Genomic DNA, 71,168 nt, shown 5'->3' on the forward strand with positions numbered 1-71,168 from the left:
CAGCTAAAGATGTCCCTGCTCACTGCAGGGGGGCTGGACTGGATGGCCTCTAATGGTCCCTTCCAGCCCAAACCACTGTAGGATTCCACTGATTTTTCAGCTGAAAAGCACCCAGAGTGGACACTAACACGAGGGGGCTCCATCTGATGCCTTCGAGTTCAGCTGATGACAAAACCAGGACACAGCGCAGCTCTTTCACCTGCAGCCACTTCGCGTTTTACCTGCAGAAGGTCCTGGGCAGACCCTCGCCTGCCCACGTCCACCTCCAGGCAGCAGCTCCAAAAGGCCCGAAACTCAGCGCACAGTTGCTCGGGGTTCTGCAGCTCTGGTGTCCCGTTGGTCGCTATCAGATCCATTGCCTAGAGTGACAAGAAACACAAGACTCCACCTGTTTCTTTCTTATCCAGAACTGCTCACAGAGAGCCCATTTTTTAAGGTCCAGCCTCCAGTGCCAGTTTCCTCCCTGGCAGAGGGTTAGAGATGATTTTTCTATACCTACAAAAAACCTCTGATGCAGCCACAGCTACTCCAACATCAATGTGATTTTGCCTTGACAGCTGATTGCAGTGGCTGACCTAGTTAGGAGGAACTCCATCAGCAAAAGCACATTTGGCTTCTCTGTGCATTGACACCAGCTTTCCTGGCTATTTTAAAGAGTGAACTTGGTCCAGCTGTATTATTTCAAAGGGTTCGGACATAAAATGCATCCCTGCAGTGCTCACTGCTCCCTAAAGTACAGCTTCCTTAAAACAAAGGTAGTTCAGATTTTCCCTCTGTTCTAGATAAAAATGGTAACTAGAGGATAAAAAAGTAGATCCATCAGCTTATTCCTTGGCTAAACAGAAACATTTGGAACCTCATTTTCAACACAGACACGTTAGCTGCGTGCACAAATATATTATGAAGAAAACACATAACTGGGCAGACAGGAGCCACCCGCAACTCTGTCTTTCAGCAGTCTCCAAATTCCAGATCAGCAAGTCTTCCTGACAGACCTCATGCCAAGGAATTAGAACGTAATTTTGCAAAACATCGGGCGAGCATTATCCGGGGCAGTTCACTTGGAACCAAGGTCTAACATGCTGCGAAGCTGGACAGATGAGTTCATTCTGCTTTTGTAATACGTTCTTCAGAACGGCAAGACAAATGTTTTGAACTGTTTGAACCTAAACTTGCAGAATATGTCCCAAATATACAGCAATAATAATAGAAATAGGCCTAGGAGTCTTCCATACAAATGTCCGCCATGACAAGAACAGCTCTGCGCTACTGGCGTTTAAAGAGACGGTGGCCAAAGGGACTTTGATCTTATCCTCTTAAAGGTAGAGGAAAATTTCCAGGCCTAAAAAGCCAAATGAACTATCCTAGAGGAAAAACAATAAAAGGAAGTTTCTCTACTTTTCCCACAAGAGAAGTGTCACAAAATCAGTCCTGTCCCGTCCCTCTGCAGCTGCCCTCAGGCACCGGGCACAGCGGTGAGCCGGAGGGCCTGTCCTCACTGCGGTTAAATGGTGCTGCCCCAGGGACGTCCCTTCTCCTGCGATAAAGGAACACAGCACCCATGCCAGCCTTGGGAATTTTATTCCGGCTACATTCGCCTGGCTGTGAAGCAGGAATGCCTAGGATTTGGTTTGTTGGGTATTTTTAAAACTGAAACTGGGGAGGTCCAACCAGCGTTTCAAAGGACGTTTATCGCACCAATATTTGTCCCTCAGGCCCCAGGCGTATGCCTGGTGGAAGGAAATCCCAGTGAGAGAAAACAAACACTGTCACAGAAATATCCAGGCCACTCTTGGCTGGAAAATGGTTCATTCCTGTGAGTTCTGCATCAGCTGGAAAGAACGTGAGCAACAGGGGATGCATTTACTCTACACGTGGAAAACAACAATCATATCTACATTCAGACTGGTGTTAACTCTTTGATCAATGATCCTTTAATGCCCTTAGAGTACATGTAGGTATTTCAACTCCTGTCAGGAACGGAAGCTGCTGCGTGCCTTGCACTGTTAAAACAAGCATTCACGAAAATGTGAAAGAACATCCTTTGGTTTCCAGGCTTCGCAGAACTCCCTGGATGGGGTCTAAATGTGACTATTAAACCCAACAGCTACTGTGTGCCATCAGCTAAAAACCTGACCTGCAAACACAGGTCTTGCTTATCAGCTCTCCTGTTTGGATGCAGCTGAGAGCTCTCGCTGCACTCTGTGATTCCACACACAAGAGCAGAGGGATCCTGTCCCTGTTGGAGATGATTCACCTTCATAAAACCAGCTGGGAACTGGGGAACTTCAGGCAGTCCATCACAAGCTGTTCACTGTTCCCAGCTCAGGGGCAACAGCCCCTGCCCAAGAGCCCAGGAAGTGAACACAGGTGGGACCAACTCCAGGTGCCTGATTTTAACCTCCTGCAGTTTGACTCAGACACCTGAAGACACCGTGAAGCTCTGAGTGCTCAAGCTGATCTCAACTCCCGCAGCAGACGAGGCATGTAGGGAGAAAAAGAGCATCTCAAATAATCTGGGCAAGGGCAGGAATGGCTGAATGTGAATTTGATCAGAGAGAAAAAATCCAGTTCCCTGCTTCACAGTTGACCTGAGGCTTCTCCAGGAGCCCTAAGCAACCTTTGAGGTTAAGGAAGCTGGGAATTTTCAGCCTGCAAACCAGGGACACAGGCCTACTGCCACCCTGCCAGCTGCGGTGCACTCAGCTGACTCAGCATCAGGCTGAACCCAAACCTCTTTACTTCTTCTCCCCCCTCAGGAGGTGGCACAGTGCACACCGCTCCTCCTGTGTGCACTCGAACCAACAACCCCGGGCACCTACCAAACCAAAACAAGCCTTCCAAGAAAACTCAGGAATCTTTGTTCAAGCAGAGCGGAGGACTGACACTGGTGTAGTTGTTGTATTCCTTTCTTAAGTAGCCTGCCTGGGGGTATGTCCTGACCCTTCTGCTGTTTCTTCTCTCGGCCTGCAGCACACAGTCTGGGTGCCATAGACCAGAGAGAGCACAGCCTTATTGCTATGGGAAAAGCTACACGTCATGCTCTATTTCAATTCCAGCCTTAACAGAAACGATCTATCTATACACATGGTCACAATTAATTTCCTCATACATTCCTGCATCCCTATCAGGAATTAACTGGGCAGCACCTAACTTTATTCCAGCTACCAGTCATGAGGTTTTATCTTGGTATACACGCCTTCACTATCACACACTCATTTGGGATAAGAGCTGGTCATTTCATTTTAAGGAATGAGGATGAAACGGAAAACCTCAAAACATTAAAAATACATTTGTTTACTCCAAGTTTCTGTGCTAAAACCCATTTTTAGAAAGTCATTTGCTAATGAGTAATTATGGCATTTCTACAAGCAGCGACACTGCTTACCTGAAAGGCTCAGGTGAGCCATCGGCACTGATCCGAGTTTGAAAAGACTTCTCTGCCTGCAGACACAGCTGGAATGCTTTTCAGAAAAAGTCGCCAACTGGAGAAACTTGCCGCTGAAAAATCGCTGTCACTCAGAGATACAGCTCAAAGATAGTTCAAAACGCATACAAGGTATTTCAAGCCCAGTTGAAGGCAGAGATGGCACATCTCTGACCTGGCTACAAGTCACGTCTCTTTGGAAGTCTTCCCCTTGACGTCACCAAAGCTACAGGAGATGCTGCTGTGCTGCAGTGACAGCTTTAGAAGCGGGCCATGGGGGAACTGGTTCCAGCTGATGCGGCTGGGGTTTTGCCTCACGGGGGATTAACGGGATAGATTTGAAAGACACTGGTATCTGATTTTATGTACACCCTACCCTGAGAGGATCTTCATCAATAAAAGGAGGCTGTCCTTCCGCCACCTCTATTGCCACGACCCCAAGGGACCAGATGTCCACCTTGGGGCCGTAGGCTTCTTTCCTCACCACTTCTGGTGCCAGCCAGTATGGAGACCCGACCACTGTGCTCCGTCGACTCTGCTCAGGGCTGAGCCGAGCACAGACGCCAAAATCAGCTGAGGAGGAAAACAAGTGGTGTTAAAGGCAGCTCAAATTAGGAAAGCGAGCAAAAGAAATCCCCACTCTATGCCCGAGAACACGGTGTGGAATCTATCTGGAAAAGCGGCCATGCTCTGTTTGCTCAGTGCTGTAGCCACGGAAATATTGTTGAATTGGCCACTTAAAACCCACCCCTCAAGTTCCCTGCAGTGGCTTTTGTTGACTTGAACCGTTAGACTGTAACTCCCTCCCTCTGGAAGGGCCACACACAAACCCAAGACACTCTTCACACCTTTCTCCTTTCTGTGCCTCTCTGTAGGTTGGAACTGTGCTCGGAGCTGGCAGCAGTGGTCAGCGCACTGCCACAGGAATCCCTTCTGGGGAACTGGCTGTCAGTCAAAAGCAGCCCCATGCCACAGTCTGGGAAGGCTGTGCCTGACCAAGAATACCTACCCAATTTGACAGTCCCATCCACTGCAAGCAGAATGTTGTCGCTTTTGATGTCCCTGTGAATCACTTGCTTTGAATGAAGGAAATCCAGGGCTTGCAGGCACTGATAGGTAAAAAGGAAACATGAGGGTAAAAATTAATGACCTGATTTCATCAATCAAGAATGAAATGCCTCTAAAACATTGAATTTCCAGATGAATTGCGAGCAATGCCTGAATATTGCCCTGTCAAGAGGAATAGCTTGCTGCTTCAACACTATTAAAGTAACAACTTTCCAAACGAAGGCATATCAGGTTTGGGAAGAGAAATGTCCATTACTGTCACAGACTAGCCCCTGAAAGCACGGGCAGGATGGCTGCTGCCGCAATCAGTGTGCTATGTCCATCCATATGACAAAGTATTGTTTGCCAGAAATGAGAAAGTCCCTTCCTTCCGTGTGAAGTAGATCACTGTTGGTTAGGAGGTTGCAGGACAAAGACTTCATTGTCAGGCTCTACAGCAGATTTGGAAATAGCACCTTAGTCATTTTTCAGGAGCAAACCCCATTTTGGGTGGAATGCTATCCTTTTAAGCTGAGACTCTGACAAATGAGTCTCTCCTTTGCCTTGCTGTTCTTTTAAAATACTGCCACCAGCATGTTTGCTTTTACAGGCAAGGAATGCAGTACAGACATGCTCCAGGCACGTGTTTAAAGAGGAAAAGTTGAGAAGAGTCAAACTAAAAAAAAAAAAAGTAAAAAAATGTAATGCAATAACGGTGTTTAAGAGTGTAATCACAGAGTACAGAAAGTGCAGTGACACTGTCAGGCAGTTCACTTAAGGTGCCCTTTCTTCTCCATATCATAAAGCAAGGCAGAAACAAAGCTCTCAAGATGAAATCCCTCCTGTTCTTGCCACCTGTTCACCAGTACCATCCCGTCCAAGGAAGAGGAAGCACACGCGGGATCCCTCACCTCCCTACGGACAGCTGCCATCTGCCCTTCCTCCATACAAAACTGGGTAACATCTTCGGTTAAAGCACCTCCGGCCATGTATTCCATCACCACCCGGAGCTCATCACCGACCAGGTAGCTGAAAGAAGAAAACAAGGGCACTGAGATGAACAGGCACAGCTAAATTACCTCATGGAAAAGACAGCTGGTGATAGGGGGCCACATAGAAAATATATTGTATAACCAAAGATACATCGAAAATATTAATAGGGAGCTACATAGGAAAACAAAGCTAAAACTATTAAAACTTGCATCCCAGAACTAACACGCATGCAAGTAGGCAATTAGTCACTAACCCCTGCAAACTGCTCAAGAAAGAAGCTGATAAGGGAAACAGAAAAGACAGAAACAAGGACATAATTCATGGCTCAAAGGCGTCAAAGGCAGGAGGAGCTAAGGGCTAAGGAGGGCTCACTAACATCCATCTCTAAACAAGAACAAAAAGGAGACAGCCAGATGTGCACACAGGGACAGACCAGGCTGAAACCAGTCTGGGACTGCAAGCTCAGCCAAATTAGAGATTCCAGGGGAGAGGGGAGGAGTACAGAGCGAGGAAGACCTACGGCCTTCATCCCTGAAGACCCCTGCCCAGGACCACCAGGAGGAACTGCGCAAGCGCCCCGAGGAGGAGCCCGAGGCGGAGATTATGGAAATGACAAGTGACAGGAAGGAATGGCCTTTTTGGGGACAGGTCATGAATATGTCTAGGCGTTTCGAAATAGGTGATGTTTTAACTGGATAAATACTGGAGAAGCAGCCACAGTGGGGATGCACGTTTGTGGTGGAGCGATTCCCCGTGCATCTGCGCGCAATAAACACACCTACTGTGTAAACTTTCGGGTTGTAAAGTCTTTTCCCTACGTCAGTTTTGGCGAGCCAGCCAGAAGGCTCTCTGCTCGGCTGTGGGATCGCCTGGGGAGCGGACGCCCCTGGGCGCACCCCAAGCACTTTCCTCGGAGGAGCCTCCGCTGCCAGCCGCTCACCGCGGGAGCAGACAACAACCTCCTGAAGCCGCGGATCAAACGGTATGTTTTGTGAGAGGGGCCTGTAAGTCGTACGCGTGGCCGGGGCAGCTGGTAAATCGAGCAGAGACATCTGGCGTGCAGCATAGTCCTCGTATGGGAGGAGGGTACCCTCCATGGTAACAGGGGGATTTGCTGACTGATAGGGCGGCCGCTAGCGATCTTGGCAGTAGATCGAGCAAATCCGAGGTTGCCGCTGCATCCCAACATCGGGAGCCAGGACGGACCTGCTAATGACTGGTATATAAGAAGCAGGAGAAGGGTAAGCGGGCCTCTCACGATCATGTCATCTTTCCAATATTTGCAGCTGCTTAGAAGGGTGTTCACTGGGAAGGCTAAATAACTAAACTTAAACCCCACAATCTTGCCAGGGGATGTTGGTTATGACTCTTGTCCAGGGAAGTCAGTTTGCCTGTGCCCTGGATGAGTAGGTGGACTCCATCACCTGGCAACAAAAGGGGAGGTAATTGTATGATTTGCCTGGGGATCAACATGAGTCGTTTGTGAATGGCTTTATATGTTAGTTGAAGCTTCCTGCAATTACGATTCCTGTCGTTACTATCAAAACTGTCCGGACATTCTGAGTGTATGAGTGAGTGAGACGTACGAAGTGAGTGAGGAGCTCTATCCGCGGTTCCGAGCTGGGGCGACTGAGGCGGCCGGAGAAGAGCGAAGCAAGTGTAATAACTTGAAGTATGAATAAGGAGTGCCGTGCCCATCCTTGATACGTCTGTGTAACACGTGGATATTGATAAGTAGTAATGTTGGTCCGTGGAAAGTAGAGTTGTGCGGAGAAGGAAGGAAAAGATAAGCGAAGGGTTCGGGTATGAAAAACAAAAGATGGGGGGAGGAAAGGGTAAACCTCATGAAAAATCCCCTTTAGGATGTGTCCTGACACATTGGAAAGACAGAGCAGGACAAGGGGGCACAGAAAAGAAGAAAGAGTTAATTAAGTATTGCAATCAATGGTGGCCGCTTTATAAGCTGGAAGATGGGGCAAAATGGCCTAAGGAAGGTGGCACGTTAGACTATAACACGCTCTTACAGTTAATGTTGTTTCTGAGGAGAGAAGGGAAATGGGATGAAGTAACATACGCTGATATGTTCTTTGTTCTCCGGGACAATCCTGAGTGGCAAAGGGACTGCGGATTAGTACCCCCACGAGAACCCATGGTCCTTGCATTAGAAAAAGAAAACAAAAACAACAACAAAAATAAATTAAAAGGTGCTGTTCGGCTTGTAGCATTGGCCAAAGGTGTACAGAGAGAAGTCAAACTAACTGTGGATCAGAACAAGATCTAAGTGATCTATTTAGGCCCCCTCAGCAGCCACAAGGGCGAGATGAGGACTTAGAAAGGGTCCGTACCCCTCCACATCCTCCCTCCTCCCCACCAGATAGCCCGATATCTTCCCGAACCCGGGGAAGGCAGATAACAGAAACAGTTCTCCAAGCTCCTCTCCAGGACGCAGGTGGACCGGATGGAGAAACAGGAAAAGTCAAAATACCATTCTCTGGTAACGAGCTGAAGGAATGGAAAGATGCTGCCCGAAAATATCGCAGTGACCCAGTAGGCGCTACTCAAAATCTCCAGTTTATAATAAAACAGTACAGCCCCGATTGCAATGACATGTAACTGTTATTGGACTGCTTAACCGAAACAGAAACACAGTTGGTTATAAAAACTGCCGGGGATTTGGCAAAAGAATATTATGAGATAAAAAGGGGTGATGTTAAAGAATACTTCCCCTTGCAGGACCCAAACTGGGACCCTAATTGATCAGCTGATGTGGATACATTACGAGCAGACCAAGGATGGGTAGTGAAAGGAATGGAGAAGGCAATTCCAAAACCTATAAATCGAGCAGTGCTATATGCAGTGAAACAAGGTCCCTCTGAGTCGCCTTCCAAATTTCTGGATAGACTAAGGGACACGATGTGTTGTCATACACCACTGGACCCCGGGTCAGCAGTGGGAATACAACATCTGGTATCCCTATTTCTAGGACAATCTCAGAATGATATCAGACGTAAATGACAAAAATTACGTCCACCAAATAGTCGAAACTTGGAAGTGTTATTGGAAGAGGCTTGGAGGGTGTTTAGCAACAGAGAGGACAATTATAAGCAGAGTCTAGGCAAATTGGTGGCAGTAGTTAGAGAAGAGAGAGAATGGAAACCTAAATCCAGGATGAGACGTGGACCGGCGCCCCTGAGCAGGGATCAATGTGCTATATGTAAAATAACGGGTCTCTGGAAAAGGGAATGTCTGGAGCGACAGCGTCAGGGGAACAATAGGTGGCGGGATAACCCAAGAAAAACGATCGCACATGTAATGGACTGATTAGAGGATCCATTGATTACAACGAAATGAGGAGAAAAACAAACAAACAAAAAAATGGAGTTTCTAGTTGATACGGGGGCAACATACTCAGTTTTGAATCAAGCTTTAATGCCTTTAGGAAATGACTATGTCATGGTAAAGGGAGCAACTGGCCAGAGTGACAAAGCTTATTTTTATGAACCATTAAAATATAAACTGGTCAAGCAGGTAGGCATCCATAAATTTTTGTCTATGCCAAATTCACCGAATTCCCTGTTGGGAAAAGACCTATTGGAACAGCTGGAGGCCACGATAAAATTCAAAAAGGGTGAGATTACTCTGGAGGTAAATGATGATCAATATGTACAAATAATGAGCTTGTCTTTGGTGAATATTCCCATAGAAGGACAAATCGACGAGGAGATCATTAATCAGGTCTGCCCCGGGGTTTGGGTGACTGATGCCCCAGGACGTGCCAAGAATGCCCAACCAATAATAATAAATTTGAAGGATGGACAGAGAGCGGTAAGAATCAAACAATACCCACTAAAGAAAGAAGACAGGCAAGGGATTCACCTGAAAATAGAGCGATTCCTAGAACTGGGCTTATTGAGGGAATGTGAATTGGAGTTCAATACCCCCATTCTCCCGGTCCGAAAACCAGATGGGTCCTATCGAATAGTCCAAGATCTGAGGGCCATTAACAAAATAACAGAGGTTCTATACCCCGGGGTTGCCAATCCATATACCTTGCTAATCACCTTAACTCCTGATTTAATTTGGTTTACAGTTTTAGAAGTAAAGCCTTCTTTTGCCTCCCTCTCCATGAAGCCAGTCAGAAAAGTTTTGCATTCAAGTGGGAAAACCCTAAGAGCGGTCGGAAGACCCAGCTCACAAGGACAGTGTTGCCACAAGGTTTCAAGAACAGCCCTACCATCTTTGGGAACCAACTAGCAAAAGATTTGGGATTATGGGAACCACCATCGGAAGAAGGAAAAATACTACAATATGTGGATGACATCCTCATTGCAACTAAAACCAGAGAAGCCTGTGTCACCTGGACTGTAAGTTTATTAACTTTTCTTGGGCTTCAGGGGTACTGAGTGTCCCGAAACAAGGCACAAGTGACTTTGCAGCAGGTTACATACTTAGGGTATAAGATCAGTGCAGGGCAACAGTCCTTGGGGCAAGCCCAGAAAGAAGCCCTATGCCAGACCCCTCGGCCACAGACTGTAAAAGAACTGCGGACCTTCCTGGGAATGACGGCGTGGTGCCGGCTCTGGATACATGACTATGGCCTGCTGGCCAAACCACTGTATTCCCTGATAAAATCCAGTCAAAGTCACCTCCAATGGGATGCTGAGTCAGATCAGGCATTCCATCAGCTGAAGAAGGCCCTGATGTCAGCACCTGCACTGGGACTCCCTGATGTGAGTAGACCATTTCTCCTGTTTTCCCATGAAAAGCAGGGAATAGCGTTAGGAGTACTGGCACAAGACCTGGGACCATACAGACGAGCTGTGGCGTACTTCTCCAAACAATTGGACGCTGCTGCCAAAGGGTGGCCTGGCTGCCTAAGGGCGGTAGCAGCAGTCATCCTGAATGTCCAGGAACCTCAGAAGTCTACCCTGGGTCAGAAAATGACTGGTTTCCTATCTCACACAGTGTCTACAGTCCTTGAAGTGAAAGGGGGACATTGGCTCTCCCCACAGAGATTCCTGAAATATCAAGCTATCATGGTCGAGCAGGATGATGTTGAGATTGTGACCACTAACATTGTCAACCCAGCTTCATTTCTTAGCGGGAAGACTGGAGAACCAGTGGACCACGACTGCCTCGAGACGATTGAGGCCACGTACTCTAGCCGCATGGACCTAAAGGATACCCCCATGGATGGGGTAGAGCACTGGTTCACAGATGGGAGCAGCTATATCCTGGGCGGAAAATGACATTCTGTGTACGCCATCACCACTGCTGAAAAGGTAATAGAATCTGGACCACTACCGGCTGACACTTCAGCACAAAAGGCTGAGATCATAGCCCTCACTTGAGCCCTGGAGAGGGCCGAAGGAAAGGCTGTGAATATTTGGACTGATTCTAAATACGCCTTTGGAGTGGTACATGCCCACGGAGCAATTTGGAAGGAGTGAGGACTGTTGAACTCCCAAGGAAAGACTATCAAGCATGCAAAGGAAATTTTAAGACTTTTGAATGCAATCCAACTTCCTGAAAAAGTGGCAATTATGCACATCAGGGCACACCAGAAAGCGAGCACTGAATTGGAAAGAGGAAACGAACTGGCGGACAGAGCGGCAGAACAGGCAGCTAAAGAAACAGTAAAGGTAGAGGGAGCACTAGTCCCAGACGGACAGATAACCCTAGAAGGTAAGCCAGAATACACTAAGGAGGATCAAAAGTTAATCACAGATTTGGAAGGAACAGACAATGAGGATGGGTGGGCTGTAACATCACATGGGAAACTCATAGTCCCCTCTTATATGGTTTGGCCATTCGTCTGGGAGGAACACAAGAAGGGACACTGGGGGGCGGAGGCATTACACAAATACCTTATCAGACACGGGACAGCTCGATATTTATACATCACTCTCAGACAAGTGACTCAGCAAGGTGACCTTTGCCTCCAGACTAATCCAAAAATTGTCCCAAAACCAGAAATGGGCCAAATTGGGAAAGGGAATTGTCCGGGACAACATTGGCAAATTGATTTCTCAGAACTTCCTAGAAAAGGGGGGTATAAATACTTGCTTGTACCAACTGATACCTTTTCAGGCTGGCCAGAAGCCTTCCCATGCAGAACAGCTAAAGCTCGAGAGGTGACCAAGGTGTTGCTACAAGAAATCATACCCAGGTTTGGAGTCCCAGCAGTGATGTCCTCAGTTAGAGGGCTGCACTTCATCTCCAAAGCTGTGCCAAAAATAAGCTACCATCTAGGGACAGATTGGCAACTACACACTCCATACCGGCCACAATCCAGTGGCCAGGTGGAGAAAATGAATCACTTGATTAAACAACAGATTGTTAAATTAGGACAAGAAACCAATTTGGCCTGGCCACAATCTCTACCCCTAGCAATGCTATGGATACGAACTAGACCCCGAGCTAAGGAAGGGCTAAGCCCATTTGAAATCCTATATGGGCGACCCTATGGGGTACAAAAGGGAACCTCTTCACAAATTGGTGAAGAATTGATGACTTCCTATATGGTGGCATTAGGGAAACAGCTTCGTAAATTTGAAAACCAGGTGTTTGGAACCCGATGCAGGGGTTTGGATGGGTCAGTGCATAACATACAACCTGGAGACTAGGTGTATGTTAAGTCTCTTACAGAGAAAACTGTGGAGCCACAGTGGGAAGGACCATACCAAGTGCTTCTTACCTCTTTCACGGCAATCAAGATCAGGGAACAAAGCGCCTGGATTCACCACTCCTGAGTGAAGAAAGCTCCTAAAACTCCTTGGAAAGTAACACAGGGTGAGGATGAACTGAAACTAAAGCTTTGCTGAGCGAAATGAGTATATTGCACCCAGAAGTGTTTAGTAACTCGGCCTGCCAAGATTTAGTCAGGAAAATTGTTGTATTTGTAGTTATCGTAACCCAAGGGTCGAACAGTAACACCCCAGAATGGCCATGGACCCAAGCTCATATTGAATATACTGGGGATATGGGAACGCTCTCTGATAGAAAAAGCTTAAGCCTTGCCACCGTGGTTATGCATAAAAATGAAGTGTAGCCCAAAAATTATTGGAGCACAGACCTTCAGAGAATGATGCTTCAACTGCAGGGAATGCGGGGTCAAAACATAAGCGTAGGATGCCGAGGAATTAATGGAACTTCCTACAAAAGGGCAAACCAGATAGCTGTATCCAATATAATAACAAACACAACAAATAGAAAGCCTTGCAGTATCTTGGATTGTTGGCATAATTTTACTCTAACACAACCTGTCTTTGTAACCTGGGTCTGGGCACGTGGTGAAATAGGATTACCATTGAAATTGAAGATGGATGCTGTACCGTCTACGACAGCGGGGCCCTGCACAACCTATACAGCTGATACTAGCACTCAAACAGTCCGAACCCAAACTAAACTTGAATCTAAGATTTATGAGATTGGTCCGTATGTCATCAGAGATACAGGTCAGCTACAAGTATTATTTAACCCAGAGTGGTCTCTAAAAAGGGTGGAACTGATGATGCAAATTAAGGTTTCAGAAATACAACCATTGTGTTCCCCTTTCTTACGGACTTCCTATGAAGGGTGGACCACTTGGCTACGCAGGAGAACGGGTATTTTTCAAAGGCGAATACCGAGGGATGTAGCTGGGGTGTTAGGGACAGGACTTGGGGTTCTAAATACCACAGATTCAGAAGTGATAATGAACAAATTAGCTGCCTCTACTGCTGATCTCTCCAAATTACAACAGCCATCACAATCCTCCCTATTAGCTCTAGGAGCTCACCAATGGTTGGTGTCGGAAGTTCTACCCGGCTGGGAACGGACAAACATAAGGGATCATAATATCATTATAGCTGCAATTGGAGGGCTCCAAAGGAATATCTCATTGGCCCTGAGCTGCATCCAGGCCCAGCTGTGGATGCAATCAATAACTGCACCTATTGTAAGGGAAGGAGAGGAAGGGGTCTTCCCCACGGAGATACGGAAGATAGTTTGGGATAGTGCCACTGATAGGGAAAGAGAGCTCCAGTCCTGGTGGGAAATGGTAAACTTTACCTATAACCCCACCACACACACAGTCACTGCCCTCGTGTTAACTATCCACAATGCATCAGTGACTGTAATACATCCCATAATAGCCATGGGAATAAATCACGGTCAAACTTTGCTTTATCCTTTTGAACACAGGACATGGGCCCGAAAGAGAGAGAACAAACGGCAAACAGTTGACTTAGAATCCTGCGTTGTACAAGAGCAACAGGGATTTCTCTGCGAAAGCAATACCATGAGGGCACAAGACATTTGCTGGATACCGACCAAAAGGTCTGTCACCTTGAAATTCGCCCGAATGCCAGTCCAAAACCGGTTGTCGTCTATGCAGGAAAAGGTTGTGCTTGTTTAAGAACAACATGTCGCTTTGTGTCTGTAGGAGGAGTAGAAACAGACACCAGGAATCACTCGAATTTCTGTATTTGTAATTTTACCACCATCACAGGATGTGACTTTAGCTACCTTGCTCCTGTGGTTTCTCATCAAATCCTGAGATCAAACTATACACTGATTTCTGAACTAGAACCCACAACTATAGGGATAGACCTAGCAGTGATAAAAAGATTGTTGAAACACCCAGACTTAATATGGATATTAGAGGAAGCCAAGAATAATAGACCGGAAACTGTAATAACTGTTCATCATGAGGCAAATGAGGTAAGTAGGGTCTTGAAAAGGGTCAAAAAGGACGAGGAACACATATGGTGGGATACACTTTTGGGGTGGTCACCTTCAGACACCGGACTTTTTCAACCTCCTAATGCATCCAATAGTAGTGTTGTTGATAGCTACCGCTATTTTATTATTTCTAGTAGGGACCCTGTATATGTGGGTTTGGCGTATAGTTAGAAGAATAACTTCAATGTACGAAGCATTATACCAACCAGAATAGCCAAGTAAAAGAATTCACTTAACTCAATAGAAAAGGGGGGAATTGGTAGGGGGACATATAGAAAATATATTTTATAACCCAAGATATATCGAAAATATTAATAGGGAGCTACATAGAAAAAAGCTAAATCTATTAAAACTTGCTTCCCAGACCTAACATGCATGCAAGTAGGCAATTAGTCACTAACCCCTGCAAACTGCTCAAGAAAGAAGCTGATAAGGGAAACAGAAAAGACAGAAACAAGGACCTAATTCATGGCTCAAAGGCGTCAAAGGCAGGAGGAGCTAAGAGCTAAGGAGGGCTCGCTAACATCCATCTCTAACCAAGAACAAAAAGGAGACAGCCAGATGTGCACACAGGGAGAGACCAGGCTGAAACCAGTCTGGGACTGCAAGCTCAGCCAAATTAGAGCTTCCAGGGGAGAGGGGAGGAGTACAGAGCGAGGAAGACCTATGGCCTTCATCCCTGAAGACCCCTGCCCAGGACCACCAGGAGGAACTGCGCAAGCGCCCCGAGGAGGAGCCCGAGGCAGAGATTATGGAAATGAAGTGAAAGGAAGGAATGGCCTTTTGGGGGACAGGTCATGAATATGTCTAGGCATTTCGAAATAGGTGATGTTTTAAGTGGATAAATACTGGAGAAGCGGCCACAGTGGGGATGCACGTTTGTGGTGGAGCGATCCCCCGTGCATCTGCGCGCAATAAACACACCTACTGTGTAACCTTTCGGGTTGTAAAGTCTTTTCCGCACGTCAGGGTGTCACAGGCCTGGGGGACACAGGATCACCCCGGGGGTGGGGGGTGGTGGTGGTGTGTGTGACAGGGCCTGGGGACACAGGATCACCCTGGGGGGGGGCAGCAGGTGGCAGGGCGAGCATGAGGGGCACAACAATGGAGCTGGGGGTGCCCCCCCACCACACACCACTGTCCCAGTTGTGGGACCCCACGGTCACCCCACCATCCCCACCCCTCCTCCTGCCCCACACACAGCCCTGAGGGGGTTGGTCTAGCTGTGACCCCAGCCCCACAGGGCAGCCATCACCCCTTTAAACAGCTCTCCCGTTCCCCCAAGCGCCCCAACCCCACCCTCAAAGCAGGGGGCGACCCCTGACCCCCCTCAGATTCGCAGCGCAGTCACAGACCAGAGCCAAGGCTTTCCCTCCTCACAGAGTTATTAAACAGAAATGTTTAAAAAACCCAATAAAAACAGACAAGACATGGGGGCACAGGGGCCATTCCCCCCTCCCCAGCATGTGGTGCTCTGGCAGCAGCCACTCTGGGGTGGGGGTGAAGCCCCTCCTGCCCCCCCAAAGTTAACCAACGGGGTGGCAAAACAGAAGAAGGAACTCCCCAAATAGTCAGTGACCAGTACAAGGGGCACCCCCCAGCCCCACCCCCTGCAGCACCCCCTGGCTGCAAAGGAGGTTTAAGTGCTTTTCTGTAACAGTTCTGCCAACTGAACTTTGCTGAGGGGGGGATCGCAGCCCTCAGGGACGGGGGTCCCCACCTTCCACGGGGACACCCAGCCTCCCAGAGAGGGTCTGCCCAGCTCCATGGCACCCCCCAGGGCTCGGGGGGGTGGGGGTGGGGGAATGTGCTGCAGCCCCGTGGCTTTCCCAAAGCTGGCAAAGCCACCCCCCACCCAGCCCAGGGTGCAAGGGGAAGGGGGGCACTGGCTTGGGGGGCTGCCCCACAGCCCCCGAGCCCCATCCCTGATGCTGGGGAGGGGAGGTAGCCTGACCCCCACTCCCAGAGGAAGTTTGAACCTGGCAGGGATTGAGCCCCCCTAGGCATTCCCCACCCACATGCTACAGCCCCCAGCCACCATTTGGGGTAAAACCTAAACCCTGTTTAGGTTAAAAAAGGGGTAAAAACCCACAACCATACCCCCCGGTTCTCACGCTGCTGAGGGGGGCGATGCTGGGCAGGGCACCCAGCACAGAGCTGGGAAGGCTGGGGGGGGTGGGGGGAGGGGGGCAACCAGGTTTTGGGCTGGGCAACCGTGAGCGCCGGCAGCCCCGGGTAGGGGGTGGGCAGGGGGCTGCGGGGGTCCCTCAGAAGTTCTTGAGGCGGCTGTAGAGCTCCCGCTTGCTGCGCTCGCCCACCCAGCTGCGGCTCTTCTGGCGGAACTTGCGCAGGTCCTCCTTGAAGTCCTCGTGGTCCATCGGCCGGTAGTCCTGGGGCTCGCAGTGCATCTGGGCACCCACAGCTCTGTCAGCACCTGCAGGCCCCCCTCCCCACCCCCTGGGGCAAACCCAGCACCCCCCAGGACCCCCAGCACAACCCCCTTCCCCTGGAGGTACCACCCTCATGGAGGATGCTCAGAGCCAGACCCTTTCCCCTCACAGGGCAGGGTTTTGGGGAGCGGAGAGGGTGATTTCCCCCCACCCAGCACTCTCACCCTCCTGCCAGGGACCGCCCCCCCTCCCACACAGGGGGTGAAAGGTAGGGGAGCTTACCTGGTACTGGGGGAAGAACTCCCGGTACCCCCCCTTCAGGACATAGAGCTCGGGGTAGTGGAGGTGGGGGTACTCGTTACAGGCTCGGTCCTTCTCCCTGATGAACCGGCACCTGCGGGACAGGGGACAGGATTGGCACCCAGATAGGATTCTGCCATGTCCAGGGGGTCCGGCAGAACCCAGCGTCCACCCCACCTCCCCCAACCCCCCCAAACTCACATCCTGGGCCCCCTCTCGGAGGAGAACTCGCAGTGGAAGATGACGATCACCCTCTTGCTGGCGTCGAAGGGCACGATGGGCTGCTTCAGCAGGAACTCCTCCACGTCCTGCTCCAGCGGCAGGTTGACGGCGCCCTGGCGAGGGAGAGGGGCCCCTTTCAGCCCCCCCCTCCTCCCATTTCATCTCGGGGTGGGGGGGGGGGGCCTTCATACCCTGACCCCCTTCTGCCCCATCTGCTGGGAATGCCTTCACCCCCCTCCTCCTTCCAGCTGGGGCTCAGCACCTCCAGGGGTGCTCAGAACCTTTGGGGAGGCTCTCAACCCCTCCAGGGAGCTCAGCACCTTTGGGAGGGGGCATCAGCCCCTCTGAGGTTTGACAGGTTTGTGTCTCCCCCACCCATGACCACCCTGTCCCCAACCCCGAGGGGCGCAGCAGCAGTTCTGACCTTGATGTGGCCTCCCTCGTACTCGTAGGGGTACCTGCAGTCCACAATCACGCAGCTCTCGATGAGGCTGCTGAACTGCCCCGTCAGCACTGCCACCATCTGTGGGGGGAGCCCGTCACCGGGGGGGGGGGGGGGGGGGGGGGGGCAGGTAGGCAGCCCTGTGGGGGTGTTTTTTGGGGGAAGAGGTCACTGCTCCCTTACCATTTCGGGGGAAATGTACTTCAGGTCCGGGTGCTTCCCCTCTACCGTCTGCAGAAGGTAAGGCTGGAGGAGAGGCGGGTGCTGGGTCAGGATCTGTCCCTGGGGAGACGTCCTGGCTGCCACCCGCTCCCCCCAGCCCAGAAGACCCCCCGCCTGCGAGGTTTGCTCCCTCCCAAGAGGGACGGCGCTGCGGCACTGGAAGAGCAGCGGGTCAGGCTCTTCAGGCTGGAAAGTCTCAGCCCCAAGTCCCCTTGGTCCCAAACAAGGGCCACCAGCTGTATTGGGGCTCTGGCACCAGCACAGGGCTCCACTGATGGTCCCCCTTTGTTTCAGGAGAGGGGGGCAGGCGGCACCCCCAAGCCTGCAGCACCCCCAGCAGCCCTACCTTGGAGAAGTCCCCGATGAGCTCCTGATGGTCGTTAGCCAGCAGGTTCTCCATCTCCTCGTGGCAGAAAGACCTGGAGCACAGCAGCCGTGCTTTCTGCGGGGACATGAACCAGAGACACCCCCCTCGGCGTTAGCGAGGGCGCTGGCAGAGCCGTGGCACCGGGCAGTCCCACCCGGGATGGGCAAGGACGCCTCACCCCGAGGATTCCCCATCACCCACCGGCTCCGCCGCTGCCGCCTCCTCGCCAGGGCTACCGGCCACGCTCCTCCGTCGCTTGGTCTTGACGGGGGTGTCCCGGTCCTGGGGTCGGTCTATCCGCTTCAGGATGGGCCTGATGACGCTGCTGGGCATCGAGGGCGAGCGGAAGAGCTGCCGGCACTTGCCGCGCTTCACCGGACACTGTGTGGGGAGAGAGCCCGTGTTGGTGCCCAAGGGTCCGGCATTCCCCCCACATACCCCCCCCCCCCCCCCAGCACCACGAGAACAAAGGCAAAAGGGTCCCTCTCTAGTGGCTGCACATCACCCAGGACAAGCCCAAAGCCCTGGGGGGGGTGTGCTGCTCGCCAACCAGTGACCCTCACCCCCAGACCCCACCTTGGAGACCCAAGGAAGGGGGAGCCTGGGGCCCCATCCACCCCCCGAGACACCCAACGTACCGGCTCAGCCTCCTCCTTCCTCACCAGGGGCGCAGTCAGTAGGTTCTCCATCCCCTGTGGCCCGTCGGTATCGCTCTTCTGGGGGGGCACCTGGTGGGGCCACAGGGGAGAGACAGAGGAGAGCATGAAGGGAACGAGTCCCACTGCTGCTTCGCACCCCCCTGGGCAGGGACGGAGCCCCTGCCCAGGGTCCATCCAACTGCACAGATGGAGGAGCCCTCCCTACTTTCATCTCCTCCTCATCCAGGATCTCCACGAAGCCATCATCTTCCTCTTCAGACATGGAGGAGGTCAAGGAGCACCGGCGCAGGATGATGGGGCTCTCGCCCTGGGCGGCGTTTTCCTTCTTGGGGGTGTCGAACTGGGGAGGGGACACGACACAGCCCATGGCTCAGGAGTGGGGCCAGCCCCACACCAGCCCTGTTTGCAGACACAGTGACCCCAATCCCCCCAGCTCCCACACCCACAGGTCTCCAGTGCAAACAGGGAGGCTGGAGCAGCAGGTCCCGGCTCAGCAGCCCCTGCAGCAGGACCACCCACCCCCAGTGCCCCCCTCTCAGCGCCCCCAGCCCCTCTCACCAGCAGGCCGGGTGCAGAGCCGAGTCTCTGGCTGAGGGGGTCCCTCCCCGCAGCCCCATCACTGGCGGGCAGCCGGCTGCGCTGACTTGGCCTCTGCAGCTTCTTGAAGACAAACCCCTCCTGCAGCAGTGGGGGAGGGGGGGGTGGGCACGGCATCCCCCTACCCCTTCCCCGGTCCTGCCTCCCTCTCCCCAGCCTTGCTGTCCCCCCTCACCTTGTCCTCAGGCTTCCTTGGGCCCCTCTGCTCCCTGGCCCCGTGGCTGTTGAACTCCCGGCAGTGGGAGATGTTCTTCAGGACTGGGCTGGCCCCCAGGAGCTGTGGCTGCAGGGTGGGTTGGGAGGGGTGAGAGGTGCTGCACAGCCCCTGCGCTCCCCAGCTCCATCCTCCTCCTTCTCCTCCTCCTCCTCCCAGCTCAGCCAGGGGCACAGCAGGATCCAGCCGCCCTCAGCTCAGCCCTGCAGAGCCCCCGGGACTTACTGGCAGTGAGTGGATCCTCCGGATAAGGAGCTTATTGCTGCAAAAAGAAAAGGATTGAATGAGGAGAGAAGATACCCTGGACCAGCAGCATCCCACCCCCCCCACCGCCCCGAAGCTGGCATGGACCCCCTTGTCCCCTGGGTCCCCACAGTGGGGTGAGACCTCCCCGGACAGGACCCCAGGGCAGCAATTCCTCCAGCCACTGAGCAACACCAACAGCTTGATCCAAACCCCAGGGAAGGGCAGACAGACAGCCTGGCTTTCAGGTCTGGGCACAGGGACAGAGCCCCTTCACTTAGTCTTTGAGAGCTCTCCTGGATTCTAGGATGGCTGTCTCAAAGCTGCGGGAAGAGAGGAGCCAGGGTTAGGGGGGATGGCACCCCGTGCCCCAGCCTGAGCAGCCCAGGAGCCCCGGGGATGGGCAGCCGCAGCCCTTACAGGGACCCCAGCCCACACAGCGGTCATCAGCCCCCCCAAGGGGAGAGCAGCTGAGCGGCTTTCAGCCCCACAAAGGGTTAAAACCCCATCTGGAAATCACTGGTTTCAGACGGGGGGACCCCAATCTGGGCTGGGGGGTTAAGCAGCACACTGGGGTGGTCCAGGGCACCCCGCTGACCCCGCTCGGGGCCCAGATGTAGCTGGTGGCAGTGGCGCCCGCTCTCCACCTGTATGTAAATCCGGCAGCGGGGATGCTGGGGATGCTGGCCGTCGGCCATATGGCCATGCAGCTGCACACTGCGACAGGACGAAGGGGGCACTGGCGTGTCCCCTGCAGCCCAGCCCACCCAGCCCCAAGGCTGCCCCAGCATCACCATCTGCCCCCAGTCACTCAGTCACCAACATCTGCCAGAGAGGGGCTCTGCCAACGGCCCCGGGAGTGGGTGAAGCCACCGGCGTGGCACCCAGAGCCCTTCAGCCCTGCAGAGCTCAGCTCTCAGCTGATCCCTACACCCCAAATCTGCCAGGCCTGGGCAGCAGCACCCCAAGGAGGCTGAGGCGGGGGTGCTGGGAGCCCAGGGAGGTGCTCAGCACCCTCACCCCGCTGCGTGGTGAGGCAGCGAGCCGTCTGCCGGCCGTCCCTGCCAGAGGAGGACTTGGCACGGCAGCACCGCAGAGGCTTCTTGCCTGCACCCGCTGCCAGACCCCTGCCTGCAGCAGGGCTGGGCCGAGCACCAGCACTGACACCCCCACTAGAGGTGGTTTCTCACACCAACCCCCCACCAAAAATCAATTTTGGGGTGGAGGGCACAGCTGGAAGCACAGCCCCCCAGCAAGGCTGGGACAGGCTGAGCGTGGGCACTGCAGGCAGCCTGGGGAGGGTGAGCAGGGGGGACACAGTGGGCAAGGGTGGAGACCTCCCGGAGTGGGGGGACGCGGGGCGAGGGACACTCACACTTCCTCCAGTGCCGCGGGGTCCTCCTGCGTGGGGGAGTCCAGCCCCACTCCTGCGGGAACAAGGGGCAGGGGTAGCATCGGGTGGGGCGGGTGGGAGGCACGCCGTGCCCCCGGGACCCTGCTCCAGCACAGGTCCCCCCCCGCTCCTGTGGGGCGCTGGCAGGGTGCAGGGGAGCCCCCCCACCCCAGCTGTGTTCCCTTCTAGTGCTGGGGAGGGGGCCACAGGGTGGGATCTGCTGTGTGCTCAGGCGGGACCCTCACCCAAAGCTTCTCCCGTCCCCCAGCATGGCAAAGGGACGACCCTGAGACCACCCATCCTGGCCAACATGTCCCACATCACCCTGCCCAGGGACCCCCACTGGGGTGGTCCACAGCCGAGCCCCCCCCCGGGGTGCAGGCCTGGGCGGGTGGGGGGGCTCCCACCCATCATCCAGCACAGGGAAGGAAGCGCTGGGGAGGAAATCCCCGTTTAAAATCCCAGTTTGACTCAGAGCATGGCCAGGAGCTGAGACAGAGCGGGGGACCCGGCTCCCACGTGCACCCCCAGAAAGACCCTTCCCCACCCTCAAACCCCTCCCCTGTCTTCCCAGCCCCCTCCCTGCATGCAGTGACCCCCTGCCCAACGCCCACCCCCCCGGCACAGCTCCCCCTGCACACCCCCAGCCCCGGGGAGGAGGGGGGTCGGGGCAGGGGCGGGTGTGGCAACAGCACCCATCGCTCACCCGCGTCCGAGGACTCGGAGGAGACGGAGCTGCGGGGGGAGCCCAAGGCTGCCGACCCCCGGCACGGGCTGGCCCGGCGCCTCTGCAAGGACAGCCCCGCCACCCGCCGCTTCGGGGTGTCCCAGTGGCTGCGGGCAGGGCGGGGGCGGCGATCAGCCCGTGGGGACCCACCGGTACCCCTCGGGGTGCCCCCCTCGGGTGGGGCGGTGTGGTGTGTCCCCCCCCTCCGCGCTCAGCACTGCCCTGAGCCGGCAGCATTCACGCGTGGGGGGGAGGGGGGTGCGGTGCGGGGCAGCCCCCCCGTCTCCACTCACCTTCCCAGTCCCACCAGCTTGTCCGTATCCAGCGTCAGCGGGGTGACCGGCGACATGCCCGCTCGCCTCCTGGCCACTCCGGCTAGCCCACGGCCACCGGGGCCGCCCTGCGCCGCCATGGCGAGTGCAGGAAAGGAAGGGAGGCGTTAATGACACCCGTTGGAGCGACCGTTCCCGGCCCCGGCGGAGCGGAGCGGGGCCGCGCCGATGCTCCGCCGTCCGGTGCGCGAGGGGGGGGGGCGCGCGCCCGCGGCCGCCCCTATTTATATTCGAAAACTAACAGGGGAGCGGCGCGGCGGGAGCCAATGGGGAGGGGCGGGGGGCGGGGCCACGGCCGGGTCGGGGGCGCGCGGGCAGGGGAGCGGAGCCCGGGGGTGCGGGCAAAGCACGGGGGGAGGGGCCAGCAGGGGTGCAGGGGCATGGCTGGAGGGGCTCAGGGGGCATCGCCCAAAATGGGGGGGGGGCATGGCTGGAGGGGCTCAGGAGGCATCGCCCAAAATGGGGGGGGGGGGCATGGCTGGAGGGGCTCAGAAGGCATAGCCCAAAATGGGGGGGGGGCATGGCTGGAGGGGCTCAGGGGGCATCGCCCAAAATGGGGGGGGGCATGGCTGGGTGGGGGGACATGGCTGGGGAGCACAGGAGAGCTCGGCCCAAAGTGGCTGAAGGGCATGGGGGGGGCACGGCTGAGGGGGTAAATGGGAATGGAGGGGTGCGTAGTTGGGGTCTTGAGGGGCATACGGCTGGAGGGGCACGGAATGGTGCGTGGGTGGGGAGACATCGCTGGGGGGCTGCACGTCGGGCGTGCGGCTGGGCAGGATGAGGGGTGGGTGTCCGTCAGTGAATGTGCAGCCCAGGGGGGAGCCCAGTGTTCGGACACTGCCCCCACCCCCAGCCACAAGCCCCCAGCCATGTGGAAGTCTTTGCAGTAAAGATCTCCTGGCGATCCGAAAGCCCATCCGCTGTTCGCACCATGGGGGAAAGCGCTGAACCCCTGCCAAATCTGCTGGGGCTGCTGACACCTACCTCTTGTCCCGTGCTGATGTCGAGTGCTGTATAGACAGTTCCAGATGCCCTAGAAACAAAAGAGCAGCAAAGACATGAGAAGTGGTTTAGACCCTGGAAGTGAAAGCCCTGACAGGAGCTCTCTGCTGCCTGTAGTGTTTCTAAAACACCTTGGTTCCTCCACTCCTTCAGCCAGCAGCGCACAGCGCAGCAGCCCAGAAGCCCCCTGCCATGCAGGCTATCCAAGTGAAAACTTAGGTCCAAGAGGAAGAAAAAGGGCTGGTGCAAATCTCCAGAGTTCATACTAAATTCTTTCAGTCCAAAACTGAAGGGCAGGGTGCCTACAGAGACTGGAAAATAATAGATTTCATTCTTTTCCCCTTTTCTCCAGTTTTGCTCTGTTGGGGTTTAGTTTTTTCCTTTTTTTTTTTTTTTTTTTTTTTTCCTTGCAGGGGGTGTGTGTGGATTTTTTTCCAGAGAATGTAACACACGCACAGTCTAGCTGTGCCTTCTTAGACCTCTTCTTTGGATCTATCTGCAAAACTCCGGCAACACCATGCAGTCATTCTGAGAGCCCTGAACACACGTGCCAGACAACTGAGGAAAGGACAGTGCATTGACACTGCATGTATTACTGAATGGTTGGTTTTCACTACCTCTGCCAGAAAAGAGAGCTGAATATTTAACCTCTGGTTGCAGTTTCTAAACTATACCATTATAATCCTGATCACTAAATACTTTTTTAAAGCAAAAGAGTGGAAAGAAGTGTTCTTGAGAAGTGTTATTTATCTGACAGCTATCAGGTTCTAAGTTGCTCTTTCAGGCAATAAAGATTTTTCTCCTTTCTTTAGCGTGGCCGTATTATTTTGAGACACACAAAAATGATTTCCCCTAAGAAAACAAGCAAACGGGTGCCACAAACTTGAGGGACAGTAGATCTTCCAGGTCCTGCCCCTCGCTGCAGACAAGACGTTGCCAGCATCAAGTGCTCTTTGACGATGCCTTCTGACCACAGGCACCAATTCTGATCAGTACTGAGAGACAGCAGAATCTAAGCCCAGGGTCTGAACACGTTTGGAGCTTGCCCGACTTCACGCTTGATATCACACCAGCAAAATACCTGGCCCGTGATTTTGTGTAAGTAGCTGTGACTGGACTTACCCTTGCCCGACTTGTTCAAATCGAGTGTATTTCTGCTTAGGATCTGCCACGCTCACAGTGCTCCCTGAAAGAAACAACATTAAAAATGGAGACACCCCCTTCCAGCAGATCAGAAATGCCGCCCCACTGTCTGGGGTTGGGAGCCGTTTGTAGGCAGCTGGGTGACAACAACGATACAGGCAGCTCCGCAGCACAGAGAGTCTCCACGAAGACTGATTTTTACAGTCCTCTGGAGAGTCACCCGGACAGGAAACCAAGAACTTGGAGAAACATTCACAGGAGCCGCAGATCAGAAAAGAACAAGTACCAGTGCAAGTGCTTGTTGTCTCGAAACACTAAGGACAGCTGGAACAACAGAGCCTTCATCTTCTTAGCAAGAAATAGTCCGTGCGATTCCCCAGAAGGTTTAAGACTTCTGGAGGTTAACTGCCCCTTGGGTTCTGGAATCCATTCTGATGAACAGGTGCCACTTGCAGACAGGAAGAATATTGCAGAGTGTTCCCAGGAGGGGATCTTCTCAATGTTTCAGCGGCTTGCCAAAAGAATGCCGTTATGTTTTTAGAGAACAGCGTCTCCTGTTACAAACAAGAGAGAAAAAGCATCTCAGGCAAGAAGCCAGAGAGATTGGGAACATCAAGGAGGAATGCAGATTGGGACAAAGAGGCAGTGAATGAAAAACCAGCCATGCGCTGCAGGACAGAGACAGAGGAAGGAAAAAAGAGGGGCAGGGAGCAGGACAGAGGGAGAGCAAGGAAAACCAAAGGGGCAGGTAGAATAGCAGAACAAGAGAGGGGCTTGGAAACCAGAGAGGGACGAAGAGGGAGCAGGGTATGAGAACAGACAGAAGAAAGGGACAGGGAAGCAAAAGAGTGACGCCAGTGATGGAAGGTGGGAGGGCACAGGCACAGGGAGGCACCCGGAGCACAAGAGGGGTGACACGGCCCCAAGTGTGGACGGAGGGTCGCAATCACGACAAATTTATCTACACACTTGCAGATAAGCCGGCACGTCTTTATTGCAGCGCTGGGAAGCACAGGGACAGCTCCACCCGATGGGCTTCAAAGTTACATCAAAAATTCAACATCTTATACCCTTTTTCTGCAAAGTCAGGATCTTTAACAGATTTTAACATAAGCATGCATCTTATGCCCGCTATTAATTTTGACAGTTACAATGATTGGTCCACCCTATTCTATAACTTTCTTAATAGTCCTATCCTAATCTAATAATTGGTTATTTTACTGATCAAAATCTCTGATATACAAATTAGGATGGGGAGGACGGGAGAGTCTTCACAGCAACATTCCTTTGTTTCGATGGTTTCATCACATAAGAGAACTAGCTGAGAACGTACAATTTCACCCCTTGTACCTGCCTCCCTCCCTCCTCGTTCTGTGTTCTGTACAGTTTCCCAATCCACAGCAGCTTCAGCTTTGGCCATCTTCCTAAGGCCTGCATCTGCTGTCTCTTAGCATAAGTGAGGTTTTGTCTACTCCTTACCATAATGTAAATTAATTGAATCAGGAAATAATTAACTATAAGAAATTAGTTGTTTATTCAAAACAATTAATTATCAATGAAATTCAAAATTCAGATCTGATTATAACACAAGGGCCCAGGACTCACTGCCGCTCCCGCTCTTGGTGCTGCTGGGAGCATTTTATTGTTGAGACACTTCTGTCTCTGCCTCTCTCAGCTCTTACAATCTGAGGCTTCCTACATACACAGCCTCACGTGCACACACACACACACACACTACATGGCTGTACCGTGCTTTGGTTACGCACACAGGCCCCGCGGTGCATGTTGGTGACCAGCTCTGCTGAGGACTACTCACAGGGACCCTTCCTCACGCGGAGAGGCCGGCTGTCTCTTGTCTGCAGCTGGGGGCAGCTCGCAGCCGGATCCCCTTCGTGTCCTTCTCCAGCCACTTTTCCTTTTGCCCATCTCCTCAGCTTCAGCCTGAGCTGGATGCAGCTGACGACATCCCCAGGGCAGGAACAGACCACCGAGCCCTGGCACGGCCTCTGGCAGAGGGAAAGAACCCTGACTGTCACAGCCGGCCCCAGGCTGGAGCCCCTCCTGCTGCAGCCGCTCCTGCAGACCCCGCTCCTTCCCCGCACTGCTGCTGAAGGCCCCTGGGTTAACAGAGCCCTGGGCCTGCCCGAGGCCCCGCTCGCCGCTGCCAGGACAGGCCGTGGGGCAGCCTGGGGCTGCGGGACAGGCCTCAGGGGAGGGGCTGGGGACGGGGCAGCTGCAGGGGGGGAGCGGGGCTGGGGGGGATCAGGGGGGCTCTGGAAGTCGGGGTGCCCAGTGCCTGTGATGGGGGGTCTGTCTCCTTCTCCTTCCCCTGCCCAGCCCTCAGGTCACCCCCGGGGATGCCCCAGCCGGCCCGGCTCCGGCTTGGAGCTCCCACCCACCACCCCCGGGCAGCCAGCAGGCAGAAGACACCCCGTCACCCACCCAAGGGCCTCGCTCACCTCAGGGGCAGCCCCAGCCCTCACCTCAGACGGGCCACGCAGCATCCCGGCAGAGCCATCCCAGGAGCACCCGTGCCCCCCGCCCGTGGCTCGGCCCTACCGATGACGTCCAGGTACTGCCGCACCACGCTCTTGGGGTCAGGGCCCAGGAAGACGTAGAAGTCCAGGATCCCGCCCGTCGTGCGCCAGGTCAGGGCCGGGCTGGGCTGCAGGAGCACATCTGGTGAAGCACGAGCGCCGGAGGAACAAGCTGAGGATGGGGACGTGGGCCAAGCCCATGCCCAGCACCTCCGTGGGACTCACCCATCGCGTTGCTGTTCAGCAGAAAGACGCCGTGAGCCGAACCGCTGTCCTCCATCACCAGGTAGAAAGGGTGGGAGCCGTAGAGGTTGACCTGGGGCTGGAGTAGAGCACAGCGCAGTGCGGGTGAGGCTCCGTTGGAGGCCCCAGCACAGCACCCACCCCACCACCTGCCTGCCACTGGCCAGAAGCACCGTCACGGCTCGGGGTGCAAAGCCAGGGCTTGCAGCCCCAGACACTGCCTGAGTCAGCAGAGCTCTGCCCCAAACAAGAGCCCTGGACCGTGTCAGGGAAAGCGGCTTCTGAGCCAAACAAGAGCCCCAGGGGGGACAAAGCCTGACTTGGGGACAACGGTCCCACGGGCTTGCCCAGGGCTGAGGCCAGGTCCCAGAGCTCCACAGCCACCGATGCCTTTCCCCAGCCCCAAACAAGATGTCAGAGGTTGCAGGGCCACCCCCACAGGCGCAGATGAGCCACCTCCCTCTCCCTCAGCCCCGCTCCGTACCACAGGCGCCATATCCCGATTCCAGAGGGTGACCCTGGTCCATGCCGTGTCGAGGACCAGCGGCGTCTGGTGCTCCCCCAGCCCAGAAATGAAATGGGAGGGCAAAGAGGTGGAGATCTGCAGGAACTGGTCTGCGAAGAAGAGGGGCGCGACGGTGGTGTTCGGCCTGTTGGAGAGAAAGGGAGACTCCGGCAAACAGCCCCAGCGGTGCCCAGCAGCCCGGTTTCGACTGATCTCTGGGACTCCTGCTTCCCTTCCCAGGCACTGAACCGCAGAGGGGCTCAAAGCAAAGCCCCCGCAGCCGCTGACCGCCACCCCACTGCTGTCACCGCCATCCCCTGCCGCATCCCTGCTCCGTCCCACGCACCGCTGGGGTTGGGGCCAGGACCCGCTTCCAGACCAAATCCCTTCGGGAAGGCTCGGGGCAGGACGGGCACTTACAGGACCTGCCCGTCGCGCTGCCGGCAGACGACGAGGCCGAAGGGATCCTGGTTGATCTGCAGCCCGTAGAGCGGGGAGGCGGCTCGGCCGCTCGCCCGCGGCGTGGCCAGGGGCACCTCGTACCGCTGCCGGGCCGGGTCCCGCAGCTGCGGGGACAGAAGGGAGGGGGGGGGTGTCAGCGGGGGGGTCCGGAGCACCGGGGCACCGGGCCCGGGGCCGGCTCGCACCGTGAAGCGGAGGCGGGTGGGGGTCTCCAGCGCCACGTCCAGCCGCAAGCTGCCCACGGCCCCCGGCAGGAAGCTGGCGGCGACGCGGCGGAGCCGGGTGGCGGAGCCGGTGGCGGTGGCCGTCAGGTTCTCCGCCCGGTAGCTCCGGTAGCCGCTGGGGAAGAAGCACCAGGGCGGGCCGGGGCTGGAGCCGGAGCCGGGGCTGGAGCCGGAGCCGGCGGGTGCGTAGCAGCAGCCCCGCTCCTCGCAGTCCGCCCGCGACAGCAGCCGCTCGGGGCCGCAGTCGAAGCGTTCGCCCGGGGGCACCTGGCAGCCGGCGGCCCCGGGGCTGCCCGCCGCGGCGGAGCCCAGCAGCGCCAGCAGCAGCAGCGCGGCCGGGAGCCCCGGCCCCGCCATGGCCCCGCCGGCCCGGCCCGGCCTCCCAGCAGGCGCGGCGGGACCGGCCCCACGGCACGGAGGCGTCTGCGGGGCGGGACCGGCCCCGGGAGCGGGCGGGCGCCTTCTCCCGCCGGGGCCGGGGCCTTCCGCCTCCCGGAGCTGCAGGGAAAGGCGGTGAGAGAGGGGGGGCCCGGAGGGGAAGGGGGCGGCTGCCCCCAGCGCCCCAGGCCAGGGGGAGGGATGAAGCCACCCTTGTGCAGCCAAGGAAACAAAAATCAGTTGCACTGCTACAGCTTTGGTGACCACTACCTGCTACACAGACTTAGTTTTTAGATATTTGTTTATTTACAAAGCCTGCAGGCTCCAGCAGAACAAGAGCTGAGGGTTACATGGACGGGGTTGGTGGCAGTCAGGCTTCCTGCGAGCCCAGCCTGGAGCCCAAGCACTGTCTGAGCCACTGGAGAGTCCGGTAGTGCTGGGGATGGTCCTGCTGGATCTGCTGGACGATGGCATCGATGGTCTGGAGCCGGTGGCGCAGTTTCTGGTGCTCATTTCTCCAGGCTTGCTCCGTGCGGCACAGGGGAGTGTACGTCCCTTCCTTCAGCGCCTGCAGGTGCTTCCGGCGAGTCTGGTAGGACACGATCTCCAAAAGGTTCTGAGGAAAGCAACAACAGAAATTGCTTTGACAGCAGGCCGCAGAGAGAAAAGCACTAAGAAAGGCAGGTGACTTTTGTCACCGGTACTGGAACCATCACATTCTGAAAGGGAAGGGCTTCTGAAGAGGGACAGGGCTATGAAGTCCCCCTTGTACCGGCAGAACAGCTGCTAACGGGTACAGCCAGAGAAGTGGTTAGGTTGGAAGAGACCTTTAAGATCATTGAGTCCAACCATGAACCTAACGCTGCCAAGTCCACCATTAAACCGTGTCCCTAAGCACCACATCTACACGTCAGCTAATAGAAAAAAAAAAAAAATATTAAATGTTCATCACAGAATTCCATAAACCAGAGAAATACCTGCATGCACAGGGCAACCCTCGCCAGGACAGAGTTTGACCAACTTACAACCTTTGCAGGAGGCCATTCAAGACCTTCAGCTGGCTCTCAAATCTGTGACATATGAGCAGCCAGAAAGCACTCACAGAGGAGAGCTGTGACCGGGTATTTTCAAGACACAAACCATGTCCTTCAGGCTGATGTCTCCAGGTGAATGCTGCCTCGCTAAGAGTACAACTGCAGCCCAAATTCAGGACCCCCATGAGCCCTCAAGGTGTGCTCAGTTAACTTAAAGTGCCGCTAAAATGCCAAGCACACTCAGTTCAGGATGGTGGCGAGACAGGGAGATGGGGAGCTGGCACCAGGAGAAAGCAGCCGGTCCCGTCGGGCTCGCGAGCTCCAGGGAGCGGAGCCGCTCACCCGTCGCTTCCTGTTCCGACGAGCTTCTGCGTCTGCATCGAGGCCGTCGCACTCAGGCTCCAGCCTGCGCAGTTCTCGCTGCTTTTCCAAGAAGGCGGCACCGAGGGACGCCTGGGCGCTCTCCAGCTCCAGGAGGGTTGCGTTGCAGTCCTGAATGTTCTGGCAAACGGAAGAGAAGGAAAGGGCAGAGTGTGGTTCTTCGTCCAGCTGCACTCCCAGCCATCTCCCCAGAACTCTCCTGTGGGGTTTTTTAAGGAGCCTCCAAAGCCTGTCCCGTCTGTGTCCCGACACCCCGCGTGTCTGCGCTCAGCCCACCCTGGTGCTCCTTACAGCCCCGGTGAACTCCTGCAGCCCTGCTCTGCTCGCTCACCTTCTGGGCTTTGCTGATCTTCTTTCTCAGCTCCTGTTTCTTGCAGTGGAAGACGCTCTTGGGGACAAGCTTCTTGTCTCTTTTGTTCTGACCCTCTCCACGAAGCGCTATCACCTCTCTGCGAGAAACAGATGCCTCCATATCACGAATCATCTTCTCCTGCTGCTTCATCAGCTGGCCATAGCGGACCTGCCGTGTGTCAAGATATGAAATAGGCTGAAAGTAACCAATGTTCACAAACGGCACCGAACCGATTCTGTGCGGCACATCCCCTCCACATAAACCAGACATACGTGACACGTGAGCGTTGGCAAGCCAAATTTGCTCTAAACCCAAACCCGGTTTGCCCTGTGTGGATCTAGAAAGCAAAGGGCTGGATTATCAACTCGTCTAAAGTAATCTTCAAAAGGTTTCACCGGAACTCCTTAGCAATAGGAAAAGCAGAAGAGTAAAGTAACCTGGGAACAAAAGGGAAGAGTTGCTTTGCCAGAAGACAGAAGGCTTCCCTAACCAGTGATTAAGATGATGCAATATTTAGTCATCAACATTCCTTTGCTTATAAATTGGGGTCACGGCATAAGGTGGCAAACATATTATGTTTTAAATAGATTTCTCAGGTGTCTCTAGACTCTGCTGCAGCCCATTACACGGCAGGCGCAAGGAAGGCACGAAGAGCACGCACGCTGGATGTATTTCATTCAGCCCAGCTGGAGGGTGTACGATTTCCAACATTGCTGTGGCCTGGCAATGCTGCTTCCCCAGCCCGTTTCTCATCTCCTGCCTTCAGCAACGCCGAAGCTGAATCCATCGTGTGCAGCTTCCCCTCCCCAGTGCTCCTCCCCCGGGGCTCACCTGCATCCTGTGAATCTCTGTTCTCATGGCGTGGAGCTCGCCGTGCCCTGACTCAGACTCCACCGCCGCACGCATCTCTCTCGTCAGCTGGATCTTCTTCTCCCACAGCAGGATTTGATGCCTTCAGTGACAGAAAGGGAAAGCGGCACCTTTGTCAGCGCCCGAGAGGACGCTCGCTCCCTGTGCACGCGTGGCAGCACGCTCCCGAGCTCAGTCCTGAACATGGAGCTGAAGGTTCAGCAGAACCTGAGGGTTTGCATGTGGGACACGTAAAAGGGCAGCCAGGAGCAGCGTGGAACCAGACAGGGAGCTCTGCCATCCACAACGTGGCACGGTGGTGGCACGGTGACTAACAACAAGCGTGCCCAGGCTGCCGGGGGCTGGTGGACCCCAGTGAGCTGCCCAGCGCAGCACGCTCGCTCCGAGTGACTGGCGGAGGAGAGCGCAGGCAGAGTCACCCCATACAGATCTCAGCAACGTCCAGCACGAGCCTGCTGGAACTGTTAAAGCCGACATCCTCACGGCTCTCGCTGCTTGCAGAGACAGCTAAAGCACCTTTCAGCTTCTGCGCCCCAAAATCCATGAAACTCCTTTCATCTTCTCCGAGAAGGACAGAAGCACATTTGCTGTTGCTGGTTCAGTTCGACGAGCAGAGAGGAAAGGTGACATGGACACCTACATTCAAAGAGGGTGGCACAAAGCAAGAACCTCTCTGGTACCTACTCTGCTTCCACCAGGCTGTTTAGGAGTCTTTCCTTCTCCTCAGTCAGCTGACTGTGCTTCTCCTGCATCTCAACCGACTCTTTTTCTGCTGCCTAGGTTTGGGAAGCATAACATTGTCAGACAACACAACGTGGTCAGACTAAGAAAGATTTACACGGTCACTGTCTGCCTCCGATCTGCACGGGAGGCTGAGACCTGGAAATGAGATGTCTGTACCTTGAGAGAGCGCACAAACTCGTTCTCGGTGATCGTGTTGCCATATTGCAGCTCCTCGAAGCTGCTGCTGTTCTTGTTGATCAACACATTCAGCTTTATCAAGTCATTGGACATGTTCCTCATGTGACGTTCGATGTCTTTCTGCTCTTTTGTTTCCTGCTGAATTTCATCTACAGGTGAACAGAAAAAAAAAAAAAAAAAAAGTCTTAAAATTCCCACAAGCAGCAGGTGGAACACAGGCAAGGCGTGACAGACTGCCATCAGACCAGACAACGCTGCCTGCAGAGCCACCTGCGTCCCACGTACCCAGCCAAACCGTTTTTCCACAAGCCCAAAACCCAAATACGGTTTTGAAGGAGACTGCTGTGGAAAAGAGCTGGTTTGAGCCAAGGGAAGCGCCATCGTGGTGGGGACATTTACCCACCAACTACTTGCAAACGTTATTTAAGAAGTGTAGCACGTGACACGGCCACTTCGGTTCGGTTGTGCCCGTTAAGGCAGCGGGATCAGTCGGGACAGGGAATAACGCCAGGCAGAGCAGCAGAGGTGCCTGGCTCGTAGCCCCAGAGCAGCGCTGGGGCCGCCTGCGTTACTGCTCACATGGACGTAGGAGCACGGCGCATTCTCTGGTGAAGGTCTGGCTCACCCGTCCGTAAGCCCTCGCTCCCTTTTTCCTCCATTCACAGCTGAACGTTTTAAAAAGAGTTGGGGAATGACCTACTTTCCCTGCGCACTTTCTTCTGCTGCATTACTGTGATCCGTTTCTTTAACGTATCCAGGGAGGCTACTTGTTCCTCCCGTTGGTGTGTTAACTTGACCAGCTCTTGCTGCTGATTGAGCCAGTGCTTTTGTAGCGTCATCACCTCAGAGTGATATTCTTCTATCTGCTTGGACAGCTTGTTGATCTCCATTTCCAGTGGCCCCAGTTCTTGACCCTGGATGAGGGCAAGGTTGGGGATTAATCAGGCAGAAGCTGCTGAAGCACTTTTTGCAGAAAGCCGGTCCAGCTGCTGAGATGCCTACCGAATACTTCCGCTATACTGTTACTTCCTTTGTGCCTCTATTTCCCAGGAGCTGGATGGGACCAATCATTCCTGACCTCACGGGAACAAATGCAAGGGAAGCCCGAACAGCTCTCAGGCTCTGGGGCGAGAGGGGCCTCCTAAGCTCCTACAACAGGCACACCTGGGTGTCCAAGAGTCTGCCACAGCACTCATTCTTGCATTGGGCTCTATAAAGGTCTTGCAGCTCACGGTGCCAGGGGCAGACCTGGGTATCTATCAGCTGAATGGGGCCAAGCACCAAGTGATCTACATCACCCCGCCTGCTCCATTCGCCCCTTGTCAGGATTTGCAGGTTTTCTGATGAGACCCTAGTTACTCCCAGAGTATTGATGTCATTCAACGTTTTCATCGGGCGCAGACAACTCCCTGCAGAAATCTGTGCTGGGCACACCCTCATTTCACAATTCCCTCATGCCAGCTCCTCCCCCCCGTGCACTAAGAGCTGTTTGACAGACGTAAACATTTACATTAACTAGTGCAGCTTTTAAACCTCTATACTGATGCCTGAAAGTTTTAACTACTCAGCACTTACACAGTTACATTTATCAGGGGCACCTCTGGTCACCACAAAGAATAAAATCAAGCCTGGGACTGAAATGGGAATGTACATACCCCCTGCCGCGCAAGAATCTTCTCCAACCTCTTGTTGTACTGGCTGAGCACCGCTTGCCTGTTCTCGGTCAGGAGACTGCACCTTGCAATCTCGCTTTCCCTGCAGCTGATCAGGTCACAGGTATTTTTTACTTCCTTGTCCAGCTGACAAAGTGTGTTTTGGAGAACTGTCAGCCTGCAGCTGGTATGAGTTGCATTCAGAATAACCTGGGCCACATCATTCTCAACCTTGGAAAAATGCAGCTCCTAGGAACGCCAACAGACAGAAAACAAATTACTGTCACCAGCAGCAGCCCACTGATTTGGAACGCCCGCTTCCCGAGGCACAGGAGTCAGGGGATTTAGATTCTCCTCCCAGGTCTGTGCCACAAGCTGCGAGCCAGCCACTTACCCGCTCTGTACCTTTGTTTCTCCATCTCCTGACGGAGATACCAACATTTACCTCTGCCATAAGGCTGCTGAAGAGCATGAAGGAGCCCAAACATCCCAAAGCCTTTAAGAGGCCGCGCTCATCACCTCTGCAGTTACCTGCCCTGCCTGGGTGTCTCCAGCTGCCCGGCTCACCGGAGCAGGACATTCTCCACCACACCCGACAAACACGTCCCTCACCGAACCACCACCGCAGCAGCCAGAAAGGCGGGTGCCTGTTGAGCGCAGCGCGAATGCAGCCGGGTGACTTCTGCTGCCCCCGCGCCGCCAGCGGCCACGACTCTCTGGCTACATCCAGCCGTGCACCGCAGGTGCTGATGGGAGACAACGCGAGTGTCCGCTTGTTGGTGTGCCTGTGGGAAGGGGGCGGGGGGCCCCTCTCTCACAACGGAAGCCAGCCCTGGAACTCTTCCTCTTGCTCAAGATAATGCCCCCGATTTAAAAATCCCAGGGCCAGGCTGAAGTAACCCGCAGAAATACAGAGGTGTGGGTGCCTTGTTAGTGCCAGCCCACACAACTCAACACCACAAACACTACGCTGAATCTTCTAGTTTTTCTATCTGTTCCAGTTACACACTCCCAAAGAGAGCAACTGATCGTGCCACAAAGAACTGTGGGTCTGGTTCGATTGCTCCTTGGGCTGTAATCCTCACTCAGGAACGAGAGCAGGCCTGTATCGCATTCCATGATGCCGGACAGAGATACAGGTTAGTTCAATGTGGAGTACAGCAGTACTACATATCCACTGTCTTCCTCCAATACATAAGAACTGGTACTACTTTATGGTAAAAACTCCCAGAATTCATCGTTCTGTCCCGTTTTTTAAGTAAAGAAAGAACAGTACATTATGTGTCAAGGCCTTTTTGGCCAAACCCTCTCGCGTACACCAGAATCCCGCAATAAGAGCACTGGAAGAACCAAACTGAAGTCACAAACTCAGCAGACCTTCAACTGCAGATCTGAAAAGCAGAACGAAGGCGCGGACGAAACACACTTGAGAAACACCGCTCAGGGCGGTTTCCTTCCCCCGCCCTCCCAAACGGAAGAGATAACACACCAGGTCTGTTTTTCTCCTACGGAGCTTTGCAGCCAGCTGCGAGAAGTGCTTTGTGGCTTTGCTGGACACCATCTGGTCCTGAAGCTTTGCCATGATTTCGTTCTCCATCTGCACTTTGGCATCAGTTCCTTTCTCTATGTCCTTACTGATGGACAGCAACTGATTCAGACAAGCAGCTTGATCCTAAACGCAGGAAAGACAGGAGACAGGGTCACTACAACTGTTTGGGGAAGGGGATTAAACATCTGTGTCTGATTTGAAAGGTTCTTCTTCCAAGTAACTCTCCTCACCATCCTGGTCCTGTTGAGGGCCTGCTCTGTCTCGTGGAGAACGCGAGCGTAGGTGCCAGATTCCACCTTCAAGGCCTCCTGCCTGGAAAGGCACCGGGCAATCAGCTTCTTTGTCATGTTGGCATCGTTCTGTGAACGGCTCAGGATGGCGACAAGCAACTCATTCTTCTCCTCCTCCTTCCTGATTGACTTCCTACAGCCATGGATGTCCGTTTCTAGGGACTTGAGGTCATGTCTGTACTTGCTGGAGAGGCAAAGAGGATGGAAAATCACCACAGGGGTAGACTCACGCGCTGAACAGTCATCTACAAATTCCTCTTTTCAAACACGCTACTGCAGCGACAACAGACCAAGGAGGAAGATCTTTACAAAGGCCACCCTGCTGTGACAGTGCAGAGTCATCAGAAGATGGATGGAGACAGAAGACTGAAAAGCAAACGTACGTAGGAAAATTAATTCCCGCTTTCAGTCCTGTCCCCACCCCCCACTCTTACCAGGATGCCACCATCAAAGCACATTGCAGGCAATCAGCCAGGCTGACTCCAGAGCAAATAAGCGCTTCCTTTGGCAACAACAGGACGGTTTTCCTGATGATTTCTGAAGGCATCACAAAACCCTAACTGAGAGCGACAGGTAAAATCCCTCTTGAAGTCTAGCTCTTTGGATTGAGAGATGTTGCAAAGGTGAAGGAACTCTTCTAAAGGACTAAAATATGAACAGAAAAACTCTAAACAGCTTTAAAAACCCCACACATTTTGGGGGAGAGTTGTGTTTTGGATACAGAATAGTGACGAAGAACTGTGCTTCCTATCCTTTAACCTTACTACGTGCTTCAGAGCAGCAAACTTGTTCTGCTTGACATATCCTACACGCGCAGCAATAAACTGGAGACGCACTGCCCCTTTCAGCATCCCTCCCGTCCAACCCGTGTGAGGTCTCTCCTGGGACTGTTCTCAGATACCGTACCTCAGCAGCGCTTGGGTGGCGATATAGGCCTCATCTCTCTGCTTCATTCCCACCAAGCTGCTATTCCAGTGGTTCATCAGTCGCTTTTTCTCCATGTTAATAGCCTGAACCTCCATACAAGCCTGGGGGAGAGAGGATTTGTAGACAGGATAAATCTATACTAGGCTGGGAAACCAAATTCACGTTACAATGCCTTTTTTTTGGTGTGTGTTCATAATACGCTGGGCAGGAACAGCTTCAGCTAACGTGCCTCTGGTTTATGGTCACCCCCGACCACAGAGCATAGGTCTGCAAGGAAAAAAATGCAGAGAGGGTGGGGGAGGAAGTGATTTATAGGCAATTCTTGAGGACAAAGGGAAAGACAAAACAAACCAAAACAAAAAAGTCTTCATTCCTCCAAACAGGAACTGATCATACAACTCTGTCCTACACTGTAGCTACCACGTGAGCATGAGCCAACGGGGTCGGTCCTTCCAGAGGGAAATATTAACCAGAAGCAAAAAAAAAGCATTCTCCTACCTCATTTGCTGCTTGCCGAGTTACTTTTGTGTCCTCTGCCTGAGCCACAAATTGAGCTTCGAACAGAGCAATCTGTTCCTGCAGCTCGTAGGCTTTCCGGGTCAAGCGGTCTACCAGAAGATCCTAGAGAGGCAGAGCCAAACAGCTCAGGATGAGTAACATAATCTCAGGCTTAACCAACTAAATTCTACAGCAATAACTTGGGCTGAAAATGAATTCAGTTAGCTTTGATTCCTACTGAAACTCTTCCATTCCTATCCAAACGACTCCTGAATGCAGCAGTGACAATTTTCAAGAGAACAAAACCTTCTTTGCTGGTTTTTATCGTTCCACCCACAGTAGGAAATTGGTCCTTCAGATCTGAAGCAGCATTCATCCCTGCCAGCATGGGTTACATTGCGCCACCTCTCCAGCAGCTGGGAATCTTGATAATTTATGGTTTAAAATCCTTGGTTAAAAACCATCTAAACCCATTCCATCTCAACCGTTTGCCCGCAATTCTGCATCAACAGTAATTAGTTGGTGTCCTGCTGCAAGCAGGAGGCAGCAGAGGGAGCTCCAGCACACCGACCGCTCAGTTCACCTTCCAAGTTCGCTCTTCCTTGGGACTCAGAGCAATTCTCCAGACTTCAACATACGATACTTCTTTGCTAAATATCTTTCTGCCCCCACACCCCCGTTGCCTGCGTGAAGAGTGATCACTACTGATTACTACTTCCTATTATAAGGCTCATAAAAAAATTCTGTTCAGTACATGCCACTATCTTGGTGGTGGGGATTCTTCTCATTTTCAATTATTTGGGGAAAATATCCCCACGCACCTTCCATGGTGTCTGTATATTCACTACAGCCTTCCTTCTGCCAAGGCAGCACGTCCTCCGAGACTCGCCGCTAGCTGTCACCTGAATTCATTTATTTATTTGAAAGAAGAGAGTTTTACTTGATACCTGTTTTTTCTTTTCCACGTCAGCTTGGGCCTTCTCCAGCTCAGCCCTCTTTGTCGACCGTTTCGTTAGTAAAATATTATGGTGCATATGGGCCGTGTTCTGCACGTAGAAGAGGTGCAAGGCCAAGTTTTCAACCTGGGTCTGCATTGCAGAGACTGGGGAGGCAGGGGGAAAAATATTTACAGAAAAGTATGTTTGTAAGACACACTTTAAACAGAGGTAAAAGGGAAAGAAACACAGAAACACCCAAAGCCAAATTCGCACACTGACCAGCCAAATCAGCCCCCCTGAAATGTGAATTTGCATCGGCTTTGGAGTACAGCTCCACAAGCACAGCTAATATCTTGGTAAGCAATTCATTGCTTCCCAGCACTCAGAAGCCCAGGAGATCAAAGAAGGGGCGGCCTCAGGAGGCTGTGACTCCACTCCTCTGCCCCAAAACAGAACTGTCTCTTTCTCAGTCTGTTGAACGCTTCTCTATTTTTTTCAGCAACCTGCCAAACCTTTCTAGGCAGTTTATCCTACGCTGAGCTACCCTCGCCATCACAGTTGTTTTCCTGTCCCCTACCCACAGGCCTGCAGCACAACCAGCATGAGTCAAGTCCATTTCTTTGGCTGGGACGGGTTCCCACACGGATGGCACTCTCAGGCTCCCGCGTGCCCCTCACGACCCACGACCTTTGCGATCTCGTCACACCCTTACAGAGACACAGGCAAACGTAACAGAGCGACAGGATCTTCCTCCTTCTAAGTCACAGAGCAGCCCATCTGCCCGGAACAGTTTTAGTCCTAAAGACCTTCTCAGAAGTACAAGGTAGCCACACGGTCTTAGAAACAACCAGGAATACCTGTGAAAGGTTTCAGCGAGTGCCTGATTCCTGATCAATGTTACTGTATTTTTCAATCCAATGCTTGACTTGGATTCAAATAAATCCCTTTCTCCACACAGTACTAGAGCCAGGAAACCTGGCAAGGGCTGCCTCGGTCACCTTTCTGGCGTTCATCGTGTGTGTTCTGACACATTTGCTTGTAAGTAAGCCTGAGGCCCTCCAGCTCCTCCTCCAGCTGCTGACGTGCTGCGGCCACCTGAGAACGGCGGTCGTGGCTCTTCTCCAGTTCCAGCTGCAGGCGGGCCAGCTGCTGCTGCGCTCCGTAAAGAACCAGCCCAAGCTCTTCCCTCTCTGCTTGCCCCTTCTTCGCTGCTGCCCTCTGCAAACACAAGAGGAAACCAGTTACCTGGCTTCAGCTCGGGCAGGGGTGGGCTGCTGCGGGAAGGCAAAGTAAGAATGCCACGTACCAGTTCCTGAAGCTCTAGGCTCACTTTTTCCATCTGCTTAGTGAGGTGACTCTTCAGGGCAGCCTGGAATCTTCTCATCAGAGGCTGTCAAGAAGTATGACATTGATACAAGTCAACGTACTTGTGTAAAGAAATTATGAAGAAACCTTACTGCTGCCCCCGCTGTTAAATAACACAGCGTATTTTCTGCCACAGACCCTTGCATTCTTCCTTTAGCTACGCTCACTGTAACGAGTGAGAGGAGTTACATAGTGGGTATTTGTTGACAGCAGAAAGCCACTACTGAGGATATCTGAAAGTCAGAAACACATCAGAAGAGCTGCCTCTGAGAGCCCATCCCCTCGCTCTTGCTGACAGTACTTCTCTTTCAGGAGCACTGAGGAGTATCAGATTTACCCACTACACGGCTCCCTCCTGAGCCTCCCGTTTGGGGTTAACCCTGAGGGAGCAGACACGCTCAGAAGTCAGTACTTCTGCAAAAGCCTGTTTTAAACACGTGGTTTCAGCCTATGGCTGAGCCGCTGCTGACAATCTACCTTGTGTATTTCATACAAATAAAACCAGCAGGTCTGCGAAGAAGAACGACAAGATTGGAGGACTTCTCACATGTTCTAGATCCAAGACAACCAGCTCTGTTTCTTCTACGGTTTCTTCACTTCTTCCACTCATTTCGTGCCCCTCAGCTCCACGCTGCTGGCATGTCTGTTCCCGCCTTTGGTCACCATGCTCACTGGTGAGCTGATCCAACTGCTCAAAGGCAGTCTCTGAGCAGAGAGAAATGGGTTCTCCAATGTCACCTGGACCCCACCCCCCAAGGAAAAAAAAAAAAAAAAGAGAAGAAAAAGACAAAGAAAATGCTTAGATTTCAAAGCGTTGTGCCTCCAGTTGGACTAACAATGACGAGAAAGGGAGAAAACTAGAAACTGTGCTTGACGGGTGGTATGGAGTGTTGTACTGTTAGCAAGGGACTGAAGGATACCTGACTCTGTGCAGCTGTTCCGCTCCGCTGACCACGCAGACACCTGCTGAGGAGCTCCTGAAGGAAGGGGAGGGTTTTCTCTCTCGGTTACTGGCTGCTCCATGTCACCCAACGCAGGAGGACAACTGTCTAATTCGACTTTGTCCAAGAAAGTCTCAGGGGATTTTTTCTGAAACGTAAAATCCACCACCTGAAACAGCTTTTCAGTCTGCCCTGACAATCTGCTTGTTTCTGTCACCACGAGACAAGAACGATGCAGACACAGAATCGGCAAGAGGGCCTTGTTCTAAACTCAGCCCACAGATACACTGGCAAAGCTGTGCCTCTGCCGATTCAAAAACCACCTTTACCCACATGCAGCACGACAGAGGAACCTCTCCAGCTCTGTCACAGCTTTTGTAGACTTTGTGCCTGACCAGTTAGCTTCTCTCTGTTCAGTTCTGGTCGGGTTTGTGTTGGCAGCAACAAAACCGCCCCAGGAGAATTTGAAGTTACAAATACCGGCCATGCCTTCTGTGAATAAGATTGTGTGTGTTGTTAGTGTCTCACCTCTGCAGAACTAACAAACAGCTCTGTAGCTCCTCTTTCTGCTGGTGGAAATGTCTCTTTTTGGTCCTGCAGAGGAACGGACCCTTCTTCTTCACTGTTGCTCCCATTCTCCGCCTCTACTGCCTAGCACACACACAGGCAAAAAGCAGAACAGCAGCGTTACAGCAGGTTGTGCATTTGGTTTAATGCTCATGCTACGGTGCTGTAACAACTGCTTTTTGTCATGGGAGTTTAATTTTGAAGTTTAATCTCGTTCACAAGAACAGTCACCCAGGCAGCATGAAGACGGTAAAGATCCTGACAAAAATTCTACACACCACTTTTAATTTCAGATGTGTCTCTGGCTCACGTCTATTTTTTAAAAAAATGCCCTTAGGGATTTTAGTCCTCCAGCTGGTGCTACATGTAGCCAAACTATTATCTTCTTTTTAAAGAGACACCGTTTTATCCCGTACCATCATTTGCCAAATTCAAATATCGTGCAGTACCAACAGACAAAAAAAACTTAGCACCACCAACCTCGAACACAGCCCCCGTACGTGTGTCTGTGAGATGGGGGCAACCTCCCGTTTAACATGCCTACAGCCATCTGGGAGCTGAGTGAGAAGCACATGCTTCAGGACGCTGCTGACACACAGAACTACAACTACATTTAACTTGGTTTTTTTAATAGGCAGGGCAAGACTTCAACAACCGCTCCCTTGTTTTACTTCTCCCTATTGAAACTGCTTCCACGAAGCCATCACTCTGCAAGGAGAGCGTAGGAACACCATGCTGCCCCGCGAACGTTCTGAAGGAAATCACCTCCATAGCAAGAGGCAACGGAACTCGGACGATATTCCGCGCAGCGGAGCCGGATTCCACCCCAGAGCCCTCTGCTGCGCCACCGGCGGCCTCCTCCATATTGCTGGGCTGGGGATGGCCTGTGCCTGCAACCAGAGCGGAGGGAAGAGTGAGAACCAGCCCAGCTCCCCGGGGCCCGCCAGCTGCAGGCCGCCGCGGGGCTGGGCACGGGCACCCGCGGGGCCGGGGAGGCCGGGCGGCCGAGGGCCGGGCGGTTCAAGGCCCGGCCGCGGCCCAGCCCCGCACTCACCCGCCGCCGTCTGCGCCATGTTCCCGTGTTCCCGTTGCCAGGCGACACAGCAACACCCGGTCACGTGAGCGCGCCGGGCCGCACCACCTCAGCCCGTGGAGGGGGGGGGAACGCGGGCCGCACCACCTCGGCTCGTGGAGATGGGGGGGGGGGGCTGTGGGGGGGGCGCTCGGCCCGCACTACCTCAGCCCGCCGGGCCCGGGGGGGGCCCGCGGCGTCCCGGCCGCCCTGGCGGCGCCAGCCCCGGTGCGGGGCAGCAGGTAACGGCGCCGAGGGCTGGAGTCCGGGCGGGGGGAGCTGCGGGGACGAGGCACCCGGGACGCTGCCCAGCACCCCGGGGACGCATCCATTTTCTTTTATCCCGCTCTTTGTCTTCCCTTCCCACCGGAGCCCCGAGGCGCTCGGTGTGCTGCCGGCTGGGGGCTGGCGGAATGCGAAAGAGTTCATTTTAACTTTATTTTCTGCTGTTCTGGGCTGGCTCCCTAAAGCTTGGGGTGTATTTAGGATTGCCTTCCTTTTGGGGAGGGGGTCCTCTCTCAAATTGCCCCAGTATCTACCTCTTCCTTTGCTGTTATCAGCAGAGACATGAAGGTGGACGGTCGGTGTAATAAGTAACATATTGTGCTTTGTTCATTAAACCTGTATGGGAAGGTATGGATGGAAGATTTATGTGCCCGCAAGGCTTGATAGCCCAACCGAAGGACATCCGGCAAAGTCAACAGGACCCGCAGCTGAGGGGGTTGAGTAGTCACATTCTTGCATAAGTTCACCCACAGGGCAACGAGGAAGACCTTCAGCCTTCATCCTTAGGATCACCAGGAGGCAGAGAAAGACCCCCCAGCAACAGAAGGAACATGCGCAGAGTATCGACCTGATTGCGACATCGCGAATGCAGGAAATGAGACTGTATATAATGTGCTTACACGAGGCGGGAAGGCGCGAGCCGTTGGCGGAGCGCAGACTCCCCGGCCGCCCAGCGCTGCCTTTGCTCTTGTTCGCTTGCTAATATAATAAAATTCGCATTGGATTTTTACACTTTAAATTGTCCGTGTCTCTACTTATCACAAACAGAATGAGTTAAAAAATTTCAACAAAACAAGGGACAAAGTCTGAAATACAAATTACTGGGATAAACCTATGTTAAGGCAGGTTTATTAAATGCAGTTATTCTGTCACAGAACAGATTGACAGAACAGTCGAGGTTGGAAGGAACTTCTGGAGACCATCTAGTCCAACCTCCCTGCTCAAAGCCTATGACCTCGTCTAGTCTTTCAGTTGGCTTTGGATTTTTTTATTTGACTCCAGTTTCTACACAAAGGTATTCTGACAAGTGTTCAAGCCATCCAATCACAGTTAACCTTAAGCCCAACAACAAAGAAGCAAAAGAAAAGGTAAGTGAAGGTAGTTTTTCTTCAAGGCAATAAATACTATTAAACATCACCAATTAACATGTGTACGCCCTGCAACTGAAGCATCCTGAATTGACAATAATTATAGCAGTAAGTCTAAAGTTTTACAATACTTACTTCAGAAAAAACAATTCCAAATCTAAGACTTTGCAGCTGTTTAGTTTAATATCCACCTACACCTGTTCTTTTACTCATTTTATTGACTCTATCAGCCTGTCTGGGCTCTACATTTTTCAGAATGCAAGATGTATATAGATATGGTCCTACTTTCTATCTCAATGAACAGTGACACAGTAAAGTACTCGGACATTTCCGATCATCACTCCAAGCTGGGCTAAAAACTGGCTGGATGGCCAAGCACAGAGAGTGGTGGTGAAGGGAGTTCAATCCAGCTGGCGGCCGGTCACAAGGGGTGTCCCCCAGGGCTCAGCACTGGGACCGCTCTGGTGTCACATCTTGATGGATGAGCTGGATGAGGGGATCGAGTGCTCCCGCAGGGAGCTTGCAGATGACACCACGTTGGGTGGGAGTGTCGATCTGCTGGAGGGCAGGGAAGCTCTACAGAGGGATCTGGACAGGCTGGATCGCTGGGCCAAGGCCAGTTCCACGAGTTGCAACAAGGTCAAGTGCCGGGTCCTGCACTTCGGCCACAACAACCCCCAGCAGCGCTACAGGCTGGGGAGGAGTGGCTGGGAAGCTGCCCGGCAGAGAGGGACCTGGGGGTGCTGGTCGACAGGCGGCTGAACGTGAGCCGGCAGTGTGCCCAGGTGGGCAAGGCGGCCAACAGCATCCTGGCCTGTGTCAGCCATGGGGTGGCCAGCAGGAGCAGGGAGGTGATCGTGCCCCTGTACTGGGCACTGGTGAGGCCGCCCCTCGAATGCTGGGTGCAGTTTTGGGCCCCTCAGGACAAGACAGACACGGAGGTACTGGAGCTTGTCCAGAGAAGGGCAGCGAAGCTGGTGAGGGCTCTGGAGAACAGGTCTGATGGGGAGCAGCTGAGGGAGCTGGGGTGGTTTAGTCTGGAGAAGAGGAGGCTGAGGGGAGACCTTACTGCTCTCTGCAACTGCCTGAAAGGAGGCTGGAGTGAGGTGGGGTCGGTCTCTTGTCCCAAGTGACAAGCCATAGGACAAGAGGAAATGTCCTCAAGTTGTGCCAGGGGAGGTTTAGATTGGACATGAGGAAAATTTTCTTTACTGAAAGAGTGGTCAGACATTGGAACAGGCTGCCCAGGGAGGTGGTGGAGTCACCATCCCTGGAGGTGTTCAAAGACGCACCCATGTGGTGCTCAGGGTCCTGGTTTAGTGGTGGGCTTGGTAGTGTTAGGATAACGGTTGGACCTGATGATCTTAAAGGTCTTTTCCAACCAAAATGATTCTTCTATGTTGCACCAGGGAGGTTTAGACTGGACAACAGGATAAATTTCTTTACCGAAAGGGTTATCCAGCATTGGGACAGGCTGCCGAGGGAAGTGGTGGAGTCACCAGCCTTGGAGGTGTTCAAAAAACGTGTTGATGTAGTGCTTCTAGACATGGTTTAGTGCGCATGGTGGTGTTAGGTCAACGGTTGGACTTGATGATCTTAGAGGTCTACTCCAGCCTAATGATTCCATCATTCTATGATCACTACTGGCACAGTTTTAAGAATGGGTCAGTTCATACCTCAGAGCTATTGTTTTAAGGTCTCTGACAGCTCAAGCAGACAGTGTGTTACTGGATTGACTTGGTTTTGGTGTTGAATGTTTCCTGGCAACTACAACTACAGAACTGGTTCTCATTTGAAAACAAAATCAAAAACACAGGTCTACCTCTGTTCCCAAGATACTTTCTTTTATGTCCCCTGGGATTGCTGCTATTATTCTAAGAAGTTGGGCTTTACACAAAATCCTGCTTAAATTGAAGATGGCAAGGAACAGCATGTATTACACAAATCTGCACACAAAGTTCCACCAACAGAACTTCATTGATTCAGGTTGTGAAAATTTATGGCTACTGATCACCATGTTCAGAAAAAGGAATCAAATAGCTACACAAGTTCACTACAAATATTTCAAATCTTACTGTATTAAGCCTTTGAGTGGAATGGATCATCAAAAGCAACAGGACTGCTTAAAGAATGGAAGAGAACTTGCATTTCCAATGCACTGAGAAAAAAAATAATAACCACCATCATCATCATTTAGTCAGATCAAAGTAAGTCCTCGCTTTTTATCTGTTATCTGTTTAAAGGCTCCATATTTAATAACAGAGCTTTAATAAAGAACAGAGGACTTCCCACATTTAAGATACCCAGAGGACTTCCTTAAGCTCCTCAGTACAACCTGACACCTGAAATAACAACATCCAAACAAAACACAGACATCTCACTGCGTTACTCAAAGGTCCATGGGGACTAAGGGTTTCTGTACAAAAGCCGGGGTAGTACAGATCTGGAAAAAAACAAAACCCATAAAGCACACTGGAGACTTTTTGGACTAAATAGTCGCCAAAGGAAGGTGCAATGGAGAGGGGATAAAACTAAACAAAATACAATCCGTTTAACTCCCAGGACACTCTACACTTTGTAAGTGAACAGGACAAAGTCTCCTTATCACAGTAACAGGTAAAACTTGGGGATAACACTATAGATTAGCCATGAGAGGTAGTTTTATGCATTTTATGCATATGAATATAACTTTTGATGAAGCTATTACAAAGTAAACATTTGAAGCCAGTTTATTCCCTACTAGTTGGTTTTCTGTAGTGGTTTTATTGCTTTTTACCCAAGGGCTTACAGAAATAAGCATTAATTAGGTCTTTTTTTTTCCGCTGATGGCAGAATACACACATGGTAATCTGCCCAAACCATTGTTTTCCCATGCTACAGCTACTGGCATAGTAGAAGCTAGCCCTAAAAGAAAAAAAGAGAGGACTAGAAGCTACTGAATATATTTTCCTGTTCATTGTCAGAGAAGTGATTGTCTCGATCTCTTTCAAAACAGACTTTGCTTTATACCCGTGTGTTTAGATACCCTTGCAGCTGGTTACCCTATGGAGAACTCCAAAGATTAACAACCAAATCTGAAGACCCAGGTGAACCTTGTAAAACACCATTCAGTGATTCTGCACCTTCCACACTGGTTTTGTTCAGCCATGTGCCTCTAGTGGTATATTCTACTTTTTGTAGTGAGATGCTCTAAGAGCTTTTACCGGCACATTATGTCAGCTTACGTGCCCTGTCATGACAAGCTTGAGTAAGGAATGCACTTGAACGCCAAGCTATGACTTTTCCTAAAGTCACTGGACGTGACCAGATCCGAAAGCACGCAGGGTGTTAACGTCAACAGTGTGATACACTTTGCAACAGCCCTACTGCTCATTGCTTAGTGAAGACACACCTCAAAAGAGCACTTAAGTCTTCCTCAGAAACTATCACTGACATTTCCAAGAACTGAAAAGACAGGCTGTCTTTCTGAAGCCGTGCAACAACTTCATGCTAATCATCCAGTGTCAGGAGACAGATCAAGAAGTTGTACAAGTTCAGAAGTACACTGACAAATCCAAGTTTTTTGTCCCCAAGGTCGGTTGGAGAGTTATCGCTGCACTGAACTCACAGTCCACAAAGATCACTAACTAGTAAAATGTTTGGGGGCTGTTGAACTATAAAGTTGCAACTGTCTCTCACTCAAAATAAAAAGGTTGTCAGGACGCACTCAGTTTTGTAAAGCAGTCAGAGTACTACTTAACTAGAGGCTCTAGTTTGAGACTGGAAAACTCTCTGAACACCAGTATCACAGAACACAACTATTCCCGTTCTCGTGTTTCAGATTTGGAAGTATTTGCATTTTATTTCCAGTACTAATGGCATCACTTTTGTTCTAGCCAGTTTTATTATTTTGCTGTCCTGGCTCCCGGTCCTTTTGAGAGAAAGGTTTCATTCAATCCTTTGAACAATAACGATGAGGTTACTAACAATGAGTTTAAGAAAGAACTGACACACACAAACTTGTTCAGGCATCCAGAACAAAAGAACCTGGAAGTGTTGAGAGCAAAGTTCAGGACGATGAAGAAAAGGATCTATTTTTCATTTGTAATTAGACCAAGAAGGGAAAATGCTATAAAGTAGATTCAAATCATTTAGATCAGATTACCAGTGCAGCACTGTGCCAAATTATAAATTAGGAGTTTACTTCATTTGACATTTTTATCGATATTAGAAGCATTTTCCAAAGCCTCAGTAGAAATTGATGGAAAAACCAAAATCTGAACTCTCACACCCTAACCATCAGACTGCTCTTCAGTCAACACTTACTCTTCCAGTGGTCATTCCAACACTTGGGACAACTGAAATAAACAGACTGTAACCAGGAATAAAAATCTGTGCTTTAAAAGTATTTTGCATAGTTAAGGCCAACACTTGACTGATTATTGCAAGTCCTGGCCAATTAACTTGAATATATCAAAAGTAAAATAAACACAAAGTGCATTGAGAGCAAAGCACAAACCAACGGGAACTTCTCACACAGGTGACCGCCACAGCATAGTATTAATAGCGATGGCTGTGGCTGGGACAACCACCTGAAAACCTCCTATTGACAGAAAGTAAGACTAAGGCTTGTGCAACTCTACAGAGAAGCTGGCCATTCAAATCCCTGGGGCTCTAGCCCTTTAAGAGACAAAGAATTCCTTTATTTCTAGGAAAAGCAGAAAAGAATTGCCATCGAAACCACCAGAAGACCTTGAGATCTAAAACCACAGGTCAGGCTATTTATTTTGTCGTGGCTTTGGTCAGAAACTCATTCATCAGTGTCACCGGGGTGTTTCTGCACTGTCCTGTTCTAAAATGAATGCTCCAGCAAACTTCATATTCATTTCTTCAGAAAAAAAACCCAAAACAAAACAAAAACCAACCTTTAAGAGAAAAACCCACTATATTTCTAGCTCTTTGATGACAAAGGCAGACTTCCAAATAAGAATCATTTCAACCCTGTGCCTGTAGAAAAATTGTTCCTCTGCCTCCTCTGTTGCTATTCAGAGATTTCTAAGCAGCTACGAGTCCCGACCAGACAAACGTAACAAATTCAAACACTCCTGGCAGAGGCCTGTTTATTATTTTCCAGTATGACTGTCTGCCAAGTTTCCCTGTCCAGGGTTTGGCTTGGCTTTGTTTGGCGCTTTTTTTTTTTAAAAAAAAGAAAGGAACTGTGTGAGCTAAGCTGTGTCAGGGACTCTCCTTCCAACAGTTCTTGCAGAAAGTGGAAGTGCACCAGCACGTATGCAGACTTGTATCTGAATACGGTTCAAAACCATTACAAGACACAGCACAGTCAAAACTTTAGTCTTCAAAAACCAAAATGCTATGCTGTGAGTCTTGGAAATCATTTACCAGTACAGAATACTCAAAGTTGTTCTTAACACTTGATGAAAAAAGCATAAACTTTAACGAAATCAAGCTGAAATTGATGAACACAGACATCTTTGGCTCCCCTCAAAATACAACCTTTTAATAACACCTTTGGTTTGACGACTTTTCAATGCAATTCTACAGCGCCTGTTTCCAGTCTATTGCCCATCAGTTTAGCTGTACAAATCTGCACACAGCGTTACAGCACAAAGGCACAGATCTGGTGAGGGTTTCTTAGAAGCACTGCTGCACACTGTTATCTTAAATGATGGTCTTGTGATTAAGGCACCTAAAGGCAAGAAAAGGAGGACGAACCCCCCTTCAAATCCCTCGCGACCCTGTACAGGTCATCCAATCCCTCGCTCTATATTCCACATCTAAAATACCAAATTAAGAATTGCTCAAATATTTTAAATTTTTTAAAATCATTTGCTAACTGCATACGTGGCACTCAGACACAAATGCAGTCAGGCAGTCTGTATGTGCGATAAACACTGAAAACAATTTCTTTGCAGGAGTAGAATTAAAAGCAAGAAAAAAATCAAGAGCCTTTGCAAAGGTTCTGCACACAATTCTCAGCTTTCAATCTGAACGCAGTCTGGAAAGGCCAACGTGAAGGAATCATCCTCTGGCGAGAGTTTAATCCAATTTCAAATAACTCCAGTAAAAGCACCCAACAACAGAGATATTTCTTAAAAGGGCAGTGGTTTGACACGGCAAGCCTTTTGATTACTCTTGCTATTAGGAGGTTTTCAGGTCTTGAGGTACAAAACTCTGTTCAGGACATGAACTGGGGAGTTGTGGGGGAGACAAAACCCTGAAGTTATGACTGCATGAACAACAGCAATCACTTCAAAGTTACCATCCTGAAGAACTAAAAACTTAAGCCCATACACGACTCACAAATGAGACCGTGGGTTCTGCTGCTTCTCTCCTACAAATAAGTAACTCTCCTTGACAATTATGCATTAGAAAAATGCAGGGCTCCAATTATTGTTTCTAACTAAAAACATTTGTAGCGTATTTCTAGGAAAAAAGGATTAAGGGTGGAACTCCTGGAGGCAGCCAGACACACACTGATTTTATAGGAATTGTGATCATTCCATACTTTTGAAAAACCACGTTCTCGATGTTATGGAGCCAGACCAGGCAGATCATCTCCTGACAAACTTCCTTGCACCCAACGGAAGGATTGCCCCTTGAAATTTTAATCATGTCTCAACTATTAAGAAACTGTCTTAAAACAAAAAGATAGATCTAATACATGATTTCCTACAACAACGGCAAGCTAACAAAAATATTTAAAGGTGACATTTTGGACACATTCATCCTGTTATTGTGGCTGCTACTGGTCAATAGCCAGGGATCAAGGTCTCTGTTAACACAGACAACTCCAGAACATAATCCTCACATGAATACACTACCTCTAGTGCTAGCAGTACCCTGGTTTGAGGAGCTGAAACAGCAGAATTCCTCTGCAGAGCTTCAGTGTGTGCAGCATTTCAGGACACATAACTGGTAGAAAATCCCCTGCCCTTCTTTAGTTACTCATCGCAGCATCCACAGGCAGATCACAAAATACTCTGAAACAGTAAACTACTTTCAGCTCCAGAACAGCTCAAACCTCCATTAGGGCTAACAAAGAACTCAGTCATTTGAGGACAACAGACTGAGTCGACCTCCCGAAGAAAAAACCCGAACCAAAACACCCCCCAGCCCTCCTCAGCTCAGCAAATAAATCGCATCAGGCTTTCCCCTCTGCTTCCCCCTGCCCCACAATTCTAAGTGACTTTCTAGTCTAAAGGCACTCACAAATAGCCACACCGTGCCTTTGTCCAAACAAGCCCAATGAAATCAGACGGCTTCAGAAAGCAACATTTACGCCGTGTGACGGCTGCTGCAAACCCTCGCACTAGGAAACTCCTGTTCACTATTGCACACCACGAAACATCTAGGATTATTAACGAAACATAAAAGAAAAATAATGCAAGCTACTGGATTTGAAAACTCAGCCATCCACCTTCGAGGAAGGTGCAGATTCAACTGTATGACCAAGCTTCCAGTTTCAACTGATGGCTGCTGCAAAGCAGCTGTAAAAACGGCCAAAGTTTTGTACTACTCAGTTTGAAGCATTACTTGTGCTTCTCCTGACCCTTCTACACCAAATTATCTATCTTCAGATAATAAAAGCATTACGCTGCAATCTTAGTCGCCAAGGTTTCTCCTAAACCAACTTCTTACTAAAGGGTCTTTGGCCAACGCCACTCTGATCTACTGTTACTTTTCCATCACCATTTTATCTCCACAATTTTATTGTCAAATGTATAAGCTTCGGCCTCTCGCCGTCAATGTTCTGCTATCAAAATACCAAGTCCCTGGTCATGAGGGTACTACAAGTAAAAAAATCGAACCGCTCAACCTTTAGAAACTACAGAATTCAAACATTCAGTGAAATTAAATGGTTTACTATGAGACAGATGACTATTGACAGAAACCAGATTATTAATAAAATTAAAATATCGCATTGCTAGTGGTTTCCACAAGAGAATGACATTCTGAAAAAGCCAAAGACTATCTTGGAAAGAATCAGATGTTGCTAAGGTTTTCTTTCAACAACTCAAGCTCCCACAAAACAAGTAAGGTATTTATGGAAGCAACTGAAGAACATGACAAACAAACAGGCTACAGAAAGCCCCCTGAGCCGAAAGAAGAGATGATCAGTTGAAGAAGTGACCTGTTTCTCACTGTGTTTGTGTTTTGTTCTGGTTTTTAAGTCTGCCACATAGGCACCTAGATTAGGCAGCTCCACCAAGCTTTCTCCGCCAGCAAAAGTATTTTCTTGTGCACGCATCACCCTGCAGTCAGGCTTGAAGTCTGGCTGGTTTTAGTTTATTTCTGCTGATACACGGGGAAGATGAACACTAGATATTTGGAATCCATTTTATTTACATTTTCACATCCCTTAACCTAAATATAACCACCCAAATTTTCACGAAAGCAGGCAACACAAAACATGCTCACAAACTGCACAGTGCTCACTATGTTCAACACCTCTTGGACACTTCTCAGCCAGGAGGACTTTGTTCTCCTTCTCTCCCACTGCACAGAGCAATCAACCTCACCTAACACTTCACCTACTTCCAGCCACAAGTCTGGAGATAAGAAATTCCAGGGGATGAGTCAGCCCCGTGAACCAAAGCAAGCGAAACCAAAAGGGAGCACCTTGGATCACTGGTCCCTGTTGTTGCAACTCCCACGTCAGCATTTTCTGCAGCCCTGGCTCTCAGCACTCTCTTCCTCCAGCCACCCCCACCCTCCTCCCCACCTCACCTCACATGCTCTGCATCTCCTTTTCCGCTCCCAGCCTTCCTTTCAACACATCCTCCCCTCCTCCTGTTTGTCCACTCGGGCAATCCCTCCTACAAAATCCCACTTCAAAATGACGACTAACAATATTGCCACGCCATCTGTCTTCGTAACATATCACTCTTCCTACACCTTTTAACTCCTCCTTTTATAGGGAACAGAATTCTTTTGGAGTGAGGACTATCCACCATTACACTGTCTAAAACAACTCGTTTCTGTTCTTAAGTCTTTCATCTTTAATATAGCCGTGGTTAAAAACGACTATGTATTTCCTTGATTAGGTTTCCAACTGCTGGCATAAGAACACAAGCTCACCAAAACCTGACATGCTGGCACAACCACTAAATGCTTAGCAGAGCTTTAGTCTGTTCTTCCCATCTATCCTATGGTGGGCGGTTTTGTTGGTGGGTTTTGGGGGTGTTTCAGGCATCAGACTCAAACCAGAAATCTAGACTGTAAAGGTACTAAATCCATCTCTGCATGGGCATTGCAGGTTCACAAACATACATGTGAATGCACAAATTCCTTAAGAACCATCCATTAAAAAAGAACATAATAAAGAATGACCTGAATTACCATGGCAAGTTAAATTACTTTATGCACAACATATGCCACTCTTCTGAAGTAAAGAAAACATGGGACAATTTAAAACTGTATTTCTGGTACAGAACACCTTCTTAGTCAAATGATGACTTATATTCAGTTATTTTAGATCATTCCTGTGTTTTCTGTTCAGGTAACACATACCATCAAAAATCAGAAAATACAGCCCCGGGATTTATCACTTTTACTTTAGTCATACCATACCCAAGATATCTACATAAAAGTTTTCTAAAAGCTACAAAACAAGCCTTGCTGTAATCAGAAATGACATGCAGCGCGTACACGTTCACCCCAGAGGACGACGTGTTAAAAAAAGGAAGAGGTAACAACAAAACACACCCTGGAGAGCTCTAAACCAGATTTGGCTGTTATGCAGCGGAGAGAGAAATGAAACTGAAGTGAGGAGAAGCAGCCTTGCGGTAACGCAACACAGAGGCCAGTCACTAGTGGTGCTCCAGAGGTCAACACTGAGGCCAGTATTGCTGAACACCTTCATTAACGGCCTGGACAGCGAACAGGTGTACCCTCAGCAGGTCTGCAGATGATAACATTTGGAGGAGTGCCTTACACACCAGAGGGTTGTGCTGACATTCAGCAGGACCTCGGCAGGCCGGAGAAACGGGCAGAGAGGAATCTCCTGAAGCCCTACAAGGGGAAATGCAAAGTCCTCACCCGGGGAGGAATAACCCCGTCCCTCACTGCGGGCTGGAGGCAGACTGTCTGGAAAGCAGCTCTGCAGAACAGGACCCGGGGTCCTGGGTGAAGCAGCCAGCAACGCGCCTCGGCCACAAAGGCGGCCAACAGTGTCCCGGGCTGCATTAGGAAAAGCACCAGCAGGTCGGGGGACGTGACCCTTTCCCTCTGCTCAGCACTGGTGAGACACATCTGGAGTGCTGGGCCCAGGTCTAGGCTCCCCAGTACAAGGCAAACACGGACATACTGGAGCCCGATTAAGGGCTTGGAGCATCGGACATACAAGGGAAGGCTGTGTGAGCCAGGATTTTGTAGCCCCAAGAAGGACGGGGGGTGGCGGGAAAGAATCTTATCGATGCGTATAAAAACCTGATGGGAAGCAGTAAAAAAGAGTGGGTCTGACTCACCCAAGTGGTGCCCAGTGAACGGACAAGAGGCAACAGGCACAACTGGAAACACAAGAAACTTAAAAAGGAAGTTTGGGGTGGGTTTGGTTTCTTTCTTCCCCCCCGCTCCTTGCTGTTTGTTTTGTTTTTCTGTGAGGGTGGTCAAACACTGGAACTTACCCAGACAGGTTGTGGCGTTTCCATCCCTGGAGCTGGTCTAGGTGACCCTGATGGGAGCAGGGCGCCTGGACCAACTAAATGATCTCTAGAGGTCCCTTCCAACCTGAACATTAATCTGAGGGTAAAAAACCCACTTCTGTGGTAGGAAACAGAGGAACAGATAATACTCGCAGCAGAACTGGGTTAGTTTTCCTGCTGCTGTTTACACCTAACAGTAAAGATGATTAAGCCTCAGTACTACAAAGCTAATTCAAACAGCTCAAAAATCCAAATATTTGATACCAAGTATTTATAAAACCAGCTTCATTTTACCTCAATGTAAGAAACTGCCTGTAATCTCTCTCAGTTTCCTACAGACAGCACACCAGGTTTCACTGCTTACAAATGTGAATGCCACAAAACTGTTTGCTTAACGGTCGATGGATAAAACCACACAAGAACATGAAGGAAGATTCACCTGTGATGAAAGTCTTTTGTAACATTTTAGCTAGGTTAAATATACAGCTTTTTAAAAGGAAATACAAAAGCTGCTGTATCGAGAACTCCAGAAAACAACCTCCTCCACTGGATGACAAATATAATAGGGGTGGCAGCAATAAAAACGTGTTCATTACTGATCTGAAGGCAGGACCCGCAGAAGTGAGGCCCGAATCAGTTTCCAGTTCCCACTGCTTAACCAGAACTGTGCTACACAGAAACCCACCTCGGCAGTTTCAAACACAAAAGGAAAGACTCATTGTACATCTCATCATACACAACTCAGAAAACTCGTATTGCAAACCTCCCCTGAGGAGCAATGCCAAGCATTATGGATTAGCTGCAACATCCCACAGCCCTTTCAACATTCCCACTGGGTACCGCGTACTGATATTGCACCTGAAACAGGACATACAGCCTTGCTGTAGCACACACTGGTTTAGGCAGCAAACAGCACAGAGGCACAACTGGGATGGAAATAAGCAGGGTCTGCTCCTACTTTCTCTGCAAGTTTCAGGAAAAGAACCTGTCACTGAGGAACAAACCCAAGCTGACATGGGCTCTGGAGTTAATCTCTTTCTTTTCTTCTGCTTTTCAAATCTAAATCAGTTTTCACTAACAGCGCCAAAACCTGCCAGTAACTTTTACAGCTGCAGGGTCATCAACTTCAAGACAGCTACTTGGCAACCTTTCCACACCATTTGGATGCAACTGTGTTCACCCGGACACACAAACAGGCTGTACAGAGAGAGACAACATAAGACAGACAACTGTTTTCAGGCCAGCATGTTATTTTGAGGAGGTTCACTTTACACCCTGAAAAAGAAGATGTTTCAACAAGCAGCCAAAGAGCACCCTTAAGAAGTATGTGACAGAACTGGAAGTTGTAGCTGAGAGAGATAAGCTGTTAGCCTGCTTCCAGGGGCACTGATCATAAACATCAGTCCCAAGTTATATGTTAGACCCAGTATAGATGCAGCTACTTTGTGAAACGCTTTGAAGTCTGCAGCTGATGGAGTTCTAAGCATGCAGTGTCAGTTATACATGTGGTTTTTTGGTTCAATTACAAAAGCACAACTATATTCAGTGACTTGATCAAGAGGTGACCCACAGTAGCAAACCGAAGAACGGTTATGAAAGCAATATCTGCATTCTAGAACATCGATTTTCTCACAGTATTTTAAGGTTTATTCAAGAAACAGAACTAAAGCAAGCTGTATATACGGTACCACAGATGGGTACTAAATTTGCTACTGAACGAGTTTCATGCCAGCAGAGCTGAATCTCGCAGTCTATTCAGGCAGCCTCTCATTGCTCAAACAACTCAGCAGGCAATCTATACAAAGTATGGAACAAACGCCTCAAAAAAGGAGAAGGTTCTCCAAAAAACACCCCCACGACACACCAGACAACACATCCTTTTAAGAACCAGGGAAGGTAGAGGCTAATGACCTCCCATCTCATCACTGACAAAATTCCAACACTGAAAACAATCTCAGAATAACTACACGGTCTCCAATTCCTCAGTCCTACTCCAGCCCTATTCACAGCTCACAGAAGCTATAAACCTCTGGAGAAAAAAAGAGAAACAAAAGGACAGGAGGCTATTTTCCAAAGAGCTCTTCAGAAGCACGAGAAGCCTGCCCGTGCGAGGCGCAGAAATGGTGTGCTGGAAGCGGAGCTACACTGTACGATGCCGACAATCTGCGAGGCCACGCTGCAGCCCGCAGAATAACCCCCTGTCCGGAGCTGGACGCTGGGGTAGTTTGGGAGAGGGTGTGAGAAAGGAAGGCAGAGGCATAAGCCGCACCACAATGCCTGTATCCGCTTTGCAGCCTCAGCCCCTCCCTATGAAACCGCAGAAGGGACTGGAAGGCTGTGGACAAGAAGTGCCCACTTCTGAAAAACAGAACACGGGAAGTGACGGCAACTGGAACGATGCTGGGCCGTGAGCACTGGGACAGTGAACCAAGGAGGCTACGGGGCAGGAGCACTGTGGGAAACGAAAAGTTAATCCCGAGCTGAGTGTAGAAAGCAGCGAGTTCCTGCCATGAGCTCATTCCTTCTCAAGTGAGCAGCAGTGGAGGAGAGACAGACACTTGGATGGCATCAGATACACAGCCCAGGGGAGGGAAGGGAAGAACAGAGGAAAGAAGAGAAGCAGGCCCCCTCACTGAGCCAGACCAGAGCTACTGCTGCTAGAAGGAAGCCGGATTAGAGCTGGAGCACTTGCCTCTGCTTTTTTCCCCTCTCAGAAAAACAAGGAGAAGCCACCAAACTTAGACCCCTACCTGAAATGCATTCAGATTTTGCTGACTGCAAACCCCTACTCTGAATCACACCTAGCCTCAGAAAAACTCGCCATCAAAAGCACGCAAGAGTGACTTCAGAACATCCTCCTCTTTGGCTGAGTGTTTGTGCTGCCTTGAAGTAAGATTCATTCTTGGATCAGTGATTTCATAATGTAAAATACAAAACCCTTCAAAAAGAGACAAATACATAAGGTGGCAGTTGAGGACAGCAGTTATAATATTCCTCAAATTACACGTTGCTTTCTCTTAGGTAAATTCCTAATCTGCCTTCTGCAAAGGCCCTCCTGTCAACTGAACACACATTTCTCAGGCTAACACCCTTCAAATGCAATTTTAAAACGTGTACCTATTTCTGTAAAATTTGTCACGTAGCAGCCTCAAATCAGAATTCTGATTTTTAAAAACACTTCACCTATCTGTTTTACAACACTCACCACACACCAACAGGTATCTTGTATGCTGTTTACTCTCAGTGTCCTCAGCTGCTTTGCACTCAGGCTTGTTAAGCAAAGCAGTAATTTAGCAACGTCGGCTCGTTTGTTAATGTCTCCCCTAACATGACATCTAGTCTCCCCCTGATTTCTTTACGGCTGGATTTACAACTTGGTTCTGTCTTCCTGCAATTGAATAAGCACCTGACAGAAACGCCCAACTGAACAGTCACATACTCATTTTGAAGCAGTCACGGAAATCTTGAGGAAAGACTCAAGAGCTTGAAATGGCCAAGAGCTGGTAGGAAATAAATCAAAACTTTGATACCTCCATACACCACAAGTTAGCAACAAGAACAATTCAAGAATCACCAACTAAACAAAAGGCCGTATGTAAACAGAAAACCCCATTTTCATTATGATTTTACTCTAATAAACAGGCCTTGCAATTTCTCAAAGGTTTTTTTGTGTGTTGAAAGGAAATACTGCCTTAGAAAGTAATGAAATTTTGTTTCATACTTCAGCATTGCCTAGTGAATTAAAAGCTACTGTTTCTATATATAAGCAGCAACATTGTGAGACTCCTTTAGAGATACAAAGACTACCGCATCAAATAATACGTACAACCTTACACCTCAAAGCATGAATTTAACTCTGCTTTCATTGTATTACCACCACGGCAGCGTTACAGCATTTCTGAAATTACACTTTTGTCCAAGACACTGTGTCAACAGACAAGCCAGTCTGCTCCAAGCACCGAAGGGCTAAAATGGAATAAAACGGCTCAATCAGCTAAGATGCATTCAAACATGAATTCTAGTGGTGCTTCACTTCACTTTGCTGCTGTAGTCAAAATTTTACTCTCTGTATTTTACAGAGCAACAGAAAATCGTAGGCGGATTTTTGGGTTCAAACAAAAGTTTGATGCCTTGCCTTTCAAGCTCTTACTACGTAAAGATGCAGGACATCAAGAGAGGACGCCCATAGTCTTGCCAAATGCAATGAGATTTCTCCTTCAGAAGACCTACAGAAGTTGTCAAACCTTAGTGCCAGCACAGTCCATTCGAGGAGCTGATCCTTCCACCATTTTCAATTAAAAGTCAGGGTTTCACTTCCCCCAACCACCACAGCACAAACCACTTTAACTTCCTAGATTGTACCAGCAAACCTTTACAAACCGATGGCTGAGCACAGGAGCACACAAAAGCCCTCAGAGAGAAGAACACTGGCAGGCCTTGTTCATACACCTCGCTGAGCACAACCCCTCCAGAAGAAGAGGCAGAAAGACTAGGTAGGCAGCTTCAGAGCCAGCGCCCACAGCTGGCACTAGCCACGAGCTGCAGCGCTGCTGGACGTTCGGCTTCTGAACATCCGCATCAGCCGCTTCCACCTGCCCATCCGCCCCTTCACTGCGCAGGTGGAACGAGGAGCCTGGGCTGACCCTGACTCCCCAGGAGCTGCCCAGCCTGGACACCCAGCCTGACACAGACGGAGGCTGGTGCAGAGCTCCCCACGCCACAGGAGCAGCAGCCTGTACAGGCAGGGTGGGTGGCTGGCAGGCAGGCAGCCCGGCAGCTGAGCGCCTTCCTGCAGGCAAGACACGCACGTCAGACCCCGTGAGAAAGGGGCGTTCTGATCCCTACCAACTCCAGGGAAGACAAGCATCGCGCTGCCTGCGAGCCAAACAGGAAGGACACTCCGCTCTCTTGTACAGCAGGTTAGAAGTTGTTTCTGCTATTTCTTTCTCCTCAAGGAAAATGTCAGTGTAGACAGAGGCGATTACACTTGATTTCCTTCTGTATTTCAACTCTCAAGCAAATAATTGGATAGGTGCCTCTGAAGTCACCTACAGGACTTCTGACAACAACCGTGTGGGTCCAACACCCCTGAAAAGAGACAGAATTACATTTATCTCCTTTTTTTAAAAAAAAAACCAAACCACAGATGTAATAAGAAGTTCTTGAAGCTTATTAGCAATCATCACTAAAGGTATAGAAAGCAAAAAAAGCCATTAAAAAGTTTCACATGGAAACAGATAGAAAATGGCCAAATCACACTTCCTTTGCAGACTATAGTGAAGGGTCTTCTCTAACCAAGACAAATTAGAAACGCCTGTATTATGCAAACTCATATCACAGTTTATGGCTTGAGAAGCCAGGGATTTCCTACTGTGTTTCTAACAGCTGGACAACTAAACTACTTCACTCTTTACTTTGTGATGCCGCATTCGTGATATGGCAGAGCCTAAACATTTTCTTAAAAGAAAATGAGCCTGAAGGAGTTAACCTCACACACAGAAAGCCTGATACCTGCCAGACCACCTCAGGCTCTACAGTTTTTAATAATGAATAGTTACTCATGCATTGCATAAATATTATTACATCATATCTTGTATGTATGCAAAATCAGAACTACAATAAAATAGGCTCCTCTGTTTCAATATTGTATCAATTAACCCACTCATCCACTTAATTTGGAGCTGTAGATGCATCAGGTCACAACAGCTTTAACACCTCACATGCCTCTGTGTCTAAACAGGAACAGACAGACCATTCTAAATACAAAAAAAACCCAACCCACCACCACCAACAACAAAAGCCCCAACAAAAAAAAACTTGCTCTACCATAATAACTGGGTGAGAGGAAAGATACCATTACTGTGCTTTTTTATTATGTTTTTGTCTTGCCTAACACCTAATGTACATATCAACACCTCACTTTCAAGATGTAAGTCAATAAAACACGCAGACATACCTTCATCCCCAAGGTCAGCATTACACAACGTGAGTATAAAATGGATCACAACAAGGACGCTGAACATGGCTCACATCTCAAAGAACACGGCTTTTTTTCCAACTCGGTAATTAATGCATGAGTAAACTACAATAAGTATTACATTCATTTTCCTAAATATTAAACCCGTTAGAAATTTGTTCTGACGGTCAGAAACACACTTGAGACACGGGAAGACTGTAACCCTGAGCCCATGGAGAAGGGGCAACGAAGAAGTGGGATGTGACATGAGGAAGTCTCGGGGGCAACACGGGCCAGGGGTTAGGACGTTCCCTTCTGCAGCGCAGCACCAGTGCCCGCCGTTGTAGGCAGTTTGTACCACGCTAGCATAGGACCACCATAAAACCCCCACTTTGCAAGTCCTGCACAAGTCTCCCTTGTGACTACGCCCAGAGGTTTCCCCTCGCACGCTCACCCTTTCGCCACCCGCCCCGCAGGAACACACCTCCTGCTGTGCCGCCTCCACCCCCGCGCCCACAGACTGACCCCCCAGGTGACAACCCAGGAATCATTTACAGCCACATGAAACATCTGAATTCGAATTACTTCACATCTCCAGCTTCTGACTAGCAGCACAAAATTCAGTGGCTTTAATTGTGAAACAACCTTTCCTAATTCTAAGCTGCTGAAATAGGCTGCTGAGTCAGCACCGTATAAAAACTTAAGTCTTACGCTAAAGGGGGAGATGAAAACACAGGAATTTGTGCCCCCCTGTGCTGCACAGTAATCCCACCCCGAAATTCCACTCCCCGTGGCTGAGCGTAGGCTGTATCTAACAGACCCCAGCCTGGCACGAGCAAACCTGTCCCCACGGCATTCCAGAAGTCTGGGCAGAGACCGACTGCTGCTCCTGGCCCCGGCAACTCGGACCCGGGGGTCTCCCTCTTCACCACCTGACGTTGCCCTTGGCAAGCGAGCCCTGGTTTGAACACCTCCCCAGCAACCCACCAGCACAACTGGTCTTGTACCAGACAGCTGCCCTTTTTCCTGACAGAAGCAAGGGGCTCGAGGAACTGGAAGACCAGCAGCCAATTATCTTTCCTAATCACAAAACAACCCTGCAGACCCTTACTTCAGCTGATGGCAAACTCCTTCCGTTCACAGCTCAGTCCTTGCACAGTCCTCACCATCCTCCAGGAAACTGGGTGGGCCTGGAAATAACTGGGTTCTCTGGACATACACACACTCTTCACCTTGAAGGTGTACTGATAGCTACACCCACAAGGTACCCCAGGGGTCACAGCATACAGGCCTGTTCTTCTGCCAGAATAAAACACACAGCGCACACCTAGAAACCTGTACCGTGAACTCTGATCTGAGAATCAGAGCTTTTAAAATCCCCAGTTGCTGACACTGCTGAACTGGTAAAGCACGGCAGAGGTGTAAAGCTTTTCCAAGAAACTTCTCTGCCTACGTTGTATTTACGTGCACAGGCTACAGGTATTTAGAGGTTCTTATTCGTGAGTGCCTAAATTTTAAACAAACCTTCTGAAGCACAGCAAGTTCTCCACTACTTCAGGGTTCTTTGTTTTCGAGGAGACTTTCACACTTGGAATCAGCCTGTCTCTAGCTAGATGAAGCTAGCCATTCCCCTCCCCCTTCATTGCCAAAAAAGCTTGTTTCATGTCCCCCCGAGATGGAGGTGTTTGTTAACTGACCTGCTCCCGTCTCTCCAATCCCACACGTGGGACCAGTCCGTAAGTATCGCCTCGGGGTTGCTCAGCCACAGCTTTCCAGGCTCAGCTTCTCCTCGTCCACCAAGCACCTCGTAGAAAAAGACGTAATTACAAAAGTTACTGCCTTTGCAAAGTTGTGGGATTCTAACTGGGCAGAAAAGTTCCCCAAGTCATCATACTACCCAGTGTTACAGCACCCTCAAACACAGGGCTCAACTGGCGGTTCACAGGAAGGCCGAACACTCCTGCCTCGAGCACAGCCACACTCAGAAGCACCAGGAACACCTTTGGGGGCTGTAGCAGTTTGGGCTGTCTAATTGCAGTCCACGGGCCCCACTCCGTTAGAGTTTGCATCCAGCAGCGTGCCTGGCTACGTCACCCCTGAGCCATGACTCTTCCCAGTCCTTCTCCCTCCACCTCTACCAGGAGAGTTGTTTCAAGGGACACAGGAAAAGTTGTGTTTAAAAAAATCCAAACAAAACCACAAAACAAAATAAAACAAGAGATAATTCTAAAGCCTCACTGATTGATGTGAGCGAGCTTAAAGCTTTGCAGAAACTTCAGGCAAAGCACCTAGAAACTGAAATGGCTATTTTTATCTTCTTTGCTGGAGGCACCCACACAAAACTGTTTAGAAACTCCACCCAAAAGGGAGCGATTCCTAGGTACTGCCTTTTGATTTGGGTTGAGGTTTGGGAAACTGTAGAACAGTAGGTACACCAGAGACATCAGAGAGGACTTCTCTGAAGGAAGGTGAGGCTAAGAACGCTTCTGAACACACTGCGAATGGTCAACACAGCATCAAATTGTGACTGCAGACAGTAAAACAGTGTCGAGTCCTTCATACCAAGTAAAATACCATCTCCCCTCAAAACCCACACCGACAAGCAGCAAGGGTTACTGACACTGGCATTACTGAAGCTACAGAGAACTGTGCCTGCTGCAGCTCAACAGCTGAAATTTTTACCTCACCTACAAAGCCAAAAGCTAGAACATTATCTTCCCATGGAACATACTTATTTGCCACTTAAGAGGCCACCTGAATTCAAAACCATCGGCTCCGTTCCCGCAGCTTTCAACAGCGAGGGTTCTCCTAAGGAAAACCCACTGTGTGCTGTAAGAAAGCACAACCAGGGGCATTGATTGTCATTTTGCTTCAGTTAAACACAACCGCATCTCCGAGTCCAACGATTCAGCTCTGCCCTCCCTCGCTTCCCGGCGAGGTGACCTCGAGTACGGCGTCACGGCCAAGGTGAAAAGTCCCGAAAGCTGCGGCTTCCCAGTTCAGCTCCCAGCCCCCACGGTCTGCAGTTACGGCAAGGGCCGTCAAGCACTTCCCTCCCTCCCTCCCTCCCTCCCTGCCTCCCCCCCCGGCAGCGCCGAGATGAAACCCTCTCACCTCCACCCCGCCGCGGCCGTCCCCGGCAGGCGGCTCTCCGAAGGCACGGGGCGGCCAGGGAAGGGGAGCGGGCCCGGCGGCAGGGACGCAGAGAGCGGGACCGGAGGCCCCGCGGGCGGACGCCGCGTTACCTCGCTCCCCTCCGGGGCCCCGCAGCGGCGCTCCCGCCGGGAGAGGCCTCCCGGCCGCGGGGCTGCAGCTCCCTCGGCCCGGGCCGGGGCTGGTGTCGCGGCAGCCGCAGCGCCGGCCCCGCCGCCGGACGGCGAGGCGGCCCCGGCAGCGCCTCTTCCCCCGGGCTCTCACCGCAAGTGCGAGCGGCGCAAGAGCGCAGGCGCCGGCGCGGCGCGGGGAGGGCGGCCCGGGGCGGGGGGGGTCGGGGGTCGGGGCCGGGGCGGCCCCTCCGCTGCCCGGGGGAGGGCGGGCGCGTCCGGGCCGCGTCTCCCGCCGTGCCGGCGCCTGCGGGACAACGGTCCCGGGGCTGCGAGCGTCCCGCCGGTTGCTTCCGCCTTCGGTCCCCGCTGCGGCGATGAACGCGCTCGCGGGGCGGCGGGCGGGAGGCACGCGCGGCTCCGAGACAAAGCCGCGATCGGGCACAGGGTCATCGGCCACCGCCGGGGCTTGGGGCCTGACCCCCCCCTCTGACGAGGCTGCAGAGCTGGCAGGTAGGAGGTGCCCTTGGGCCAGCGCCTTGTAGCTCCTTTTTAGCTGTTTTTCATCTCAAAACGGAGCGCGCGAGCTGGGGAGGCTCGTGTGGCGCCGTGGGGGATGTGGCTGGGGAGCTGACGTAGGCAGGATCTCCCTGCGGTTCCTTCCCTCGGGCAGAAATCAATCTGAAACTCGACTTTCCCGGCTGAGTTCGCCTTCCCGGTGGCAGCGTGGGATCCAGGAGCAGCGTCGTGAGTGATAAACCTCATGTTCGCCTCCGTGGTCAGAGCTGAGGCTTCTGCTTACCCGCTTCAAACACCCCCCCCCGCCCCCCGTTCTTTTTTACCTTCCAATCTAGAATTTATTTTCCTCTGTGAGAGAAGGGGAAAGTACTGTTTCGGTGAGGTACATAGTGGTAAGGGGATGGCACGACTTGCAACTGAGGAAACGGTTTCAACCATTGAGTCTTGACGGTGCTGTAAGCCTTTGTGTTCTGTCTTGATGGTCACTGCTTTTTAAACAAGATCGAGCTCGTTTTATACTTTAGATATAGGGAGGAAAGGATTGTAGAAGAGTTGGATTAGTGGGACAACAAGAGGAGGTAACTCATCCTACTTCTACTTACAGGAGAGGGAGTGGGGAGAGGGGGTGCTTTGCGGGGTTTTTTTGTACTTGGTATTGATGTCCTCAACTTGATCGTCATTTAAAAATCCAGCCAACAAATGAACCAAACCCAAAATCCACAACCAAAAACAACCAACAAAAAAAAAAAAAACAACAACAAAAAAAAAACAAAAACAAAAAAAAAAACCCAAACTGGTTTGGATTTTGCGTTTCAGTGGGGTTTTTTTCACTATGATAAAAATTCTTGTTTTAAGACAGCTTATAGTAGCTTCTCAGTACCTCCCTACTTCTGGCAAATTTGGAAAATCCAAGCCTTGTTCTACACCTATTATGTTCTTAAGTTTAGGCTGTAGAAGTTGTAGGCATTTGAGCATCTGAAACTTGGGCCATTTTTTGGTTTAAGTATATGTTTTAAGAAAGTTTTAGTCATGTGTTTAGTGCCATTTGTGTTCAGAAAAATCACAGAATCACACGCTCTGCTGACTTGTGCGTCCGTATATCTCTTTAAATGTGTGTTTTGAAGCTTAATTTGCCTCTGCATAGTTAAAATCTTGATGTTTACCCAAACTGAGTTTTTCGTGAGGCCACTTCACCTCCAGAGCCTGGGAAGCATTTGCTGAAGCAGTGCTGTAACTGACTCAAAGAAAACTCACTGACAACTCAGTGTTATTAAGCAGGGATTCTGTATTACGGTGCCGGGCAGCACGGGGGATGGCTCCTTCCACCCGTGCTCCAACGGGTTAGCAAAACACATCAGTTCCTATACACAAAAATCATACGTTTGTGAAAATGAATTTGTGAAACATACCTTTGTGTAGAAACTGGAGTCAAATTAAAAAAATCCAAAGCCAACTGAAAGACTAGACGAGGTCATAGGCTCTGAGCAGGGAGGTTGGACTGGATGGTCTCCAGAAGCTCCTTCCAACCTCGACTGTTCTGTCAATCTGTTCTGTGACAGAAGAATTGCATTTAATAAACCTGCATTAAAAGAGGTTTATCCAACTAGTTTGTATTTCAGATTTTGTTCCTTGTTTTGTTGAAATTTTTTAACTCATTCTGTTGTCTTCAATGACAAGAAGGAATACCTGAGTCATTTCCACGTAGTAGAAATTAATGGAATCAAAACTAAAACCAAGTTTTCAGCTCTTCCTCAGTGTTGAAAGTTTTACAAGACCTTTTTTAAAGGTGTTTTTTTCTTTTATTTTATTAAGCTATCTTGAATATTCCATAGTAGACTAAACAAATCTAAGAGGGAGATGGTCATAGACCTAGGGATTATTAGTCAGATGACTGAAGAACTTGCTGAACACTAGAAAAAAGAAAACAAAACCAACCCAAACCCCTCGCTCTTGCCAGATCCAGTCCCTGAGCACCTCATCACACACCTGAGCTCAGCACTGGACACATCTTAGTGCAAGGCAGCAGCAGCAGCTCATGCTGCTGCAGAGCTACACTTTCAAACCCCAACCTGTTTGTGAGGTAGCAGGGTCTGGTTAAAGCTGCTGGTTCTCTGAGTTCATTGATAATGTCAGAGTTAAAGAAATTAGACTGAAGCCATTCAGTACAATACTTGAATGTGTAGTGCGTCAGGCAGAGGGCTTTTGAGCCGTGATTGAGTTGCTTACAAAGAACAGAACCAGGATTACCTGGGGCTGTTCTTTGATATTTTGGGATTTTCAGTCCTTTGCCACCCATGTGTGTAATTTTCAGCTACTTTGTTTTTTATTGTGAATGGACACAGTGAATACCTGGCTATCAGTGCTTTTAAAGCCTTACTAAAGCATTGAGTAATAAATAAATAGGGCTGGCTTTTTCTCATGTTGCTATTTCTACATGCAACATTTTGTGATGTCTCGAACAAGGTGACAGTTCTTAAACTTTTGGGGTTTTATGCTTCCTGTACTACTTGTGGCATCCTCAGGCAGAAAGCACGATACCCAGAGCAAAGCAGCAGACTTTTGAACTGGGCTAACTTGGATTCTTCCCTTAGTTCTCTTGCTGCAAAGCACGTTCTAGTTACTCCTCACGGTTAAAAGCTTGGAGGCACAATTACCAGCTGACACAGCTCCCGTGTCATTTCTCTGTTTTCCCAGATGTTGAAATAATAATGCAGTGCCTCTTTCCTGCAATGACGACCGGGAAAATGCTCACCAGCTGCATGTTATACTGTGTTTTCTTCAGTGTTCTGCAAGTCCAACAAAACTACAGTTTAGTAAACGCTTGTTCCCTGACTGCAGCATGGCCATCCGCACATGTTGTTGCAGCCTGTTGGGTGTTTATTTTTCCATAGGTAAAAATTAGAAGTACTTGATTTTCAGTTATTAGGGCTAAATGATGAGGAAACACATGGAAAAGATCCACTGTATGTGATAGAAAATGTACCTTAAAAGCGAGAGCGTGGCTGTTTATTTTGGAAAACTGGTTGTCCGTGTTTTAAATTCAGGAAATGTGAGTGTGTACTCGCACAGTTGGATACAGCCGTGTTTACTCTGCATTTCTGAAATTACGGTGACTATATCCAACCTGTTGTGCAGTATCGTGTGGAGTCCCTGGTGCTGCGTATTTGAAAGCCAACGAATTGTGTTCCTGGGACACCCAGCATCCAGCAGCGAGCTCAAGGGAAAGCCCTGCAACGTGCTCCCTCAGTACCGGAGCCAGAATCCCGCTCCTGCGGCAGTGCTGTTCTCGTGTGAGCCTTCCAGCCGTTAGAGCCCTCCGGTGGGATAGCACACAGCTACTGGTTTTCAGCCTGCCTGGGACAGGTTGAAAGCTTAGGGAAGTAAGTGGTTCATCTTTTCTCACAAACTTTAATCTTTTCGAAGGTACTGAGAACCCTTGGATTTCATTGGAAACCAGGGGCAGGTGTGAATAGCACCATTTTCTGCTACACAATAGAGATGATAAAAATCTACCCTGTGGGTGTGTGCATGCACACACACATACCTATGCACATCAATAGGTATTTTTAATTAAACACAGAATTAGACTCTGTTCTGTTAAAAAAAAAAAAATCAGCTCTGTATGTCCATGTGTGTACAGCTGTCCCATTCTTGTGGTGAGGCCGGTTTTTCCTATTGCTTCAGAATAAGTTAGAATGTCACATAAATGTACTCCCTGTTTTCCAAACTGGACTGGTATTATTCGGCTGTATGTTAATAAATGATTGTTGTTCTCTTTTAAAAGTTGTAGTTCATTCTGGTCTTAACTATGCAAAATGGAAAGATACAATGAGTTACTCTGTGTGGCCTCTCTGATGGAGCTTAACAGCGATTCTGTTGATTGGAAATCTCATGGGTCATTATAACATGTTATTTGTAATTGTACGTCGCTAAGAAATTTTGAATGAGAGTATGTTTGTTTATAGCTGAGATTATAATTGTGACTGTATCCTTGGTAGTGTTACCAGCATTTAATGTGAGTTGGTGGGTTTCCTTGCTCGGGCTGTAAATGAAAGAATTGTCTTCATATTTCATTTTCCTCTCTATCAGACAGGATGCATTCCAATCTGGCCGTGCATCTCTCAGAGCCCTTCCTGACTGACTGTACCAGATTAGAGATGATACCCCAGTGTCACCCAGTGGAGGAGCTTTTGTCAAGGTGACGATATCAGGGCTCTGTGACAGGCACTTTCCCTTCCTGTTGGCCGAGCAGCTGAACTTCAACTTGATCTTGTGGTTTCTCTTTTGCTGCATTACGAGCAGACAGAAGGGGGGGAGGTTCAGTCTCCCATTTCCCCATGTTTTTTGGTATTTCTCAGACAGCTGAACTTCTGGCAGTTCAGGAAATATTTACACTTTATGCTTTCATGTACACTGAAGGCTCATTTCATCAATAATTCAACTGTGTTTTACTTGTGCAGTTTGGGGATCAAACAGTAATTATCTGTGTGTAACACGTCATTCTTCTTCTGCCTGTAGAGCAGAATGTTTTCCTAGACAAAGTGTCATGGTTCGGGAGATGAAACTCCCTGACCTGCTTTCTGTTGTTCTCATTTTATATGAGATGTCTGCTGGCTGCTTGGTAAGGAAGTAATAAATATGGCCTGGAACTCTTTCAAATAATTAGCCAATCACCAGCATACACCTATTTAACGTAAACCACAAACTTCAAGTAAAGAATATTTGCAGAATTTTTAAACAGTGTTCCTTTAGCATTTAACATTTTGAGAATGAACAGGTAAGTCTTGAACTCCCGTTTCAGTTAACAAGGGTATCTAACCAGGGGGTGAGTGGGGCTGATGAGAACAAAGAAGCAGCTGTTTACCCTGCCCTTGAGAGCTTTGCCTGCATTCGGAGTTGCTCGTTGTAGTTGTGGGAAGAGCCAAACCGTTGGTGCCTGAGGCACCTTGCAAACTAATTTGTCCTCTAAACAGCGATTATCTTAACAGTTCTGGGGTTTGCTTTTACTGCTCACTCTTTAGGTTGGGCTTTTGATCGTGATTTTTTCCCTTGGTTCCCTTTGTGGCAGCCTTCAAGAAGAAAGGGTGTGCTGGCGGGAGTGCTGGGAGGGATCTTGGAGCCGAGGACGGCGGTGCAACAGCCCGTGAAGGCTTATGAGCCTGACAAGGCTGTGACTGGAATGCCTGCAGCTCGGCAGTCGGGTCTGGAATTTACAGCTGACGTCACGGGCGGTGCCAGCGGTGCTGATGGCTCTGGAGGAGGGCCGGCGGGGGCGGGGCGGCGCTGCCGCGGCGGGGGCCGCCGCTGGGGAGAGCGGGGCCGGCCCGGGCCTGGGCTGGCGGCCGGGCTGGGCGGCGGAGAGCGGCGGAGCCACCGGCTGCTCTCTGGGGGCTGCTGGGGAGCGGCGGCCCCGGCCCCGGCGGCGTCGCGGGGCTCCCGGCGGGCGGGCGGTGCCGGACTCCGCTGCCCGGGGCGCGGGGCGGCGCAGGCGCAGCGCGGACCCGCGCGGGGCCGGCCGGGCCGCGGGTGCCGGTGCCCGCGGGGCAGGAGGAGCCGTCGGCCGAGCGGGAGCGCCGGGGACCGGGGCAGGCGGGGTCGCGGTGCCCGCGGCGGGGCCGGGGCAGGGGCGTCTTTGGGCCTCGGGTAGCGGCGGGGGGGGCGGCAGGCGGCGGCAGCGACCGTGCGGGAGCCGCCCGGCCCGGCCCGGGTGCGGGGAGGGGAGGGGAGGAGCCCCCCGGGTGGCGAGCGGTTTCGCTGCGGGTGTGGAGCGAAGGGCGCGGTAGAGGTTTCCGCGGGGCTGCCCCGTCCGTGCGGGCCAGGCGGTCTGGGAGCCGTTCCGGCTCGGCCCCGCTCTCTCCCGAGCCAGGACCCCCAGGGGTGCGCCCTGGGGCTCCGGTGGCTTCGCGTCAGGGTCGGGACGGGCCGTGGCGAGGAGTGAGGCGGCTCCGACATGGCCGGGCTGGAGCTTGGGTCAGCCCGTCCTGCCCTCCCCGCCTGGGAGCCTTGTGGGGGAAAAAACAGCTTGTCCCGCGCTTTTTTCTTTTTCTTTTTTTTCTTTTTTTTTTTTTTTTCTTTGATGACCAAAGGACGATGGCTTTGTGCTGGCATCAGAGCCGATAATCCCGGGAAGTTTTCATTCCCGCTGAGCAGTGCTTGCACAGCGTCCGGGTCTTTTCTGCTTCTCCCACTGCCCCAGCAGCGAGCAGGCCGGGCGTGCGGAAGAATTTGGGAGGGGACAGAGCCAGGACAGCGGGCCCCAGCTGACCGAAGGACTGTGCCGTACCGTGTGACGTCATGCTCGGCAGTAAAGAGCTGGGGGAAGAAGAAGGAAGGGCGACACGTTGGGAGCGGTGGCGTTTGTCTGCCCAAGTACCTGTAAGGCGTGGTGGAGCCCGGCTCTCCTGGAGGGGGCTGCACGCCTGCCTGCCGGTGGGAAGGGGTGACTGGAGCCCTTGTCTCGCTTTGCCTGTGTGCGCAGCTTTTGCTTTGCCTCTTAAACGGCCTTTATCTCCACCCACGAGTTCTCTCACTTTTACTCCTCCGATTCTCTCCGCCGTCCCACCGGGGGAAAGTGAGCAGCGGCTGTGTGGGGCTGAGCTCCCGGCGGCGGTTAAACGGCAGCTGTGCCGACGGCTGCTGTTCCTGCCCAGAGGAAAAGCCGGCAGGGGATTAAGTGTGGAAGAGGCGCGGGCTGTTGGGTTTGCTGTTCAAAGTGCAGACAAGGATAACGAAGGGGTTATGACTGCGAGGGCAGAAGGAGGGTGGGGGCGCTTTGGGAGAAGCCCCGGGCTGCGACACTGCGAAAGTTGGGCAAGTTCCTCCCCGCGGGGCAGGGGGAGGCTGCAGCCGCTCGCCGCGACCCTCTGCGTGAGAGCCCGGCCGGGAGCCGCTGCGCTTCGCCTGCTCCTCGCTGCGGGGGGAGATGCTGCAGCCCAGGAGGTCCCGTCGGGTCTGGTTCAGCATCGGCTGGGGCAGAGCCCAGGCGCTGACGAACCTCCTTTCCCCGCGGCGAACGCGCAGAGACGCCCCGGCCTCCGCGGTGCTGCCGTTGGTCGTGTCCGTCTGAGCGAGAGGGGTGCGCAGCGCGGTTTCCGGGACAGAGCGGGCCCCCGGGGAGCCCCTGCTGGCGCCTGGTCTGCCTGTGCGTGAGCCGGGCTGTGCCGGCGAAGGACGATTTGAGAGAGGCACCTCTGTCTGGTCGGGGGCGTTTCCAGCCCCCGCAGCCCAGCCCCCGCCCTGCCCCGCCCGCCCCCGCGCTCCCAGC

The 71,168-nt window shown here is 51.2% G+C and overlaps 1 protein-coding gene across 1 annotated transcript; it reads right to left on the bottom strand.

The window, feature by feature from the left end:
* Positions 1–30,419: 30,419 nt before the first annotated feature.
* LOC147412590 (coiled-coil domain-containing protein 40-like) lies at positions 30,420–40,203 on the bottom strand. Its single transcript, XM_086481200.1, has 14 exons — positions 40,118–40,203; positions 39,512–39,595; positions 39,204–39,423; positions 38,215–38,369; positions 37,268–37,390; positions 36,749–36,870; positions 35,783–36,026; positions 35,493–35,675; positions 34,007–34,252; positions 33,052–33,265; positions 32,331–32,500; positions 32,115–32,206; positions 31,392–31,512; positions 30,420–30,728 (listed from the first exon to the last, which is right to left on the bottom strand). The coding sequence occupies exons 1-14, from the start codon at positions 40,178–40,180 to the stop codon at positions 30,420–30,422; spliced, it is 2,346 nt and encodes a 781-aa protein (XP_086337326.1). The 5' UTR covers positions 40,181–40,203.
* Positions 40,204–71,168: the final 30,965 nt, after the last annotated feature.

The sequence above is a fragment of the Leptosomus discolor genome, unplaced genomic scaffold, assembly GCF_034619465.1.
Source record: "Leptosomus discolor isolate bLepDis1 unplaced genomic scaffold, bLepDis1.hap2 HAP2_SCAFFOLD_74, whole genome shotgun sequence".
In the NCBI taxonomy this organism is placed as follows: domain Eukaryota; kingdom Metazoa; phylum Chordata; class Aves; order Leptosomiformes; family Leptosomidae; genus Leptosomus; species Leptosomus discolor.

Coding starts and splice junctions, on each gene's coding strand:
- LOC147412590 (XM_086481200.1), bottom strand. CDS start 40,180: ATGAGTGGAAGAAGTGAAGAAACCGTAGAAGAAACAGAGCTGGTTGTC. Junction 37,391..38,214: donor ACGTGGAAAAGAAAAAACAG/GTATCAAGTAAA, acceptor CTGCCTCTCTAG/GATCTTCTGGTAGACCGCTT. Junction 35,676..35,782: donor CCCTCAACAGGACCAGGATG/GTGAGGAGAGTT, acceptor TCCTGCGTTTAG/GATCAAGCTGCTTGTCTGAA.